The sequence below is a fragment of the Polyodon spathula genome, chromosome 11 (genome assembly GCF_017654505.1).
Source record: "Polyodon spathula isolate WHYD16114869_AA chromosome 11, ASM1765450v1, whole genome shotgun sequence".
NCBI lineage: Eukaryota > Metazoa > Chordata > Actinopteri > Acipenseriformes > Polyodontidae > Polyodon > Polyodon spathula.
In genome coordinates this window covers 46363449-46435537 of record NC_054544.1, presented here as the reverse complement: position 1 = coordinate 46435537, position 72089 = coordinate 46363449, and the positions used below count along the sequence as shown (strand labels likewise).

The following is a 72089-nucleotide window of genomic DNA, read 5'->3' as shown; positions in this document are numbered from 1 at the left end:
ACCAGGAAGTAAACAAAGGCAAAGGTACGAGGAACGAGATGCATTTGCGCTCGGCTTTTAAAAAAATTAAATAATAAACAAAACTTTTTACTACACAAAACAAAAGGGCTTGATGGCCAAAATAAATCAACAAAACAAATACCGTGTGGTACAGTGGTAGCAGTTGCTTCGAGTGTATTCTCTCACTGTATACAGTACTCCCGTCTCTTGCTCAAAGTAAATGCCTCAATCACCCTGGAGTGGCTTCGTTTAAGCTGTGGCTGGAGCCTTAATTATCAATAAAGTGATTACCTTGTTGAGGCTCCAGCCACATTCTCACAGTTTTTTTTATTAAAAACAAACAATAAAAACACAGCTTTTGCACCGTCATGAATACAAATAATAATACAGGGGCCCCATCACAGAGTAAAATACATATTTTTCTCTGCCCCTGTCCAGCACATTGCCAGTAGAGGAATTAAACAAGAGCAGGGAAAAAAGGCCAGTTGGAAAGATCCACCAAAGGGTTTTCTTTTACCCAACACATGTAAGAAATATGTGGAATCTATGACAAATGTGTACAGGATTAGCAACAGTTATTTTGAAAATAAGCCAGGTATGAGGGTGTCCATCATTAAAATCCAATGGCAAAAAAAGACACACATGTCAGTAAATGTTTTGGAGCAAGCCTATGGGTCTGTGATTTAAAAATGGAAAGTATGTTCTTGTGTTGTTTAATCTGTGTTGCCTTTTGGCAACGGGACAATGAGGCAGATGAGGGCATCCACTCTGAAATTGGGCATTTATGAGGTGTGTGACCTAGGTTATATGAAACACTGTGTAATCATGTGGTGTTGTTTCTGAAACCAGCGGCTTGGAAAGTCAATCAGTTGAGATCTGCTTCAATTTGATGCCTGTGGAAGCGGAGTGCCTTTGTCCTTGTCCTCAGTGTGCCTATGCTTATATAACCTCCGCACTCACTGCTAATGTCAATAACAGCCCACAGGTCATTTCGACATGTTTAGCATTTCATTGTCGTCCCACAGAACACACAGTGCTCGTTGCTGGCCTTGTAGCCCACATTCTTTCCTGGCAGTAAACAGATTATTGTAAGGGACAGTATCTTTCTCTCGTTCTTTCAATAAATATACACATACTGTAGTATAGCACATAAGAGTATGGAGGGTGTTGAAAACCCTTGTAGCTGGCAGTGGTGTTGAGGTTTGTGGACATTAGTCTACATTTGCAAAGGTGTACAAACTTTAAGGGTTACAGAACAGCCTGCTGTGTTTTTCAATCAGAGCACAAGCACTCTTGCAGGAAAGAGCATAAGCTGAATACACTGTGGTGCTCATTATACATTGTATATGAGAAATCAACCAATCAGTGTCAAATAGTTTTCAGAATTCCTTCTTTGTACAGATGTTATCCCATGCATAGAACTGCTTATATAATTCTACAGTTATAAACAAGTGCTGTTTTTTTTTGTTTGTTTAAAAGCAGTTCATGAGTACAATCTTCGCTTTGTGATTTACTGGCACAAAATGAAGAGTTAACAATTTACCTTGAGAAAAATTGTTGCACAGTACCGTGTGTTCCACAGAACCCTACATGCTATTGACTCTTGTGAGTGACAGGTGCACAAGAGGTTACAGTGCAAGAGGAAATGATGACACAGTATATGGCTGTTGTTTATTAGCATTTCAACATGAACAGGCAGGAACAGTGCAGGGTGAGCTCACTCTCACCCAAATAAATCATTTTGGAAAATTAAAAAAAGAAAAAACACAAACCAAAACAAATATATAGATATATAATAATAGTAATAGCTGCAACTGCAGCTGGTTATCATATCCTAGTCCCTTTCCATTATAATAGACATAAACCTCTAACCTTCTCTCAGCTTTCTCTTAGCTTTCTCTTACCTTTTTCTCAGCTTTCTCTCAGATATTATTATTATTATTATTATTATTATTATTATTATTATTATTATTATTATTATTATTAATATTATAATAATAATAATAATAATAATAATAATAATAATAATAATAATAATAAATAATAATAATAAATAAATAATAATAATAATAATAAAAAACAACCTTGGTAAAATAAAATTTGTCGTCAAAAACTAACCTTGGTCCAAGTAGAACATAACCGTGTAATGTCATTGGATTGTACAATAAATAAAATAGTCATTTATTTACAAAGTGGTTCATCGTGTAGACTGTCACATTACAGTAAAATTTACTCAATCTTTGGACATTTATGAATCGATACTCAGTATAATGTATAACATAGTATCATAATATATACATCTATATAGGTATATGATATATATATATATTTAATATATATATATATATATATACTATGTATATATATATATTTTATATTATATATATATATATATATATGTATATCTATATATATATATATAATATAGTTATCATCTATTTAAAAATATATATTATCCAGCAGCTCTCCATATTGGGGTAGGTGTTCAGAGGAGGAACAAGATTGATTAGAAATGAAAAAAAAAACAAAAAAACAGTATAGGATCAGTGAAGGCAATTACGCAGCCTGACCTGGGTTTTGTTGAATTGTTTGTATTCGTGATTATGTTTAACTTTTATTTTGCTCTGTGATCAAGTGTTTTTTGTGTTTAAATATTTATTTTATTTTCTGTTTCAATAAACGGTGAGCACTGTGCCTTTTGCCATATGTGAGCGACTGCCCGTGCAGTCATTCTTGAATGATTGTCCATTCTTCCTATCTGTCTTCCTATCTACATGTCCTCCTTGGGACTAGGACTTGCCATATCCCCGCTGTCGAGTGACCCTCCCAGCCGTGCAGGTCCGTCCACCTTGCAGTGAGTTGGTGTTTTGTAAACAAATAAACTAACGGATGAAATGGTCCAAACGAAAAAGTTCGCCAAACCGTGTGATTGTCCCTTAAACCCCCCCCCCCCCACCCCCCCGAACGTTAAGCACTGACAAGGTGTGAGTGTTGACCACTCTTTTAGGGAAGGCAAATTACTAGCCGCCTTCCCCAGTGCTGTGGTACCACGGCGCACTCATAGCCCGTGATATATATTATCTCGGGGCACAGGTGCTTAGTATAAGCAGCACACTGTACCCAGCGCCCCAGTGGTAGTGCACAACAGCGCTGCACGGTACGCGGTACGCGGTGCCCTCAGCTCGGTACACACAGTGCCCATGTGCATACATGCTGATACCTCTACCGCTCTAGTGCGGTAACACATGGTGCAGCACGGTACCTAGTGCACGTTGCGCTCATTGCATAAGCATTGCTCAATCTAGTGTATAGCTCACATTGCTTCACAGTACCCAGTGTAAACTGGTACTGCACTAGTGCTCATAAGGCGCTGCACGGTACTCGGCACAAGGTGTGCAGTGTTATTACCATTGCTGCAACGCTAGTGGGTGTACACACTATGTTAACAACTTACCAGTGTTCAACACAGTGCAAGCAGTGCCTCAGTGCTAATGCACAAAGCCAGGCCCATGTTCAATCCCTGTACAGTGCAAGCAAGCACACCCTCTGTGCGCTTGGGCATGCACAACCATGGCCCAAGGTGTGCAGTGTTATTACCATTGCTGCAACGCTAGTGGGTGTACACACTATGTTAACAACTTACCAGTGTTCAACACAGTGCAAGCAGTGTCGCAGTGGTAATGCACAAGGCCAGGCCCATGTCAGGGTCTCATCCCTGTATGACGGCTGTCAGACCAGAAACAGGAACCAACACAGAACGCAGGTTTTGCAATGGTGAAGGTGCTGATGTGCAGTTTAATAATCAAACAGACAGAAAATAAAAGATTAAACAAAAAATACAGCACATGGCACTTTAGCCAAAACAGAGAGACAAACAAAATGGACTACAGACAAACACAGTCAGCTGAAATCAATTAATTTTACTTTCACCTCTCTCTCCCGTTCTCCACACATCGAACACACAACCCTGAGTGAGTGAAAACATGTTGCTTTTATGCAGCTGTATCGAGACTCGATTGCTAATCAATCATTCAACTGGAGTCTCGGTACAATTGCATGTGAATTAATAAAGTGCAATTCCCCGTGTGCACATATTATTACATTTTACCTACACGTGAAGTGCTGTGCAATCCTTGTGCCTAAATTCAAATATACATTTTAAACACTCGTGCTCATACCCCATATTACATCCCATGTACCAATGACTATACACCAACATTAACACACTACACGCAACACACAACACCGAAATACACCCAGGGGCGGGGCAACATTGCCACAGTGCCCCAGACGACCTGTCCCAGGACACCCTGCTGGACATAACCAATGTACAAGTCACCCACAGTCGCTCCCGATCTCCACAAGTGAGACGGGTGAAGCGTTCTAAGCAGGCGAGAGACATTATGGACGTCAAGGCCCCAATGACCCAGGTCCTGGAGCTCTTTGCTAGACAGGTGCCAGCACAGGTCCCTGTCCAGGCCCCGCTGCAGCCCTAATTGCCATACCCCCCCTCCCCCAAGGGAGTGCAGGGGGGATGGGAAGGATCGCCTCAGCTGGTGCAAAAGGATTTGCTATCCATAACGACGGGGGTCGGAGCTTCTTTCTCCTCTGATATGCTTTCTCCTTGCTGAGGAAGAGTCTGGCTCTGAGAGTGCCTCAGAAGCCAGTGTCACCCCACTGTCCAGCTCGGTCTCGGCACTCATTGGATATGCTGTAGCTTTCCTCCATCTAAAGCGAGCCCACACAGCAGAAGCACTAACAGCTCGCTTGACTAATACAACAAGTGTGCTGACCATGTATTTCGATGGTGTACTGCACGAGGTCATGGAGGGGCGTCTCCTGTCCAGCACGCTGCTGCAGATCTCCAGTCTCCAAGGGCGACCCTAGCTAGCTTGGTTGTGGTTTGTAGACAGCTGTGGCTGACACAAGCCAGAGTCCCTGATGTGGATAAGGCTGCACTGCTTGACACGCCCATATCCCCAAGGCACACTTTTAGGCCAGCTGTGGAGGAGATACTGCAAAGATCCTACCGGCAACACTAGGCGTCTGTCAGGTGGCCGTGTTGCTCCCTCCCCGTGCCTCTGCAAGGGGTAGGTCGAGCTGCTGGTGAGCTCCCTAGACTCACACTGTCACCAGAACAGTCCCAGTCCCCACAGCTCCGCTGGGTGACCTAAGGCATTGCCTACAGGGCACATCAGCAGGTAACCAAGCCCAGCCGGCAGACAGAGGAAACGCAGGTCATGGTCAGTCTAGAATCCAGCATCACAGGAGGCGTTTTCAGGGCCAGCACCCTAAACACTCTCCCCAAACTGCCCAGCCCAAGCCTCAGCAGCCCGAGAAGGGCCTCTGAAACAACAGCTGCAGAACTGGCGCGCTTGCACCTCAGACTCCTGGGTGTTCGCCACCGCGAAGATCGGCTATGCGCTTCAGTTTCGCTGGGGACCTCCTCCCTTTCGAGGTGTGACAGACCCTCTACAAGCCTTGGTACTTCAGAAAGAAGTGGCTGCCTTGCTGTGAAAGCGAGCCATTTGTCTCGTAGACCCCATCTCCCACCGAGAGGGGTACTACTCAAGGTACTTTCTGGTACTCAAGAAGGACGCCGGCTTTCACCCCATCTTGGACCCTGGGCTCCTAAATAGCTTCTTAAAAGAAAGGAGGTTCCGAATGCTGATGCACCGTTACATTCTCCAGTCAGTCCGGCCAACTGGTTCACCACTGTGGACTTACGGGATGCATACTTTCATGTTGCCATTCGTCCAGAGCACAGAAAGTATCTGTGCTTTTCCTTTGAAAGAAGCACATACAAGTTTGTTGTGCTGCCATTCGGCCTCTCCCTAGCTCTGCATATGTTTTCAAATTGTGTGGATGCTATCCTGCCTCCCCTACGGCTGTTTCCAGTGGCAAGAGGGAGCATTGGCCCACACGACAGGTTAGACAGCGTTGTGCGTCCCTCATATGCTGCTGTTCCTTCTCTCTCGCAACGGCTTTGATATATATTATCCCATTCCTAATGTAGTGGTGGTCGTCTTCGAATTGAAAGAGAACGTTAGGTTACTTACCATAACCCTGGTTCCCTGAAAGAGAACACAACCACTACCTGCTTTTGTAGAGGTATCAGCATGTGTACACACGTGCACTGTGCGTATCAAGCACTGCGCACACTGAGTACTGAGGGCACTGTGTACCGTGCAGCGCTGTTGTGCACTACCGCTGAGGCGCTGGGCACCTTGTGCTGCTTATACTAAGCATCTGTGCCCCGAGATAATATATATCATGGGCAATGCAGGTGCCTCGGTACCGCAGCACCGGGGAGGCCGCTACACAATGTGCCAACCCTAACCGCGTGGTCAACACACACCTGGTCTGCGCGTAGCATGAACCGGGGGGGACACAGGGCTGAAGCCGCAGTGGGCGAGTTTAAGCTGACAATAAAACACGGTAGAAAGAAGTAAAGGGAGAGAGAGTATACCGTTTGTTTACAAGGGCCAAATCACTGAGGTGGGTGGGCCTGTGCAGCCAGCAGGGTCTGCTCAACAGCAGGTATGCGGAAAGGCCTAGTCCCGAGCAGGACACGTGTACTCTCAGGAAGAACAGACAATCATTCACGGATGACTGCACGGACAGTCGCTCACTTACGACAGACAGATAAAAGAGAGCAGCCTACCATGCAAGCGGGGAGGCCGCTGAAAGACCGAAAGGCAAAAAAGGACTCTTTCTTTTAAGTTGTTGATTCCAGGAAATCGGCAAGCCAGCTTTCAGCACGAATGCAAGGGAAATACAACCGACTCAAATCGACTCGAGAAGCTCTTTTCTATCAACATGCTCAGCTCAAAAAAGAGGTCTTACCATTCCGTCTTGAGAGGGAAAAAGAGGAATATCTTCCTGTGAGTGATGATTTTTATTCCCTCAGTAGACGGGACTAAGTGCACCATCCCAGGAAGGCGCCTTTCAGCAGCTCTGTTATAGAGAGCTCAGCAATACCTACTCGAAGGGCAGGAATATCCCATACCTAATGTAGTGCTGGTCATCTTCTCTTTTAGCGACCAGGGTTACGGTAAGTAACCTAATGTTCTGGTCACCTCGCTACAAAAAGGATATTGCTGCTCTAGAGTGCAAAGAAGAGCTACCAGAATTATTCCAGGTTTAAAAGACATGTAATATGCAGACAGGACCAGAGATTTTAATCTATTCAGTCTTGAACAAAGAAGACTATGCACCAATCTGATTCAAGCATTCAAAATCCTGAAAGGTATTGACAATGTCAACCCGAGCGCCTTTATCGACCTGAAAAAAGAAACAAGGACCAGGGGTCACAAATGGAGATTAGATAAAGGGGTATTCAGAACAGAAAATTGGAGGCACTTTTTTACACAGAGAATTGTAACCAACTTCCCAGTAATGTTGTTGAAGCTGACACCCTGGGATCCTTCAAAAAGCTGCCTGATGAGATTCTGGGATCAAAAAGCTACTAACAACCAAACGAGCAAGATGAGCCGAATGACCTCCTCTCATTTGTAAACTTTCTTATGTTCTTATGTTCTAATAAAAAAGCCCTGCCTCCCTTGTTGCTTTTGTTGCCCTAGGAATAACCAGCAGCCCTGCATCCTGTGATCTCAGAGTGCAGTTTGGAAGATACAGGGTCAGTAACTCCTGCAAATAACTAGGTGCTAATCCATGCAGGGCCTTGTAAATTAACAGCAAAATCAATTCTATACTGCACAGGGAGCCAGTGTAAAGAGGCCAAAACAGGGGCAATATGTTCCCTTTTCCTGGTTTTAGTCTGAATTCTAGCGGCAGTATTCTGAAGAAGCTACAAGCGGGATACCACACGTTTTAGGACATTAGATAAAAGTGCATTACAAAAAACAATTCTAGATTAAATAAAGGCATGTATTAGTCTCTCTGCATTAGTTACGGAAATAATTGGTCTAAGTTTGGCTATATCTCTCAAATGGTAAAAAGATAATTTAGTAACTTCCCTAATATGAGTCTCAAATATATATATATATATATATATATATATATATATATATATATATATATATATATATATATATATATATATAGAGAACTTTTGCCTGTGGGGGAAAAGTTTTAAAAATTTTCACCTTTTGTTGCCTCTAGCCTGGAATTTAAAATGCATTTATTTACATGTGATCCGGCCAAAAAAAAATTTTTTAAAAATTTGATTTCCTACACATCCTACCCCACAACTTCCAAATGAAAAAATATATTCTAGAAATTTGTAGAAAATTAAAAATCAAAAAAACTGAAATAACTTGGCTGGATAAATGTCCACCCCCCCTTATAATAGCAATCCTAAATTAGCTTAGGTGTAACCAATCAACTTCAAAATCACTCACCAAGTTAAGTGGCCCCCACCTGTGTTAAATTGCAGCGATTCACATGATTTCAGGATAAATTCACCAGTTCCTGTAGGTTCCCTCTGCTGGGTAGTGCATTTCAAAGCAAAGACTCAAACATGAGCACCAATGCATTTCCAAAAGAAATATCCCTTGGATCACAGTCAAGACAATTATTAAGAAGTGGAAGGTGTATAGCACTGCCAAGACCCTGCCTATATCTGGGCGTCCCTACAAACTGGATGACTGAGCAAAAAGGGGACTGATCAGAGAGGCTACCAAGAGGCCAATGGCAACTTTACAAGAGCTACAGGCTTTTATGGCCAAGACTGGTCAAAGTGTGCATGTGACAACAATATCACAAGCACGCCACAAATCTGGCGTGTATGGTAGGGTGGCAAGAAGGAAGCCATTACTCAAGAAAGCTCACCTTGAATCCCGTTTGAAGTATGCCCGGAGATTCTGTAGCCATGTGGCAAAAAGGTTTGTGGTCTGACAAAACTAAAATGCATCTTTTTGGCCTAAATGCAAAGCGTTATGTTTGGCACAAACCCAACACAGTGCATTACCCAAAGAACACCATCCCTACTGTGAAGCATGGTGGTGGCAGCATCATGTTATAGGGATGTTCCTCATCGACAGGGACTGGGGCACTACCCAAAGCACACAGCCAGAGCTACACTGGAGTGGCTAAGGAACAAAAAGGTAAATGTCCTTGAGTGGCCCAGTCAGAGCCCCAACCTAAATCCAATCAAAAATCTGTGGCATGACTTGAAGATTGCAGTCCATCAACGCTCCCCAAGGAACTTGACAGAGCTTGAACAGTTTTGTAAAGAAGAATGGTCAAATGTTGCCAAATCTAGGTGTGCAAAGTTGGTAGAGACCTATCCCAACAGACTCACAGCTGTAATTGCTGCCAAAGGTGCTTCCACCAAGTATTAACTCAGTGGGGTGGAGACTTATCTAATTATGATCTTTGAGTTTTATATTTTTAATATATAATGTTTTTCTCAATAAAAACTTTTTTTCCCCTTAACAGTGTGGATTATGGTGCGTAGATAAATGGGAAACAATCCTCATTTAAATACATAATACTTTGAGGCACTGACACAACAAAATGTGAAAAAAAGTTCAAGGGGGTGTAGACTTTCATACATATATATATACAGCCATTAGCTCTAGGGAGGCAGAATACAAAGAACACAAACAACTAATATGATGGTGCAATTAAAAATATACGATCCACAAACCAGCTTCCATGCCTAAGGAAGCCCATATCTCTCTCCCATTAGCAGCCTCTTTCCCTCCACCACAGGGGTGGCAGGCAGACAATTGGCCTCCTGTACGTGGTTATCAGGCCCTGACACACCGGGGGGGGGGGGTTCTCTGGGGTGACCTTTGCCCTGCCCCGGTGCAGGAAGTGATAAGAGCAGAGGAAGTCCTTGGCTGCTCTACTGAAATTAGTTTTGTTTCCTGAAGACTCTCTTAGAAGAGAAAGGAGTGACTTCCTTATTTCCCGTTCCTCCCTCTCACCTCCAGGACAGGGTGGCTGGTATACAACACATTCCCAAACCGCATACTGAACTTTTATATAAATATAGGGGGTGATGTGTTGTTTTTGAGACAGAGGGCCAAATTCTCAGATCTTTTACTCAAGAATTAGTTCAGGAGTGTTTTTTTGAGTGTCTGTTTTTAACGAATTCAATACTTTGTTATTTAGGTTACACTTCAAAGCGATGACAGAACACTCACATGCAATCCAGGGTATTAATTCATTCCTGCGGCGTTCCTCTGTCATTCATTGTGAGTCTGTAGCCAAAATGCATTACAAAATAACAAAACAAAATCTTTAAATTAAAGGAAAGAAAGAGAAAATCATCAGACCCTTGAAATGTATTTAATGTTGATACATTATTTAAATCTAGGTCTATCATATATCAATTTATAGAGCAATAAAGATTGTTGCTAAAATGTGTTTAATACATTTATAAGGCTTATACTTGCTGTCACCGTTACATTCTGAAGCAGAGCCTGAAAATGATCCGATACTACAGTTCTCTTTGTGCACCTGTATAAAATATATATTAAACCTGCCTCCCTTTAATTCTATTTGTTGTTGAGACCTCCTGCCTGTCATATGTCTGAATGGTTGCATGTATAAATTGGGAACACTAACACTGCAGAAGGAGATTATCTGGGGCAGTTAACATGGCAAAACATGTTTTTGACATACGTTGCCTGCCAATATGTGACTCAGTTCTCCAGGTGCTACAACAGGGCACCAGTGTGTGTGTTTACAGTCAGTGAGTGTGTCTCACAGGTCTTTACTGATTATTTACTATGAACTGAATAGCTCCCTGTCTAGTTTTGATTGCAGGTGAAATTAGTCATGAGGTGTGCTTATACTAGTCTTGTCTAGATAGTCTGTATACAGGGTTTCAATGAATACTGCCGTCCCTCCAGATTTGTGAGGACGCTGTATAACAGGAACAGTGGGCCCTGTACTGGATGGTTTGGCAGGCAATTCCAAGATCAGTTGGAAGCCAACCATTCAGGAAGGGGGCGGAGTCACAATACCAGAAGTCATCGCCTTAATACAGTAGGCGATTTGTCAGTCTTGGATTGGAGGATACGTGATCACACTCTCTACCTAAGGGTGAGTGACTAACGTTATTTCAGGGGATGTGATGAAGCGGTTTGTTCCTTTGTTATGGTTTTACGAAAGCACCAGGAAGGAGTAAAAGCAAACAGTGAGTAATCTGTCTGTCTATTAATTATTACTTGTTTGTTATTGTCAGACGGCTAATCACTACGAGGCCAGCTCTAGACCCACTGTTAACTATTCATTGTACCTCACCACGTACCCTAATAAGCACTCACTCTGGACTTGTGACTGTGTTTGTGTTTTGTGTGTTATTCATGTTGTTTGTTTATTTTTTCAGGACTGTACCCCTTGGTATTACCTGTGCGATACACATTGTTGTGACAGTTATGAGACATAGCCAAATAAAGGCGGTGTTTCACTGAACTTTCACTGCTTTATGTATGTTATTCCTAAGCATGGCACCATCATGAAATTTACCTGTTCACAGGCCCAGTCCCTTCTACATTGCTCACAGAGAACAAACAATTGTCAAATATTCACGTACCATTTAAGAAAGACAACATGGGCTCCTGAGTGGCGCTTCTGGTAAAGGCGCTCTGCGTGGAGTGCAGGATGTGCCCAATAGCTTGGAGGGCAGCGATTCAAGTTCAGGCTATTCCACTGCCAACTGTGGACGGAAGTTTCCAAGGTGCGGCGCACAATTGGCCAAGCACGACCCCATGGGGGAGGGGGGTGTGCTTAGGTCAGCCATGGTGTCCTCGGCTCACCGTGCACCAGCGACCCCTGTAGACTGGCCAGGTGCCTGTGGGCTCACCTGTAAGCTGCCCATAGCTGCGTTGTCCTCTGACGCTATAGCTCTTGGTTGGCTGCATAGCGGTCCTGCAGAGTGAAAAGAAACAGATGGAGGACCGTGTGTGTTCGTCTTTGCCCTGTGTTCATCAGTGTGTGTTCATCTTTGCCATTCCCAAGTCAGCGTGGGGGTGGTAGTGGTGAGCTGAGCCTAAAATACAATTGGCCATTTCAAATTGGGATAAAATCAATTGGCGACTACTAAAACAAAAAAAATTGAAACATGCTTATCCTCTTGGGAAACACAGTTCAAATTAGACTCCTAACTGATTGTATTCAGAGGTATTGCCTACAATGTTAAGTCTTGTGTTTGTAGGAATGCAGTTCCCTCTGGAACTCAAAGTACAACGCAATGCAATCTGGGCTTTATTGTGGCTGAAAGGGCTAATAAGGGGTTGGTTTTTCAGATGCCATTTAAACTGATTGCCCATGTTCTGGCAGCAGGCAGAAGCAATCACAGCCCGACGTGATGATGTGCAGCTCTCAGACATGGCTGGGGCAGCTCTGTGAGGCCTTTACAGTTAAGAACAGACTGTGTCGAATGACTATCATTAAGGCTTTGATTTTGTCACTGAAATCGTGAAAATCTTAAATTTGAATAGTCCTAAAACAGATCTGATTAGGTGGTTCCTTTATTTATATAAAAATTGCAGTATGTCATGCAGTGAAAATACAAATCTGCGAGTGTCTGTAAATTGTTTGGTTTTGTGCACACAGCATTTACATGTAGCTATGTGTCAGCGAATGAGATTTGTAGCTGAGCAAGCATGTAAATGGTGACAGCTAAAATACAAAAAAATAAAAAATAGTTAGTGAGCTGTTTTCTGTAGACAGAAGAACAAATGCTTCAGAGAACAGAAGGGTCTTTCTTTATAACATGCTGTTTCAGAATCGTGGAAATTTCTAAAGCCTGGTTCGTACTTCTGTCACAGATGAATGCAATACTATTTAGCTGTACGAAGGATGCATCGCGTCGAGCCCCTTTGACTACTCAAAATGGTTGCAGCTGTTGTTCATACTTTAAAAACAGAATGCATTGGTGAAATTGGATAAATTGACATTTGAGTAGATGTACTGAGTTTGTACCTCTGTATATGAGGTTTAAAAAAAATAAAAAGTGATGTCGTACATCCGTCCTCTCAACCAACAGGGAACCTAAAAGGGAGAATTTTATTAATTAGAGAGATGCGGGTATGTGACAGTGAGAGGTATTTAAGTTATCTTAGAATGACAGATGAAAGGTTTGTCAATCTGTTAGGCTCGTAGTTCCGACTTTTCGCACAGGATCGGAGACCCTCGGCTCCGACCAGAAATTATGTCGGAGTCTGAAGTATGTACTGTAAGGTTTGTATTCTAAAGTAGCATTTAAACTTGTCAATAGTCAAAAGCAATAATCTTTATATTATGGGTTTTGGTGCACTATTTAAAACCTCTTGTGTGTGTTGATGTAGCTAAACCTACATTAGTTGGTGACCTTTCTGTGAATTCTTGTTTTTTCCCAGCACCCGCCCATCATAAGTACTAAAAATTACTGTGCCAAAATCATTAAGCCTTAACAAAAGCCTTAACTTTATCTTGGTAACACTGGTTAGTGTGTCACCTAATAACTTAATTTAACCAGTCTGGCTGCTTTAACAAGCCCTATGAAGGTTTTGTTTTGACTACATACTCTTTTGCTGACTTCTTGGTTTGTTTGTATTATATAGGTTGCCTACTTTTCACCCTTAAGGCTACTTTATCTCTGGCTGAATACACAACAATAATTCTCTTACAACCCATCTTTGTTAATGTGTTTATTCAACTGAGACTCGTTCTGAGGCTACAGTGCTATACTATAGAGCTGCCTGTGTTGATTATCAGGGGGATCTTATATACACATTACATCTATTAGAACACCCCATTGCTTCTGTTGCTTTGATTTGTTGTACTTAAGAAATCAAACCACTGGAACTGAAAATCTTGGGGAAACTGTCAGAATAAGAAAATTTGGGATTGTCTAATTTAATTACTAGGCCTGTAACAGGGGGAGATCTCTGCTGACTCTTCTGGTGTATTCATAGTGCTGCAGGAAGAGGGCAGCAGCTGTTCAATATCCCCCTGTTGGTCATGAGGTGGGAGAGACACTGTGTGGGCTTGCCCTCTCTCTGAGTGGCTGAGAGACGGGTTTTGGGAGGATTGCTAGCCCTATGAAATAACATTCTGCTGTTCCCTCAGGTCTTCCCTTCTAAGACGTGCTGAGCTTGCAGAAGCACTGGTCCAGGACTGAGAACGGTCAGGAGAAAGAAAAAAACCAGAGAAAGAAATCCAAAAGAAAAGAAAACAATAGCAGGGAAACCTTGGGCAGACCCCTTACGTATTTTTACAGCAGGCTGAGGGAAAGGCGACTGTAGGACGGAGACCCGGGCCGTGTGGGTAGTGACGGTTGGGGTAACGCTGTTGAGTGCAGCACCTTTTATTTGTAGTTTGATTACTGTATTTTATTTTCCTTTTTTTTCGCCTTTTGTGTTTGATTATTCTTTTGAGCACCTGTGAGTGAGCCCTCACTTGAACTTTGTCATCCTGTCTACCATTGTTGGTAGGCAGGCCAAGGTCAACAGCGCCCTCTGTGGGCTAAAATGTGGAGCACCCACATTCACTAAAACTGGGCACCTGTGCGGTGTTTCAATACACCTTTCTATCTCCCTGTGTCAGTGAATTACCCACCACCCTTCCACAAGGCCACACTTAATTTAAAATAGTAAAAGAAAGCAAACACATAGCTGCAAATTTTAATATGCATGAGACTTTTTAGAGGTTAAGATGCCTAATTAAAGCACCAAGTGGTCTAACATTTTCACACAGGAGTGCCTTTTGTTTCTATTTCACTGACGATAACAAATAAATCATTATTGTTATTACCTTACCTAACTATGTTTTTGATTTCTTGTCGTTCTATCCTTAAGTCTGTGAAAGAGAAGATGCCCATCATTTGGCCCGAATACGGGTATCTACTTTATTAAGACAGATCTGAATATAATCGTTTGTAACAGATAACTGTGGGGGGGACAGCACTTTAACATAGTACAGCCACAGGCATTTGTCAAACCAACCAGACACAGTTGTAGTCAAAAGTTTACATACCCCAATGGAAAATTATAATTTCTAGAAATGTCGCGAAAACAAAGAATTTTATTAAAAATCTTTTGTAGTAAAAGTTTTACTTTTGTGAAAGATGAAAAAAGTTACGAGAAAGACTTATTCAAAAGTATTCCAACCCTGACAAGGAAAATTAAATTAATAGCTGGTTGAGGCATCTTTAGCAATAATAACCTCTTTTAAATGATTAGGATATTTGTCAGTGCGCTTATAGCATGATTCTTTAGATTTCTGACCATTCTTCAACATAAAATTGTTCCAGTTCATTCAAATTCCGAGGAATTCTCTTGTGCACAGCCTTTTTCAACTCATACCGAAGATTCTCAGTCAGATTTTAATTTGATACTTTGGCTAGGCCATTCCAGAACCTTGATTTTCTTCTTCTTTAACCATTTTGAAGTAGATTTTTAAATTTTGTGAACAGGCAGGCTGTAGGGGTGATGTCAGGCCAGAAAGAATCACTCAAGCAGGCAGGCAGTACTGGGGTGAAAACTAAGTCGCTGCAGTGCTCAGCGCGTTTGATGAAAAATATAAGGTTAATCAAAAAAACAGGAAACGGCACTTGAGACCAAAATAAATAGACAAACAAAAAGGATCAACACTAAGTGGACGAAAAGACGAACAAACACGGTGAATCCAAACAACTTATATTTTATTTTAAATTAAATTGACTCTTCTCTATCTCACACCCATTCTCCACTCCCCGAACACACAACCCCAAGTGAGTGCTTCGTGCATCTATATATACAATTGTGCTGGGATTCAATTACCAATTAATTATTCACTTGAATCCCAGCATGTGAACTAATCTGTACACTCCCATGCTCACTTATCAATATACTTTTAATTTGCACGTGAAGTGATTTGTGCCACCCTGGTGTCTAAATACAATTATACATTTTAAACACTTGTGCTCATCACCCACATTATATCCTGTGTACCAACTACAATACACCAACATTAACACACCACACACACATAAACACAGGGGCGGGGCACATTGCCACAGTGCTTTAGATCGTTGTTGTCTTAGAATCTCAAGTTGCACTTTAAACCAAGTTTGATCGGCCAATATCTTTTGGTATGCCATGGAATCCATTTTAACCATGTATTGGAACTAAATTTGTTGTGCCATTAGAGAAAAAACAGACCCATAGAAGGATATTACCACCTCCATGCTTGACAGTAGGTATGGTGCTCTTTTCTTTGTACGCCTCACCAGACTTTCTACAAACATAACGACTATCAGTGTGACCAAATAGCTTGATTTTTGTTTCATCACTCCACAAAACCTTTGACCAAAACTCACATCCATCATTCAAATGCTGTTTTGTAAACTTTAAGCAATTGTCCTTGTATTGTTTTCCTAAGAGTGGCTTTTTCCTTGGCAAGTGACCATTGAGACCTTCACCATGCAACACTCGACCTATGATTGAAATAGAAACCCCAGTGCCACTTGCAGCCAGTTCACTTTGATTATACTATGTAACACAATTTTTGTTCCTGGGTAGTAAGTGTTATTTCCTAATTGCTTATGCCTCAAAAGTATAGAAAGTATAGAAAGAAGTATGTAAATAAAGTATAATCGTAAATCTTGAAAAACTACTCACTTCTAAATCTTTTGTAGTCATTTTTGTATTACTTTAGTATAAATACATGTTAATTTGGATTCATATGTTGTTTTTTTCTGACTTCATGTGAACGGAAAGACACATTTGCCCGTTTTCCCATTGGAAATAGTGATATTTTGAAATATCACTGTCCTGGTCACAAAAGCAAAGTTTGTGGGGAATAATAGCCATTTTCTATACTTTTGAGGCATAAGCAATTAGGAAATAACACTTACTACCCAGGAAAAAAAAAAAAAAAAAAAAACTGTTACACGGTGTTATCTTTGGCAGTCAATCTCGGATTGTTATTAACCTTCCTCTCAATTCTTCTACTTGTTCTTGGTGAAAGAACCTTCTTTCTTCCAGACCGAGGGAGAGTTGTGACAGTACCAGAGTCTTGATAGTAGAAACAATAGTTGAAATGTTCTTCAAAATCTACTTCAGAATGGTTAAAGAAGAATAAAATCAAGGTTCTGGAATGAAGTAATCAAAGACCCGATCTAAATCCGATTGAGAATCTTTGGTATGAGTTGAAGAAGGCTGTGCACAAGAGGTCCTTGGAATTTGAATGAACTGGAAAAAATATTGTATTGAAGAATGGTCAAAAATCACTAAAGAATAATGCCAGAAGCTCACTGACAAACATCCTAATCATTTAAAAGATGTCATTATTGCTAAAGGTGCCTCAACTCGCTATTAATTTAATTTTTCTTGTCAGGGTGTGAATACTTTTGAATTACCGTTTTTTAAGTTTTGCAAAAAGAATTGCTGAAATAAATAATTCTAGACATATGTTTCTTGTAACTTGTTTTCCTCACCCACAAAAGCAAAACTTTTGCTAAAAAGATTTTCCTAAAATTCTTTGTGAGAAATTTCTAGAAATTATAAATTTCCATTGGGCTTTGTAAACTTTTGACTACAACTGTACATGATCAGGTGAATTTTTCTGTCCCAAAGCACCTTGCAAGAAAATTGTAGCAGCATTGGTTGAAATGACTGAGCCAGTGGCTCTTATAGCTGCAATCACTAGTGACTGAGATGGACCCCCAACGGGAGTCTCCTTCACAGGAATAGAACAGCTTGTGATTTTAGCATTGCTCCTTTGAAGAATTTTTAAAAAAAGAACCATTCTACTGTATACAAGCTTCTAATGCATTCTCTCGTGAGATTGCAACTGTGCTAAACAGCCTGCCCCTTTTGTGACCATGAGTGCTGATTGGTCTATTGTTAGTCTGTGTTGTCTTAGATTGTCTGAAAAAAGAAACAAGGACCAGGGGTCACAAATGGAAATTAGACAAAGGGGCATTCAGAACAGAAAATAGGAGGCACTTTTTTACACAGAGAATCGTGAGGGTCTGGAATCAACTCCTCAGTAATGTTATTGAAGCTGACACCCTGGGATCCTTCAAGAAGCTGCTTGATGAGATTCTGGGATCAATAAGCTACTAACAACCAAACGAGCAAGATGGGCTGAATGGCCCCCTCTCGTTTGTAAACTTTCTTATGTTTCTTATGTTTCTAGATTCTGTCCCTGCAGCCTTTGCTGTGTATTGTCTTCCTGACTTGTCTTGGATTTTGTCCCTGCAGCCTTTGCTGTTTATTGTCTTCTTGCGTTGTCTTGGATTCTGTCCCTGCAGCCCTTGCTGTGCATTGTCTTCCTGCATTGTCTTGGATTCTGTCCCTGCAGCCCTTGCTGTGCATTTTCTCCCTGTGTTGTCTTGGATTCTGTCCCTGCAGCCTTTGCTGTTTATTGTCTTCTTGCGTTGTCTTGGATTCTGTCCCTGCAGCCCTTGCTGTGCATTGTCTTCCTGCATTGTCTTGGATTCTGTCCCTGCAGCCATTGCTGTGCATTGTCTTCCTTTGTTGTCTTGGATTCTGTCCCTGCAGCCCTTGCTGTGCATTGTCTTCCTGCGTTGTCTTGGATTCTGTCCCTGCAGCCCTTGCTGTGCATTGTCTCCCTGTGTTGTCTTGGATTCTGTCCCTGCAGCCCTTGCTGTGCATTGTCTTCCTGCGTTGTCTTGGATTCTGTCCCTGCAGCCCTTGCTGTGCATTGTCTTCCTGCGTTGTCTTGGATTCTGTCCCTGCAGCCCTTGCTGTGCATTGTCTCCCTGTGTTGTCTTGGATTCTGTCCCTGCAACCCTTGCTGTGCATTGTCTCCCTGTGTTGTCTTGGATTCTGTCCCTGCAGCCCTTGCTGTGCATTGTCTTCCTGCGTTGTCTTGGATTCTGTCCCTGCAGCCCTTGCTGTGCATTGTCTCCTTGTGTTGCCTTGGATTCTGTCCCTGCTGCCATTGCTGTCCATTGTCTCCCTGTGTTGTTTTGGATTCTGTCCCTGCAGCCATTGCTGTGCATTGTCTCCATGTGTTTTCTTGGATTCTGTCCCTGCAGCCATTGCTATGCATTGTCTCCCTGTGTTGTCTTGGTTACTGTCCCTTCAGCCCTTGGTGCAGATTGTCCACCGGCTTCCTGATTGGAACTCTCTTGGAAGTGCAGCTCACTGAACTGCAAAGGAATGCGAGTTTCACTGCACTGGTGCACACCTGCCTCTTCTAATGAAGGGACCCTTATCACAATGCATCCAGCATTCAGCACACTACACTGATTTAGAATAAGAGTTGCTGCATTACTGAACATCAGAATACAATTCACAGAGACTTATCCTTCTCAAATGATGGTTCCACAGTGATTGCCACCTGCCCTGGCTGTTTTCACTGGATGGTCTTGGATTCAAATGTTGTTGGTTCATACTTTCAACTCATTTTTAAAAAGCAAAGGACAAGGGTCGGTTCTGGTTGTTTCACCTTTAATGGAACGACCACAGGGGTATGTTTGCAGCAATTAAGTTGTCTATTTTCATATTCTTGTTTTACCCATGTGTATCAAGGCCTATGTAGGCCATCTTTATATCTATTTTATATCATATGCGCTATCTTTAAACAACACCATCTTTTAATATCTCACATTTCATAATGCTAAACCATACTCTGAACACTGAAGTTGTTTAAAGATGGCAAGAGATAAGCATGTGGTAATAGACCCGTTGTTTTCTGCAAATATCCCCATGTGATATTAAAGGTAAAACAACTTCCAGAGGAAATATTGCATTTTTGGTGATCGTACTTAAAGACCCTTGTCCTTTCAGGAAGAAGAAAAAAAAACCCAGTGGCTTCTGGGACTTTGAGTTCTTAATCTTGTCAAAGAAAAGGAACTTCAGAAATTCAGAATGTTTCAGGGTTTTGTGTTTTTTTAGTTTATGACTCTTCATCATAACTCCAAATGCTCCATGCCTTGTCTCCCCTTCTTAGTAACTGTTCATTGATTTTTCCATGCCATCAGTTAAGACTGTGTTTTATAATTCATATAAAGAGATACATCCCTGTGACTGAAGGGATTACCGGCTGCAGCTGAATATAATTGATACCATCTGAAGCTGATACACTTCCTGCATTCCTTTGATTCTATAGCCAGTATGCAATTGTATATCAATCTTTGCCTCCTCAGGGATTTATGGAATGCTGCCACTGTGCGTGCAGGGGTTACCAGCCTTACCCAGGAGAGCTGCCCTTCAGAGACTGGTAATGGAGTCTGAGGTATGAAATTTACGGAATTTTGCAGAATTCATTGCAGTCTGGTGATGAGCATGTACTCTGGAGAAACTGTCTGTACCTCAGTAAATTGTGGTTTTACCAGGTTTTTCCAATTGTTACTATATATTATGCATTTATCATAGTTTGCCATTTTTTATGCTTTATTGTGCTCTTATTAAATGGAGTGCAGTCCAAATATTTGGCTGAAAGACCCTCACTGGTGGCCAAGTTCTTAAAGAACCAGCCCATCCCTAATGTAACCTAGAATGAGTTTCGCCATCTAATATCAAAGATATTTAAAAAAGGAGAGGTGGAAAGATTAACTAGACTACACTAGGACATGGTTTCAGTATTGTTATACTCATTGTTGTAAAACACAACTCAGTCTCACAGCATTTTGACTGTACCTGCTTCTACCAAAGACTACAGGTTGTCCTTGCAGTCTTTTCAAACTGATGTATCGGGTACATTGTGGAGCTCAGAGAGCCATCTATTGGAAGTCCTGCTGTAGCATGCAGTCTTGTAAAACTGCCTGCTCGTAGTTTGTTCTCTGGACCTAACATACAATGCATTTCTCAAGGGCTCAACTTGCAACTCTTCTTAGAGTTTTTACAACAAACATGGTACATTTGTTATATAATCTTAAAAAAGTGATAATTTGAGGCAGTGTATTGGGTGATTGTCTTTGGTGGCTTCAGATCTGAGAGTGTATCAATCCATGAAAGAACAGTCCAGACCCTTTGAGAGCTCTGTGTGCGGAGAGCACTTCACTGCAGGGCTGGAACCTGACCCTTTGAGAGCTCTGTGTGCGGAGAGCACTTCACTGTGGAACCTGACCCTTTGAGAGCTCTGTGTGCGGAGAGCACTTCACTGCAGGGCTGGAACCTGACCCTTTGAGAGCTCTGTGTGCGGAGATCATTTCACTGTGGAACCTGACCCTTTGAGAGCTCTGTGTGCGGAGGGCACTTCACTGCAGGGCTGGAATTACATGCTGTGTGATTCCATTCTTTGAAGACTGGCCCACATTGTGTCGGGACTCAATTAGGATCAATCTGTGAAAGGAAGTGAAAGCAGAGCAGCTCTCTCACACCTGGAGGCACGCAGACCTTCAAACCGTAGAAGAGGTGCAAATGAGCACTTACAGACAGACAGCACCAAAAAACAATGCGTCTCTAATAAACCATTTACACTGAGCACTGAACTATAGACAAGACTGGAACTACATCCAATGTAGCAGCATTCTGGCCACCATAGCAATAATATGTTTTGGGGTAAAGTGACGATCAGCTTTGGTTATGGATCACCAGGAAAACACTAACCACATTTCTGTGTGAAATTCAAGAGACCTGCTGTTTTTATTCTTCTTCTTTGAAGAAAAATAAAAACAGAACACTAAACATAGAGCTGCTGGTTAAACACATCAAGCTGTCTGGAAATGCCTCTTTTTCTCAACAGAACAGGTTTTCAGAGCTCATGGCTTAAAAGATGACTTGTTTTCATGTTTTTTGCTTTTGTTTTTTTGTTTTTTTTAAATAACATTTCTGAGGAATTTATTTTTTGTTAAATTTAAACAAGTGAAAGATGTGAAAATGTATGCCAATAATTTATTTCCTTTTTTTCTTGGAAATATATCGTTTACTGTGGTCAGACAGGGGAGAAGATTTCTATAAAGCAACACTGCACGCACCTCACTTCCTGGCAGCCTTGTACAAGAAAAAATAGGCAAGGCATGCAACTGCAGAATTGAATCCTCCTCGACTGAACTGAGTGGCATGCAAACTCTTGTGTATAAGACCTCAGTGCATCTTTGAAAACCTTCCCAGTACTACCTTACCCATATCAGAACACGTTACCAGACACAACATTAGTAATAGCTGAACATATTAAACAAGTACCTATTGAAATGCGTTTTGCACAGTCAGCAATGACTGTTTAACAGTGGTAAAGATCAAGATTTCACTTCCTGTGACACATAAAGGAAGTGAATGGGGAGGCCAGACGTGAAAAAATAAAAATCATTTTACAAAAATCAAGAGCAAAAAGGCTTAAGAGAATGTTCATCTAATGTTTTTTGAAAACCTTAGTTACTAACAGCATACAGCACTATTACGAGGAAGACAAGGCAAAGAGGCATTATTGTGTAACCATCTCGACCCCCCCCCCCCCCCCCTTGCTTTGCACACTCAGGCAGAGCCAGCAGGAAGCTGTAATTATCCCTGAGTCTAATGACCTCCCTGTGGAGGGGGGATCTCCTGGCCAGAGGCAGGTTATCCTTTGAGGCAAGAAAAAAAATCATTCATCTCAGGAGGAGAGCTGTCGCACCTCTAAGGTCCTTCACCATGCAGAACACACTGGGGATATTTAAATGTTGAAGGAAAAATATATTTTCTGGTCTATCCAGCTTTAGGTCATTGTACAGAGAATTTGTTGTGAACTGATCAGATTTTTAAAAGCAGGCTCTGTATTTCTTTACTTGTTAAAATACTTTCAAATGATGTGTTAAGAATGTCATTTTATCCAAATGTGCATTGTCTGTGCTGTTGAGATGGACTGTATTGAATTGTATTTGCCAGTAATCTTGAGCAGGAACTGATTGTCAACAAATGTTCTGGCTTCAAGGGCTTTAGGGATATCCTGTTAAAATGTCTTGTGATAAAATGTTAAACCCTGTGCTTCAAGAATGCAAACACGGCAAGTCCAAGTCAACACATTTTCATTGTTTCTCAGCACTGGAATTGGGAGACTTGAACTAATTCCATCCCTTTGGCTCAGTGTTTTGATGCACACCCTGGCTGGGGCGGAAAGGTATTATAAAAACATCATGGACAAGATGGCAGTCTGTGTTCATACACAGTGTCTAGAAAGGCATTAGTGAGGGAGGTGTCAGGGTGGCCACAGCAGAAAGCACCTTGACTAAGATACTAAGAGGTGCAATTTTATTGTTGGTGCTTTTAAAGGCAAACAGAGAAGACACAACTTCTGCTAATTAACACTGTTACTGGGCTCTGTTCTGAGTACACTTCAAATAAAGCTTAGTAGAAATACTGAAAGAAACTAGTACCAATTCTTTAAAAACCTTTACCAATGCATTCTAGTCAAGACATTTGTCGTTTTTTTATTACATATGTTGGTGTTCCTTCTACAGATTAACTGTGCACCTGGGGGATTGTAATTCGTTCAGGCACTGTGGGAAATCTCTGATGGAGAGCTTCACGGCGTGGATCTCTTTTCAGGGTCAATCAAGGCTATGCTGCATTGGTTGAATTTTAGTTAAACTGTGGCTTTTTCTGAACTGTAACATTTAGTAGTAGATAACTACCAGTATATTTAGCCTATGAAATCAATTAGCGATTCACCTTTTTTTTCTAATTTATCTTTGGAAAGAGCCAAAACCTGTATTTTAAAAAGTTGAGATAAACTCATTCTATAACAAGAGCAAAGTGTTAAATGACTAAAAAAAACTAGCAAAATGTAAACTCATCAAAACTGCATCCTTCATCCTTGATATTCCTCTCAATAAACTTGCGTCCCAGTCTCCTTGTTTATGGAGATGACTTTTATAACTAAGGTTCGGGAGTAAGGCCTGCCCCCTATGCACACATTATGGCATCTAATTCAAGCCTAACAGAAAAACATAAATTGTCAGGTAACTTTCTTTGTGTTTGGTTCATTTACATAATCCTACCTAACCCAACCCTCTTGTAACTACCCCTTGGTACTATTTGTCATGGGGGTCTACAGCCTTGTCCAGCAGGCCAGGTTGTGCACCCTCAAACCAATCATCCTCGATAAGATATTTCTTTACTCAAACTGTCTGTGTTATGGGGTTTTTCCTGTACTATTTAATTCTAATAAAGGCCACCGATGAATGATCCTGAGTTGGCATTTGGGTCTGTGACTGGGAGAGAAGGAATCTGAGCTGATGGTACACCTTCACAGGTATGTATGGGCTGACTCGATGGTAGGACGGAACCGGCAGTCAGCCATGTTGGGGAAAGGGCATAGCTGTATGACTGCTGAACGACTCATTGTGACTCATTGTGATCAGCTGTGCTGCATGCTGCAATTGGATATAGTGTGGAGCCACACTGATCACAGGGAGGAATTTAGCAATATAAAAGGATCGCAGCTACATGAGTACGGCCCCTTACGCTGAAATGCTAATTAGCTGGAGCGCCGCTTGTTGTGTGTTTGTTTTTGTGTGTTGCCAGACCTCTATGGAGCCAGGAGCTGAAGCAACCAAGCCAACACAACCCCTGGAGCATCTATACTTCCACACCACCAGAACCTGGACCTTCCCTGGGAGCACCTGCACTTCCCTATCTCCTCCACACGTGTGTACACCTGTGGATTGGAAGTGGGAATATTGATGTTTACTGTTTGTGGAACCTGTCTTTTGTTTGGGACTGTTGACCCCCAATACCATTGTTGGTAGCGGGGGCATTTATTCAAAAACAACGGTTGTTTTTTAACTATTCGTGAACATTGATTCCTTCCTGCAGCACTCATATCAAACACAATGCAATGAAAAGTAGAGCCTGTGGAGTGAATGAACTGCTTTTTCAAACACAAAATAAAACAAACAAAGCATCAATATTTGCTATGCACAGTGAGGGGTCTACATGACTCGCCACAAGAGCATCACAGCAGTGGGAGAAAAATACAACTTTCCACCTGGAACTGGGAGTTGAAATAAGTCTTGTTCGTTTCCATCGGCAGAAGACTGAAGTCAAACCAATTTAACATGAGGCTAGTTTAGACCCAGTTAGGATTGAGATTTGCTGGTCTCTCTACCTCACCTCTCAGACTAAGGAAGTGATGTAATGCATTTCCAATGTTAAGGTAAAAAGAAAAAGTCAGAATGGAGGATTAAGTAATAATATCAGGGATATTATTAAAGGGAGATGAAGGAACAGCATTAAAGGTCTCCCCTCATTTGCAATTGTTCTCATGTTCATATATTCTCAGGAATTTAAAAATGATAATTACACAAAAAATGTCACATTCATATGGGTGATCAAGTTCCATTTGCAGATTATACTGCAGAGAGTAGGCAGGCAGACCCAGTTTGATATTGGGATGAGACCAGACTGGTTTCCTGGGAAGACATTAGCTTTGTTAATTCTGAGCTCCACCTGCCTTCAAGTCCTCATTAAACTGCCCGGGATCGCTAAGATACAATGAAGCAGGCATGCATGCATTTGAATATTTAATGAGGAGTGCTCTGGCGCGACAGGCAATCTGCACACCCCCTGAGGGTTTACTCTGGGAGAACCCTGCTTAATGTGACATCTGCCAGGAGAGCCGGAGGGATATGTAACCTGATCTTGATTGCTAGGCAGATGCTGGGCCATATGCACTTATCTCTCCAGACGCGAGCCTCTGACCCATTCTGTTCAGCCATAATTCAATCAGGAGCCCTTTGTCCCATATCGTGTTGGCAGGCTCGAGCCAGTCCTGCTGCAGAAGGCAATGCAATTGAGATTCATTGAGCTGGATCTCCTAGAATAGTTTTCTCATTTTTTTAAGAGTGGATAACAACTGTTAACACCAAAACAATGCAAAACAGTTTTTTTTTCAATGTCATTTTTGGTGTGTGTGCTGATTAACCCTTTAAGGCCTTATTCTGCCCCCTTTGAAACATATTTGCCAAGCAAGCACCAACTAGCCCTCTTTGTAAGTCTGTCAGTTCTGCTGTGTCAGTATCTAATTTCTTTACCCTTGTTCATAATAATTCATAATGTCCACAAAGCAGCTCAGGGTATCCTCTTAATTACCTACCAGGCCATCTTTGTGAATCAAGGAGTTCAGATGCTGGGCAGCCTCCAGGCTGCTCAAACTTACCAGGCTGTGCCTTTACAAGGTGAGACCCTAGGGGACCCTGGTCTGCTGTCTTGCAGGAAGATGGAACTTTTAAATGTTACCAAGTCTATGTTGGGGATGCAATTTGCAACACAAATGAATCAGTCCTGTGAGGTACAGCCCGTCTGCACACTACATTTTTGTCTAACCCCCTATTTAGGATCTACCAGAATAATCTGCACACTTACACGCCTCATAATCCCTGAATAGAATAAACCCTGGGTGTGTGCTGGCAGTAACGCTAGGTAAACGGTAGCAAGTTACACAGTATTTGCCTCCTTCCTTAAAACCTTTTCCTGGACTAGTTTAGCACAATATGCTGCCATTATCTACACAAACAAACCACTGGTGAGCAATGGTGCTAAGAGAAGGGTATCAATCTGTTAGGGGTCCTTTGTGACAAAAGAAGCAAATCCCATCCGTCTGCAGTTATTCCTGGTGCCGCCTGTGGTGAAACGTTGATAAGAAACACAAAATAGCCTCAGAGCAGGTGATTGCAGTAATAACCAGGTGGAAAGGCTATTTATTAAGGGCTTCACTAAGGCTGTAAAATACACTCTTTAAAGAAATGCGTACCAAGGCTTATAAAACTAGAAACTATAGACGCATGATTTAAAAAGTTCTAACCAAGGCTTTAAAATATATTAACAATAAGTGATAAGGTACCAGAAGACAGTGTTTTTCATTTTTTAATCTATAGTGTTCTTATTACCTCCCTGGCAGTTTGAATATAGTAGAGAAGGCTGCATGTCTGTAGGTAAGTACTGTATGGATGTCACATATACCTTGAGAACCGCATATCCTGGTAAGGACATTCTCAAGCACAATTTACTGACAATAACAGAACCTAGAATTTATAAACATGTGCATGTCATTTCTTACTAATCTAAGGGTATCAGAGTCTGGGGATGCATGAAAGTCACGCTTACATTTTTAAATGAGCACACTGGATATAGGTCATGGTGATATATTTGTACTTGATACTTATAGCTCTAATTTGCAGATGTTGTTTTTTACCAGATGGAAGAACAAGAGAAAAATACCAGGACATTCATCACAACAAAACGTGTCGTGCTCTGAGTGCTGATAAGAGGCATGGAAGTATCTGTAAAGCCTAGGTTAGAATACATCTCAGATTGAATATCTGCAAAGGAAGCCCTCTCAGTCAAACCCACCTGCTGTACACACTCTCACACAAAAACACACTTGCGCACACACTCATCTGCAATTGACCGTGTTCCTCTGCTATATGTCAAGCCTCCAGCATGCCAGATGGTGAGACGGTGGCAGGTGCGTCTCTTAAATAGTCAATATGGAGTGATAGAAGAAGGCATGTTTGTTCCTTTGCTCTAAACTTCTATCGCAGTTCACAAGCCAGTAACAGGGGCTCATCTCAGAGCTGCAATAAAAGGCTCATTGTGTGCCTTATAGAGGGGCTTATTGTAAAGGGAAAGATACTGTTGAAAAACACAAAAATAAATGGGATGGAGCTAGTGGAACAGTGGAAAACTACTGGTCCAACAATCTAAGAAATTAAAAGAATCTTCTTCCCAACAACTACATATTTATAAAGAATAAATGCATTTGTAAATCATCCTCTATTTTGCTTGTGTAAGCAGAAATATGAATCATGTGTTGTACAATATATAAATACTAGAGTTGGTTACAAATACCCAGTAAAATGCTAGAGTGACATTGTGAACTTTCAACTCTGTTGGTCCCACCTGCTCAATAGAGCAGTTTTAAGGTCAGGGTATTACATGCTTTTGTGGACACAGCAGGTGGAACTAGAAGAGCTGAAAGGTCTTCTTGGAATGAGCAGGTGAACACTAAAGACATGAAGAAGGACAGCTTCCATTCAAACATGTATCTGATAACTTTTACATAGTGATGTTTGAAATGTAGCTTTCCATATGAACCAAGTGGTCGTTAAGATCCGACACAACTGTTCAGTGGTCAAGAGGTGTTTGCCACTAAAGAGATTGCAAAGATGAATGTGATCTTATATTATTACGTCTATTTTCTATTAGTGTTTGAAAAAGCAGAATGTCTCAGTGGTCTGAATTGAAGATGGCAGAGAATATCACAGCTGTTGATGTTGTGAATCAACGCTTATCAAATGATAGAGGATCTGACACTGAAATAGCAGGACCATTTTTGCCATAAATTAATCTAGTTTCTATTACTCGGGATCCCTGTTTAATGTATGGCTGTTTAGTGAACCTCACTGCTCGGAATTTCTGTTTAATGTATGGTTTACACTAACCTCATCTGGGTGCTTGGGGGTATCCTAGGGTTTGGAGGCTTGCTTCTAGACTGACTAGCCCCCACTAACTCACTCATCTATGTACTATCACTGTACTGGCATATAAATCTTACTTGCGTTGTTTTTCCAGTCAATAGTCAATGTAGCCACTGAGGGACAGGTGACATGCACCCATGATTGTTGCTGAAGAGTTTCATACAACTCTCACAGAGCTAAGGTCTCCTGGTTCACACAGCATGTGGAATTGCATACATTGCCTAGGGAGTACAGTAGCTATATCTCTCTGTAGAAATATTGTTGAATACAGCTCCAGGTGAGATTATAATAGCAAGTATAGTTCCACGTGAGATTATAATAGCAGGTACAGCTCTGGATGAGATTATAATAGCAGGTACAGCTCCAGGTGAGATTACACCGTGTAACAATTTTTTTTTTGGTTCCTGGGTAGTAAGTGTTTCTAATTGCTTATGCCTCAAAAGTATAGAAAATGGCTATTATTCCCCACAAACTTTGCTTTTGTGACCAGGACAGTGATATTTTGAAATTTACCTATTTTCCAGAACATTCCAGACAGATTCAGTGCTGAGTAAACTTGGAGTAACTTCTAGAACTTTCTAGAACTTTCCAGTAATATAAATAGTAGTATAAATACAGGAGCCTTAAGCCCACCAGTTCAGTTTAGTTCCAGCTGCCTAAGTGGATACATATCTACATTTTTCTGAGATGGCATCAAGAGGCTGCAATGGTGGCATTCCTGATGGGTTACCAAGGCGGTTTTACCAAGTTTCCCTGCTACCTTTGCCTTTGGGACAGCAGAGACACTACCATAGGAGGGACTGGCCACAGCGGACCGAGTTCTCTGTGGGGAGGAACAACGTCAAGTGGGAGCCACTGGTGGACCCCTGGAAGGTGCTGATGCCACCACTGCACATCAAATTGGGCCTTATGAAACAATTTGTCAGAGCTCTAGATAAGGAGTCGGCAGCCTTCAAGTACCTTCAAGACTTCTTCCCTAAGCTGTCTGAGGCAAAGGTCAAAGCCGATGTCTTCGTAGGACCACAGATAAAGAAGATCCTGGAGTGCAGTGAATTCCCCAAGAAGCTCACTAATAAGGAGAAAGCGGCTTGGAACAGCTTTGTCGCAGTGGTTCGAGGCTTCCTGGGCAATCACAAGGCCGAAAACTATGTGGAGCTGGTTGAGACTATGGTGAAGAACTATAGCACAATGGGCTGTAGGATGTCCCTCAAAGTCCATATCCTTGATGCTCATCATGATAAATTCAAGGAGAACATGGGAGCATACTCGGAGGAGCAAGGCGAGCACTTCCACCAGGATATACTGGACTTTGAACGTTGCCACCAAGGACAGTATAACAAAAACATGATGGGAGACTACATTTGGGGGCTGATTCGTGAAAATGATTAGCAATTAGGAAATAATACTTACTACAAAGGAACAAAAATTGTGTTACATAGTGCTATAATAGCAGGTACAGCTCTGGGTGAGATTATAATAGCAGGTACAGCTCTGGATGAGATGATAATAGCAGGTACAGCTCCAGGTGAGATTATAATAGCAGGTACAGCTCCAGGTGAGATTATAATAGCAGGTACAGTCTAGAATTGTTGTCTCGAGTTTCTCGTATGACCACAGTTACCCTGCAGGAATTCACTTCTGATTGAAACACACATTGAAATTCCTTCATTCTGACCTACTGGCACACAATGAGCAGTAACGTCTTTGAAAGAGTGTACCTAGAAGAATTCCTGGAAGCCGCTTCCTTCTTTCTGAACACGGAAATCCGTCATTCACAAAAAGAGCTGTTTCTCTATAAAGTGGGCTTAAGGTACACAGAACTAACGGTATAATTCCAGTAAATAATTCCATTGAACTCAAACTCCCAGAAATCTATTCTGCGTACATTCATGATGGGAGGTGCGGCTTTGACAAAAGTCTTCACTAATATGTATGAAAAAAAAACACTATAAAATAAAATACATGTTTAACATGATGTGTGCATTATTCATATAGGAAATACTGGGGTTAGGGAAGATTTACTAGAATGGTTTGTTTGTCCCCTGTCATTTTTCTTTAGTTTTGAAAATATTTATTTGAATCAGTGCACTCAGGTTAACCACTACCACCACACTGCAGATTCATATCCTGTGCAACAGTAATTAAGACCCTCCCTTTCGGGAACATAGGACATCAGGTGATATCAAGCTACATTTTAATATAAAGCTGACTTATATATAAAAGTTAGCTGTCTGGGTATAGCAAACAGAGCGAGAGAGCACTGGTTTCTATTCCTGGAGGCTGAGGTTCAGTCCTGTCTCTGTTGTGTTAAGGAAGTCTATGTATCTTCACAGCAGTTGTGTCTTTTGGTATCCAGATATATCAGGGCCAAACAAATTCTAACTATATCCTGTGACAGGTGCACTGGTGTGGTGAATAAACCGAAGGTCCAAACAGTGGTTTCTCCCAAAAAAGTCAGTGTTTATTCAAGGAACACAAAAGAACCACCCCTCTACCAGCAATGGTACGGTACAGTATCGGGGGGAACATGGCTGGCTTGCAGACCAAAAACTAAATAATAATGGTACACAATAATCCCCCACTCCAACAGCCCCATGCACAAAAGTCTTCAATCTGCAGGGGGGGTGCTGGAGTCGTGAGGTGAGGGTAGTGCTCTGGTGATGTGGGCTGGCTCCGGGGCTGCAGCCCTTTGCTCCTTACTCCTCCTCTAAAACACAAAACAAAACAGCACGTAACAAAAGTAAGCACAACACTCCGGCCGGTGACCTAGCTGCTTCCCCTTTGTACCCACAAACTCCTCCTTGCAATCAATCATGGTTTCTCCAATAAAGGGCCATCCCACAGCAGCTTGCAACGGAGTCGCTCCGGGTACATGCAACTACATGCTCCCCCTAATATAGTCACCTTCCGATTTTCACCTACCGTCAAGGTGGTCCATCTAGGAGTCAGCATGCCACCATCCTTACACAGCGCCCTTTCTGGTTGGGAGGGAGATTTACAGCATGGACTCTTTTTCTCTTTATCACAGTCCTCTCCAGTCTTCATTTGGTTTTCTGTATGCAGGGAAAACACATGTATTGACTTTGAGAGGTTAATTTCCTGTACAGGTGGTCTAACTAACCCAGATTTGTAAGGCAGATGGGTTGGGTGAGCGGAGGGAAGAGGATAGTAATTGTGAGCCTGAGGCAGGGATCATAGATCTGTTAGGTGACACAGCCCTGGGGCCAAACCGCCAGTTCTCCAGAGAGCCATGCAAATTAGTGTGGTCTATAGAGACAGCCTGACTGCTCCTTCACAGAGAATATAAACATTGAGCATATGTGGTGAGCAAATAAAAGTTAATGAAGGCTGTACAGTGTCTCTTACTGTAAAAGAGATGGCTACTCAAACTGTGTGAAATTATATCTTGATGTATTAACTTGTTGCATAAATCACAAATAAATAAATATTGTTGAGGAGGAAAATAAAGATGTGTTTATGTACTGATTTATTTTAGTGTGTGTGGTGATGCAGTGCAGTGTGTGTTAACAACTAATATGCAGTGCTGGTTGTTTCAGTGCATACTGCCACATGATCACTGCTGTCTTCCTTCCTCCTTTGTCTTGAAATGTAAATTGAAATATAGTACACAAACAGAAATTTGCCTAGCTGCCAGCGACTTCTGTTTTTCTCTTGATTCTTCAAACCCCTGTTTGCTTAGCTTTGTTTGATGTGTAGACTTTAGACTGTGTTGAACTGATACATGTTGTAAGATGGTGATTAGGGAACAGCAATATAAATGCTTATGTAACACACACTGGCAGTCTGGTGAGGTCTACCTAATGCACTTCACTGGAAACAAACATATTGTCGTTGAAGTGGCCCCAAACACACGTCTCCCTTTAAAATCCCACTGTAATGCCAGTGTATTACCCTGAAGAGACCGAGCAGAACCATTAGTACACCTCAGCATTACCAGGGATTGGGAACAACCATTGCTTGTTAGTACAGAAGCATTGTCCGTTAGTACAGAAGCATTGTCCGTTAGTACAGAACCATTGCACATTAGTACAGAAGCATTGCACGTTAGTACAGAACCATTGCACGTTAGTACAGAAGCATTGCACGTTAGTACAGAAGCGTTGCACGTTAGTACAGAAGCATTGCACATTATTACAGAAGCATTGCACGTTAGTACAGAGCCATTGCACATTAGTAAAGAACCATTATAGTTGCTACTGTCTGTCTGTCATTAATTTGGGAAAAGTCATTTATTTTTTCAATACCAACAAGCTTTATGTACCAGTTTTAATATGTGTTTACAGTGTCTGCAGGTGGCTTGCCTCTACCACATACAAACAGGCCATCAACACATTCCACAAAGGCTAATGGTCTTTTTATTGTCTCTTGTTAATGATATGTTGTTAGGCTGATTGGAAGGGGACATGATAAGACTTTACAGACTTACTGTATTAATATATTTATATTATCAGAATTATTTATTTCAATAATTATTTCTAATTGCTTTTGTTTGTTAGGTTTGGTGCTAAAGGTGAGGAACAATGGCTGTGGTTCCAGTCAGGCATGATTAGAGCCTTCTTTGACAGATCTGCAAAGGAGACAGAAGAGAGGCAGAGAGACTTGCAGGTCCTTTATTGAACCATTTGGCAGAATCCCCTAAAACTTATCACATGCATAAAAAACCTCTAAAATCCTGAACCTACTGTACAAAATACTACTAATACATTAAAAAATAATATCAGGGCTTATTCAGAAAAGATACAAATCAAAAGAGAATATTAAGTTGTCTCCTGACTCACAGCACACAAGGCATCTCCCACAAACCACCTCTCCCCGAAACCTGCCCACGAGGCGTCTCCCACAAACCACCTCTCCCCGAAACCTGCCAACGAGGCGTCTCAAACAAACCACCTCTCCCCGAAACCTGCCCACGAGGCATCTCTCACAAACCACCTCTCCCAGAAATCTGCCCACGAGGCGTCTCCCACAAACCACCTCTCCCCGAAAACTGCCCACGAGGCGTCTCTCACAAACCACCTCTCCCCGAAACCTGCCAACGAGGCGTCTCTCACAAACCACCTCTCCCCGACAAACCACCTCTCCCCGAAACCTGCCCACGAGGCGTCTCCCACAAACCACCTCTCCCCGAAACCTGCCCACGAGGCGTCTCCCACAAACCACCTCTCCCCGAAACCTGCCCACGAGGCGTCTCCCACAAACCACCTCTCCCCGAAACCTGCCCACGAGGCGTCTCCCACAAACCACCTCTCCCCGAAACCTGCCCACGAGGCGTCTCCCACAAACCACCTCTCCCAGAAACCTGCCCACGAGGCGTCTCCCACAAACCACCTTTCCCAGAAACCTGCCCACGAGGCGTCTCCCACAAACCACCTCTCCCCGAAACCTGCCCACGAGGCATCTCCCACAAACCACCTCTCCCCGAAACCTGCCAATGAGGCGTCTCTCACAAACCACCTCTCCCAGAAACCTGCCCACGAGGCGTCTCTCACAAACCACCTCTCCCAGAAACCTGCCCACGAGGCGTCTCCCACAAACCACCTTTCCCAGAAACCTGTCCACGAGGCGTCTCCCACAAACCACCTCTCCCGGAAACCTTCCAGGTTACTGACCATTCTAACATATTCAGCACAGCTCCACAGATATTGCTCTTACGAGACTTTAAAATGTCCAGTTTCGCCTGACCCATTAAAAAATTAATTAAAACATGTTGGTTTTTCATTTAAAAACTGTAGGGGACCCCAAAAAAAAAAGAATTATTTGCTAAAACCAAAACCTAGGGCTGAATGAAGAAGTCTCTTAGCATGGTGATTTACCCACCCTTCAAAGTCATACAAGTTTTAGACGCACACATCCTATAGCACGTGGAATGTGCGTGGTATGTGCGTGCTGCGACTTTCTAAGCTGTGTGGAAATCTGATGATTGTCACGGCTACCAGAAATCGACTGCTCCTAGAGACTCTTCACAGGCCATAGTACAAGCATGTGTGGAGTTCATGCGGTAGTTGCCAATGCAAAATACTTTTTGGAAGAACATGAAATGGAGAAAGGGTAATGAGAGTCCACAGTAAAAACACATTTGGGAATACAGATTGATTTTCTTTCCTGTTGTATAATGTCTTTTACATACTGACTTTAAAGTCGTGTAGCGCTTTTTAAAAAGTTAATGCTTAAGGTCTTAGATGCGTACGTGTACGTGTGCAAGTGTGTTGTAACAGTGATATGGGTGTGTATGTGTGCTAGTGTGTTTGTAACAGTGATGCAAGTGTGTACATGTGCAAGTGTGTTTGTAAGTGATGTGAGTGTGTATGTGTGCAAGTGTGTTTGTAACAGTGCTGAGAGTGTGTACGTGTGCGAGTGTGTTTGTAACAGGGATGTCAGTGTGTACGTGTGCGAGTGTGTTTGTGACAGGGATGTCAGTGTGTACGTGTCCGAGTGCCTTTGTAACAGGGATGTCAATGTGCACGTGTGTGTGTTTGTAAGTGATGTGAGTGTGTACGTGTGTGAGTGTTTGAAACAGTGCTGAGAGTGTGTACGTGTGCGAGTGTGTTTGTAAGAGGGATGTCAGTGTGTACGTGTGTGAGTGTGTTTGTAACAGGGATGTCAGTGTGTACGTGTGCGAGTGTGTTTGTGGAATTGAGTGGGACACTTTTGTTCTCATGCAATGCTCCCATTAAAGAGCTCAGTCTCTGTGACTGCTAGCTGCCTCCTAATTGTAGATGGGATGGAGATTCAATCAGCTCACATTGACATGGTAATGTCAGGAATGCAGCAATTTCCTCTCTCCAAAGAAACAAAGGAAGCCCAGCGCCAGGCCTGGTCTCACCTCTGATCACAGGCTCTCCACCCCCCCCCCTCCCCCTTCTTCTCCCTCTCCCTCTCCATTTCTCTCAGTTCATTACTGGAGAAAACCTCAGAGCCACCTCTACCTGAATTAACAGTAATAAGGGTTCACTGGGTGGTATCCCATAGTAAAAGAAATGCATATCAGGCTAGAAGCTTTTCAGTCCAAATCATTACTGTAAGAGAACAAAATGCATCCAATAAACAGCTCAGACTTTACATTGGGATGTTAAGAATTATACTGAAACAAAAAACATCCCACCCCCATTTACTTTACATTCCTTAAAAAACTGATCATATTTTGGGTTCCACTGCACATGTGATATGGTTTGTTAAATATTTTATACAAACTGTATTTCTGAAGATGGCATGATTATCTAATTAAGGCTACCAAGATATTTAGTAGATATTTTGTAAGACAGCAAGAGGTCTGACTGAGGTAAAACAAGCAAGTGTTTTTCTGTCTCGATGCCTAATGAAGGCTAGCGTATTGAATTGTGATACAGTTGGCGCCTCTTTATCGGGATGCCTCAGGAGAAGGAAAAGTGGCTGTCCCAATTAAACAAGAGGCAGTTGAGATGACTTTAGTCAAGCTTTTTTGATTTTTAATGAAAAGAAAAAAAATGAAATCATATCACATTATAATTAAATGTTAAATATATAATTTAAAATACGAGTCAATGTTTTTTTTTCCTAAACAAAATTAATCGCACCTGTGATGCTGACGCACCAACTTTCTTTGTAAAAGTAGCCTGATAAACCACAGGAGACTCCTCCTTCTTCATGAGTTCAACCTGGTTTACGCAATATACACAAGTCACAGCGTAATCACGTACCCACCGCGCTGTGCGACACAAACCCCTCTTGCTCTGAAAATTGGTCTCCGTTAATCATTTTAAAATACTGTATTAAACAAATTAACATCCCAATTAAACAACATGAATAGCGTTGTGAAGAACAGTCTCCCAGAGTTTCCGAATTCCATTTAAGTAGAAATCCCGATTATCAGTATCCCGATAATCAGTATCCCGATTAGGCGGCGTTGACTGAACTGCGGTCGTTAAAGAATGCTGCAGTGAGCAATGCTGTTGTGTCCAGTCCTTGTACATAAGGTGCTACTATCCCAAAGACTGATGGTCCTGGTGTTGATGGGTCATTAACCCTTTCTAGAATGGACATGTTTCAACACATGGCAACTGAACCGACCAGCCATCCTGTAGGACTTCCTGTTGATACAATTCTGTGGGGTTTGCAGAAGACTTCCATCAAACAGGAAGGAATTAAGAGCTGCAGAGACTGGATGTCACACTGCGAGCAGTGTAAAACAAGCGGTGTTCAGAATTATTGATTTTCGAAATACGACTCCTGTTCCGGCCACTAAAACTACTCACCTACATTATTTATTGCAGCAGTATACCCTTTATATCATGGTCTGGTGTCACTTGTAACCCCTTATAAAAGTGCTTTTAATCTGCCGTCATAGCAATATGTTACATGTATTGACAGACCATGTTCACTGGGACAGTTAGAGCCATTTCAGTTCACCCTGAACTGTTTCAGCCTGTCCAAGTTAACAAGGAGCCACCTGGTCACCTACCCTATTATTGAAACGCAGTTATATTTGTTTAGAGGCACTTTTACATTATTGTAATAGATAACATGTTCCTAGTTAGGGTTACTTACAAAAGGCAAATGAACATACTTCCAGTTCAGTCTCTCATATTTAGACTAAGACAGCAAACAGATCACAGGGGCAGTGTCATCAAAACAGGTAAAACAAACCCTACACCTGACTGCCTGTCGTTCGGGACAACATTACCAACTGGTCGTATCTCACATAAAAAGAATTAGCGTGTTTTGCATGTGCCTGCTGCGCTCCTGAGGCAGGGTTATCTCTGTAGTGTGTGTGAGTGTGGGACAGGGACTGAGGCAGGGTTATTTCTGCAGTGTGTGTGAGTGTGGGACAGGGACTGAGGCAGGGTTATCTCTGCAGTGTGTGTGAGTGTGGGACAGGGACTGAGGCAGGGTTATTTCTGCAGTGTGTGTGAGTGTGGGACAGGGACTGAGGCAGGGTTATCTCTGCAGTGTGTGTGAGTGTGGGACAGGGACTGAGGCAGGGTTATCTCTGCAGTGTGTGTGAGTGTGGGACAGGGACTGAGGCAGGGTTATCTCTGCAGTGTGTGTGAGTGTGGGACAGGGACTGAGGCAGGGTTATTTCTGCAGTGTGTGTGAGTGTGGGACAGGGACTGAGGCAGGGTTATTTCTGCAGTGTGTGTGAGTGTGGGACAGGGACTGAGGCAGGGTTATTTCTGCAGTGTGTGTGAGTGTGGGACAGGGAGCAGATGGTATGGCTTGCTTTGTTACGGTTGGTTTGGGTTGAAGACAATGGTGCTCTCACAGTCCTGATTAAGTAGAGGGGATTTGATTCCAGAGACAGCTGGCAGGCAGACTCCGCAACCCTGCTTCTCAAACAACCCCCCACCCTTCTCAACAACAGAAGCTAGGCTAATATTTAAAAGACATGGAAGCGCACACACCTCCTAAAATAACAGGAAAATCACCCAACAGCCACACATCTTAAATATATGTATGATAAATAAATATAAGCTGCTACTGGATTACAGAATGCATATTTGTGATATATATATATATATATATATATATATATATATATATATATATATATATATATATATATATATATATATATATATATATATATATATATATATATATAATATTCTGTAATCCAGTAGCATCAAAGTGCACAAAGAGTAGCATCAAAGTGCACAAAGATGCATATTTGTTAGCTATAGGGCCCTGTTCACTTAAGGGCTGTTTTAAGCAATGTTTTGTTAAGCACTGTTTTTCAAGCCCATTTTTTTGACTCATTAAAACAAGTTTGCAGTTCGTGAAACCTTTTCTGACTGTTTTGGAGAATATATTTGAAGTTTATCCACAGTTTTAATGATCGTTTTACCTAAGATAATGTTTCTAAACACTTGATATACCTAATTGTATGGGGGTGTCAAGATTTGTGTAATGTCACAAATGTTTTCAAAAGTATTGTTACCTTAAAACTCCATCTTGAAATATCAGCTCTATTTGTTCCTTTGAAAATATTAATAAATTGGTCCCCCCATGTGTTACTTATAGCTAGGAGTTTATTTTACATATATTAAATAAGGATAAAATCAGTAAAAAATAAAATAATAAAAAAATAATAATTATTGAAGTGGGTGGGGGGAGGGGAATCTCAGTATACACACTTTACATGTGGAATACGACATGTAGCAGTTCTGGTTTCTGATTAAGTTTAATGTTCCTGGCATGTGTGATGAAGCAGAATCTATGCAAGTCAAAGCCACATTTTCCCCAAGTTAGCTGGTACGTTGTGAACATTTAGGCTATCGCTGTGCTGACAAATAGTATCTAAAGAAGGTATAAACATCATGACATCAGCACAAAACAAGCCAGGGTTATTCACCTTGAAATCATAATAAGAAAATTGACAGAATTGGATGGTGCAAGCCACCAGGAGACATGTCAAAAATAACACTGGACATTTCCATCAACGCGTTCCATAAGTTTACCAACTAAAGCGTCACCATTTTCTGTCAAATATTGATGATTAAGATTGTCGGTGTTAGGCAGTGTTTTAGCTGATGGACAGTACTGTCGAATGAAATCACCAATATACCTCTCTGCAATAAACAGTGGCTGTCCAGCAAAGCACAGCGCTCTGATAAACTCATTAACACACTCATTCTGCGCTCTCTTTTATTAAAGCGCGTGTAAAAGCAGCATAAATTGATTGTTTGTCCCTTAGTTCACTTGTTTTAGTTTAATGTGTTGTTTATTTTTAGGTATGTTCTTTTATTGTCGCTGTGAACATGTATCTCAGTGCAGCAGTATTTGCAGCGCTATGCATCCTCTGCCTCACCTGACCCTCTTCTGCTATTTTTGTTTTTTGCATACTTCCAAACATTTGTTTTCTTTTGAATATTCATAAACTGATTTATGTTTTCTCCCCATTCTTCATCCACTAAAAAATATAATATTTTTGTGTAAGTATTTTAATTTAGTTTTTGATCAAGTTAGTAGTAACTACACCCAACAATTTCCACAGCAATCAAACTTTGGCCAACATAATTAGGTGATAATGTGTTTGTGATGTAACAGACTAAATCTGTTGTATCCTAGGATCATACACACATATAGAACTAGACCCACAAATGGCGGACTTCTCAGTGCAGTCGAACAAGATTTCGGTCTGCCATCTTGGATGCTTATCGGTCTGCCACCACTCTAACCAATGTAACAGGCAGATCTGCAGAGCATTTTTCAGGGTTTAATTTATTTTGCTTCAGTAAAACAATTTTTAAACTTGGATTTTAAACTATTATTCACCAAAAATCAAGATATACACATAGCCTACAAGACAAAACCCCCCCCTCCAATTATAGGCTTTTATTATGAATGCTTTCCAGTATTCATTTACAGCGTATGCATTACAATTTACAATAGTACATAATAAATTACTGGTATATAATTACATTACAAAAATGCATATCATACATAATATATACAACTAACACATATAATACAAATAATGTAATACATCATATGTTATATATATATTATATATATATATATATATATATATATATATATTATATATATATATATATATATATATTTTATATTATATGTAATGTTAAAATAATACATCATATAATACATTTGGGTCATTTTAGGGTTACCAGATTTCCTGAGTGATAAAAAATTATTTATAAACAAATAACCAGAACAGCTCTGAAACAGTATTAAAAAACATGTTGTTAATTGCAGGAGATTTATTACAGCACTGAGGACACTAGATAGAAACAGAAAGACATCGAAGAGTAAGTTAACAACCTTAGCTACATATATAGCCTTGTAGGCCATGCATACATCGTGATTTTTGCCTTTGCAACTAAATAGATCAATTAACTAGATATTGCGAGAGTTGGAGAATAATTTAATAGTTTAAAATCCATGTTTAAAAATACAAATTTATTGCAATAAATAATTGAACCCCGAAAAACTCTGCGTGTATCTGCCTGTTTAACTTGGTTACAGCGCTGTCAGCGGCAGACCTATAAGCATTCAAGATGGCGGACGGAAATCTCACTCAGTCAGGCGTTGGTGGATCTAGCTCTATATATGTCTATGCTTAGGATACAGTGTAATGCTGCTTATTAAAATTTCGGAATCAAAATAAAACATTTTAATCAAAATAATGTGTATTTCCTAGAAATAGTACCGCGAAAATACTGAATAATAGACAAAAATAAATCAGTAAAAACCGACGTCCAGTTAAAAAAAATAAAAATAAAAAATCCTGTAATTTTCGGCAACATTTGGAATAAACAGGAAACGCAGAACATTACTCCAGGCTTCGACTTCTAGTTGCTGTGGCATCAATGGTAAACGACGTGGAATGCGGAGCAGATCTGAAGAGGAGGACGTGTGTGTGTGTGTCCCTGCCTGTAATGTGCACACACTGGACTGACAAGAAGGGTTCTTTATAGAGTACAAAAACAGTCAAGAGGTAGCTGTAATAAACTACAAGGAAATTATACTTTAGTTTTAAACTGGACACGCTTGAAGCTTTAACTTCCCTGAAACAAAAGAAACTCTGGATCCCCCTGTTTTTATTGTAAACAACAACAAAACAAACCCCCATTTAAAAAGCACAAGAGACAGATGTTTAAAACAGTAATAATCTATTGAACTATACTAATAGGAAGAATTGTTACTGTACTTTCTCAAAGTATGTATTTATCATGAAGCACATAGTTCTAAATGCAATGAACCTTCAATTATTCACTTTACCCTCATCTTGTTTTGTAGAAGAAAAAAAAAATACAATGAAACATATTTTTCAATGAACCTGAGACTAGCATTCCAAACTGTAGTGGATAAGAGACTACAGTTTGGAATGCTAGTCTCAGGTTCATTGAAAAATATGTTTCATTGTATTTTTTTTTTCTTTTTTCGCTCAATTTAAAAAGGGCGCCTGCACATGAAAGCTATATTGTTAGGGCTTCATGACTTACTGACAGGTTGCTAGGCACATTACACAAGCTAGAACATGGGCGTGACCCCAGACACGTGAATTCACTTAAGGAGCCGTTATCATAATATTAATATTAAAGCCACTCATCACTTAATTGAATTAGGTGTACAGCTGTAGCATGTTCCTTAATAATTAATACAGCCAGGCCATGCTGCTCTTTCTACTGATGCAACACAGCCAGGGCATGCAGCTGATGCAACACAGCCACGCCATGCAGCTGATACAACACAGCCAGGCCATGCAGCTGATACAACACAGCCACGCCATGCAGCTGATACAACACAGCCAGGGCATGAAGCTGATGCAACACAGCCAGGGCATGCAGCTGATACAACACAGCCATGCCATGCAGCTGATGCAACACAGCTACGCCATGCAGCTGATACAACACAGCCACTCATGCAGCTGATACAACACAGCCAGGGCATGCAGCTGATGCAACACAGCCAGGGCATGCAGCTGATACAACACAGCCATGCCATGCAGCTGATGCAACACAGCCACGCCATGCAGCTGATACAACACAGCCAGGGCATGCAGCTGATACAACACAGCCATGCCATGCAGCTGATGCAACACAGCCACGCCATGCAGCTGATACAACACAGCCAGGGCATGCAGCTGATACAACACAGCCAGGCCATGCAGCTGATGCAACACAGCCACGCCATGCAGCTGAAACAACACAGCCAGGCCATGCAGCTGATACAACATCACAGCCACACCATGCAGCTGATGCAACACAGCCACGCCATGCAGCCACGCCATGCAGCTGATACAACACAGCCAGGGCATGCAGCTGATACAACACAGCCAGGCCATGCAGCTGATGCAACACAGCCACGCCATGCAGCTGATACAACACAGCCTGGGCACGCAGCTGATACAACACAGCCAGGGCATGCAGCTGTTTCTATTGGTATAAAGGCTTGATGGGTCAAGATGGGACATGGAAGTGTTTAGAACTGTCAGTACAGTTACTGGGATATGTTGTTAAAAAACACTAATATAATAACAAATAATGTACCTTATTGGCCAATTAAATACTTTATTTTGTGATTTGAGAGTTACAACAAAATGAACTTGCCATGATTACAAAACACATTAAAAATAAAGGTAGAATTATGAATTATTATGTGAATTATGTTATTATGTGTACAAATTCGTATACGGTATCATGTTTGTCAGATGCTGTAGCTGTGACTGATGTGTATTAACAGGGTATCATGCATTTCTACCATGTTCTCTGAAGAAGGCGGAAGCAGAATTGTTGTAGCGACAGTAACTATTCAGATAGAGAGGCTTCAGTTTGTCAATCGCTTTTCTTCTTTATGAGTATTTCTAGTGATTATTACTAGTACTATTGCTGTAAGGTAGAGTATTCTGCACACTTTGCATCTGGTTATGTTTAGAGAAATTAGTTACTGGAGTACGTTTTTTAAACGTACTTGCAATTCTAGGTGTTGGAGCGGCTTTGTACTGTATAATTGCTCCGTGCGTCAGCCAGACGGATTTAGCAGGTACTGCAGCCTGTGTTGATTGCCCGCCCTCTCTCTCTCTCTCTCTCTCTCTCTCTCCCTCCCTCCCTCTCTCCTCTCTCTCTCTCTCTCTCTCTCTCTCCCTCTCCCCTCCCTCTCTCTCTCCCTCTCTCTCTCTCTCTCTCTCTCTCTCTCTCTGATCCCAGGGGAACCGGGAGCTCTCACATTCCTAGCATTCCATTCTCTCTGAACAATCAGCCTCGGTTATTTATTAGTGCAGCGAGCAGTGGGGCTAGCTCAGTCTACAGCGAGGAAGCGCACAGCACATATTCACACGCATTATTACTGAAGCACTAAAGTATTGTCAGTATACGCGTCTTTACTTCCCATGGAACAGTTCGCGGATTTATTATCTAATAATCAACGTAGACTAGTTTTCAATTTTTAATTTTCATATGAAGTTGTGATTGGGTAAGTTTTCTTTTTTCTTTTGTTCCAATGGCATGCAAAATAAGGAGTATTTGATTGCATTTTGTATTTGATAATTTTGTATTTTTGTGTCGATTTACTGTAACACTTTTAGTTTATAATTATTTACTCAAGAAGTGCGATGGTTAGGGTCATGAGTGATTTTTGACCAAACAAGCGAAACATTAAATTAAATACAAATTAAATGCGAGGCCTAATTCCTGAATGTATGGTACAATCCCTAATGAATATTATTAGCGCTTTCGCTTGTGGAACTGTGTGAGTTATGTTCAGATTTGTCAGATTACTTACCATTATTATTAAGTCTTGCTAATCTTTCTTTTGGCCCCGGGGGTGAAGTCATCGCGAAACAATGTGCACACAAAGGATCGGCTATTTACCAAATAGTTTAATACATATGCAAGTATTTCTTTGGCGTTACCAACATTATTGCAAGGCGGTGCTTTGTGTTTGTTAGCGTTCCCAGACCCACCGCCAACCTTAATACATTGTTCTGCTGTCACAAACTGTAAACTGATTAAGCTAGCTAAGAATGCAGTTCATCAAAAAGCAAGAAAACGTGTTATGCCAGCCATTGAATAACACGCAAAACCATGTACTGTAGTTGATTTTCCTATTGCCGTGTACTGTGCGCAGTTTGAGGCATACCGTACCAGGAATGCACAGCGGCTGGTTCCGATTGTACGCAAGCGGCTTGCAGATTTGTTTTCGCCAGCATTGTAATTGTGCAATGCGTGGTTGTACTGGAGGTCACGTCGGAATGCGCCCAGGGAATCTGCGCAAGGTGAATGAGTTATTGTTTCCAACCACTGCGGAATGTTTGTTTCTCAGTCTAGGTCTCCTTTTTCAGGTGCCTCTTTCCCAGTGAAAACTGAGATTGCCCAAAGGGTGCCTATTAATTATTAACCCAAGTTAGGTTCAAAGCAACAACAAAAAAAGTTGAACTGCTTTTGCTTCATAGAGGCTGGATACTATTTCATCTCTTTTGTATTTATTTTTCATTTTTTATCACTGTACACAACAACAAAAACCTATTAAATAGCAGTACAACTTTTTCTTTTGAAGAGGCTAGGTTTAATTTATTCTTGTAATATACTTTTGTATATAAATGCTGATGTGACTCCAATTGTAAAGTAACGAGTCCTGTATCCTACAGTAATTGTAACATGGAGTGGTATAGTATTGCCATTTCATATCACGATTATAACAGGATTCATAAAGAGAGTTTTCTAATACACCAAAATACAGAATCCAAAATGGTCTAAATCTTAGATAGTTCTCTGAGCAACATGTATTCATTTTGCCTAAATTAGCCAAAAATGTTCAGCTTGGCAGGTACACTTGTGTGAGCGAGTCTGGGGGAGGCAGGTTTCATATATAGTTTATAAATCCTTTGTGTGACAGCAAGGTTAGTGGACACAGAGGCCCCATTTAACTTGGCAAGCAATGACCTGGAAAAAGCAGTAGAAATACTTGTGTGTGTGTGTGTGTGTGTGTGTGTGTGTGTGCATTTGTTGTCTCCCTAGAGCCCATATCAGCCAACTAGCCACATGAGTTTTGTGAGATGCAAGCACACCAACACCACTGAGCTGTATCGTCCTGAGTCACAATCAGTACACTGCGCCTGGAAGTGTGCAACATTCCTCAAGTTCAAGAAGAGACATTATTCAGGGCACAGGAAAGGAAAAATGAAAGTCCTGCACACTACGTTGTTTCATTTAGGTCTGAACGTGTCATTTCCATGGAGATGGCTGCTGAACAGGCACCCTTGTTGATCACAAGCGTGGAATTCGACAAGGGTTTTTTTTTTTTTTTTTTTTTTTGAAAGAGATTTCAGTGTTTCACCCAGCATTCGCAAGTCTCTGCTTAGCTGGCTTTTGGGGGTGAGCTCTGTTCATTTCTCCCATGTGTTCATTTCCCAAATATCAAACTTTCGGTAGATACTGTGCAGAGCAAGGCTTAGGGTTAGCAGCAACAGCTGCAGTAAGCACAGTGCCAGTACATTACATTCCTGGTCACTCGTACTAAAGCTGAACGGTTATTGACGAACAGACTCAAGCGTTGTTTCTTAGGGATTGCTGTTGCAAAACCTTTCTACTGGTCCTGTGTACAAATTATCTAGTTATTATTTTTTACCACACTTTCCCACAGACTGGGTTTCCTTATAAAAGTTGCCTGTTTAGACCTTAACAATAACAATTCTTCAGCTTCCAAGAGATACAATCAGGTTCACAATTTTAAACACCTAATTATAGAATGAAGCTTTGTGGTTTACTGCTGGCTACCAAACCCTGGTTTTCAAACTCAACCACTGACCCCATCTTAACGAGTTCTCATCCTGGATTAACAAAAAATAATTAACCTGATGCCATTTCGCTAAATGGATTATTTTCTCTGTTTTCCCTCTAGAGTCTGTGAAAGCCACCAGCCATCAACTCCCCCTTGACGTTACCACTTCTTTTTCTGTAAACCTGACCTCCTCATCATGAGAACCGCTGAGGAATCGTCTGGCACGGTCCTCCATCGGCTGATCCAGGAGCAGCTCCGCTACGGCAACCTGACAGACACTCGCACCCTACTGGCTATCCAGCAGCAGGCCCTGCGAGGGGGAGGCAGTGGAGGGGGTGCGGGCAGCCCTCGCTCCTCCCTGGAGAGCCTGACCCAAGATGAGTGTCAGCTGGTCCACCTCTCCACCAGACAGGAGCCCCAAGGACAGGAGCATCAGGGCGACCACCCGCACTCCGAGAGCTCCTTGCAGTGCCTCTACCAACTCCACGGAGAGGAGCTGCCCACCTACGAGGAAGCCAAGGCCCACTCCCAGTACCTGGCCTCCCAGAGGCTGCAGATGGGATACCCCTTAACCATGGAGGACACTATGAGTATCCACCATGATGATGGCCTGAAGGACCTGAAGCACGGCCACGTGCGCTCTCTCAGTGAGCGCCTCATGCAGCTCTCTTTAGAGAGGAATGGAGCGAAACCCCACTCAGCCATGAGCTCCTCACACAGCTACCCTCAGCTCTCCAAAAGCTACGCCCACCAGGGCTCCCAGCCACAGCAGCAGCAGCCAGCAGACCATCGAGGCCCCCCACCAGAGTCCCCTTTCCTGGTCAAGTCTCCCGGGCCCATGCTGAGCCACTCCCAGGAGCAGGGACACTACTACAACAAGCCTCCTCCCTCCTTCCACCATCACACCCACAGGTACAAATCACTCCCTCTGTGTTAGTTTTACCGTGTATCTATGCTTCCTTATTCCAGGGTACTCTTCTGTGACAGTGACCTCTGAACTGTGCCTATTCTAAAAAGTTAAAGCACGTGGAGCCTGCTAAAAGGTTACAGCGTTGTACAATTGGCTGGAATCGGGGAGTACAAGCACATGGTCAAACAAAGACCTTCCAGACAATCTCAATTCAGTTATAGACAGCTGTAGAGTAGACATCTGCTGTAGCATCTGAACTAGCTATGTGCTCTTTAATTCGTTAAATAAGCCTCTCTGATGTTTTCCATGTGTGGCCATTTTGGCGTGGGCTCAGGGTTTTGTAATTGGGGCAGATGTGTCCTAGCCTTCACTGGCAGGAAGAGATAACCTCAAACAGGAAGCCCCGTCTTTCCAAGGAAACTGGAAGGAGCAGGCGGTGCTCAATCGGCCAACATTGTGTGGATCTCCCTGTGCTCGGTCATGGGGAAGGAATTCCAGCAGCCACCCGCATTGTTAAAGTGTCTCGGAGTGCTGTGTGGAGGGTTCGATTCCCCAATGGGAAGTACCACATGCAGCCTAGTACTGTCCCACCCTGTCTGAATGTACAGCATTTAAATTAATAACAGTAATCCTTACCTATTTACTGACGTTAAAAGGGGCTTGGTGACCAGCAATGAGTTGCACTACAGGTAAAATATGAATGCATATATATTCCAGAGTGTCACTGTAGTCCTCATCTGTATCCTCCTAGCTATGATTCAATTTGGCCTTTACTGACCCTGAAATCTCTGGGTTGGAATGCCGTTACTGACCCTGAAAACTCTGGGATGGAATGTTGCAAAATGTGTAATTGCTATCAAACATGCCATTGTGACGAAACACTTTTTATCATACACTGATCAAAGCTACAACTTTGAACAACACAGTACTGGCTTCAGTACTGGACTGTTAAGCTTGCGCTACTGCTACATACAGTAATATTTGTAGAATCACTGAAAATTGCACTTCCTTTACTCCACCCCCCCATACAAAAAGTACTGCTTTATTGTGCAGTTCAGTAGACAGTGATTTTAATGTGGTGCATTTTTCAATGCCTCTTTAAAAACTCCCTGTCTTTAGAACCCTTTCACAGGTACATTACGCAGCCCAGTTTGGTGTTCCTAACCGGGAATTATAATTCAGAACATCTTTCTCTTTACCTCCCTAGGTATTTGCAAGCCCAGCCCCAGCCACACCACCAGGCTGCCAGGCACAGCCCTCTTTCCACACTGACCCCTGCTGGAGTGGAGGCCTTCATAGCAGCCCAGGCAGCCTCAGCCAGCAGCCAGGTGGCCCAGATAGAGAGGCTAAGGAGGGAGAACGAGAGGCTGAGGAGGGAGGCGGAGGGTTACAGCGAGAAGGCAGCCCGCATCCACAAGGTACAGAGCCTTGTCTACTCAGTTATTAAGGGATTTGAATATAAATCGTACTGTAGTATTGTGTTAAACAGTGAAAAACACAGTATCTATTTCAATGGATAACCAAGCAGAATACTGAAGTGTCTAATTGTTGTCTGCAAGCCACAAGGTATTTTGAGCAGATTTCTTAACTTTCTGATGCAGGGTAATCTATTCACTCTCAGGGGCTACCTTCAGCACTTCTGGGTATATTACTCTCAGGGTTGATACATATTTGTCAAGGGGCGTGAGAAAATGGTGGACCTTATCTTGCAGTGCTACTTCCACTTCACTCTTTTGTTTTAAATATTATAAACAAACTGAGCTCTTTCTGTGGAGTCTTATCTCCTGAAATGGACTGCTCAACATCAGCAAGCATCCCAGCTATTTACTTTCAAGTCTCAACTCCGGTTGCTAACGCACAAACCACTGGTTCAGTTAAGCTCACTGCAGTGTCTTCAGTCTGGCATTAGTCAGTTTGTGCCCCTTTGAGCACGGTGCTGTGCTGGTGATTTCATTCCGGAGTGATGTGCTGACAGGCTGTGTTGTGTCTGGTTTGTTCAGGGGGGTTTTGGAGGCAGGGTGGGGGGATTATCCAGCTGCATACCAGCAGGATTAGCTCAGAAGCCACTCTGGAATGTGTGCAATTGAGAAATCGCAAGGCATCTTTTCTTCCTTTGCTTTTTAATATTCTTTATTACAGCTTTTTGTGTTTGTTACTAAGTTATTTGTAATGAGTTGTTTGTCCTCTCTTGAACAGAAATGTAAGTTCTCTGTGCTGATGGTATAAGAACAGAAGTACAAAGCTTTGAGAGGCTTCTATTTAGCCAGCTGGACATGCTTATTTATTAACTTATTTTTACTTGAATTTAGATGTTTTAAGACTTTGTTTTGTGGATTACAATAATGTCACCTAGGTGCTAAGCTGAGACCTCCAAACCTATTTCATTTGCTCTCCAAGCAACCAAATTTGATTCCAGGCCTCCAGAGGAGATAGGCCGCAGTAGCTGAATTAATCCACTCTACCAGCTAGCCCACATTATTTTCCAATATATTTTTAAAAAACAAGGTAGGCCTGTGACCTTCTGTTGGTAGTCATGAACTGTTGATTATTTTCTGAAAAGCTGGATGTGCTCCCTATTCTGGGGCACTGAATTCCATAACTCCAGAGCTATGCAAGCAGAAAAGATGTTCTCACAAGCCTGGTCCTTGTTCTGTTGGAGGGACAGCACACAGCTGCTGCTCAGCATTTAGTTTTTAACTACAGAAAGGGAAAGGCAGCCGGGACTGTACAGCAGGCTGTTGTCTAAGAGCCCCAGTAAATCCGTGTTTTCTGCATCTGTCTTGCAGAGGAATGCCTGCAGATGTCCACTTCTAATCCGAATGTTGGCAGACTGCAGTCAGGGTCTGTGACCTGGCCACAGCTGACAGGGTTTAGGAGTCAGGCGAGCGGCAGGCTGGGGCGGAACAGTTGCTATTTGGGTTTAAAAGGCCCTTTCTCTTTTACCTCTACCAGTTGTGTACATGTTTTTTCTTGTCTGCATTCTTCCTTTTCATAATTTGACTTGGTTGAAGAGGTCCCTTTGTGAGACAACAAGGCTGCTGTAAGCCCAGGCCTGTTTTTGATTTTATTTTTGTTCAAGCCAGCTAGGCCCCATCTGAAAATAATCTGCAGGCACAAGTGGGGATTCCTGGAGATCTGGGCCCTTCTTTGGAGTTGTTTAAACGGGGCTGCTAGTCACAAGGACATAGCTGGAGTCTTGTTTACAGCCGTAGAGGAATGTCTGTGAAGCTGCTGTGTAATTAGCCTCATTTTACATCCCCCCAATCTAGAGTGCTCATGCTGTCTTCTCTGTGTTAGCGACAGTGGTGACCCCTGTCTTTGAAGCTACTGCAGAAAAGATTTAAAAGTGCCTTGAGATGTGAACGTCACACAAACCAACATCACAGGCAATGGGTTTGACACCTTTGCTCGCACTTAAAGGATGGATGGGGCTTGAATTACAGTATCTCAAAGGAGGGACGGGGCCTTTAACCATGCAAGTTTATAAGGCTGTCCTTTAGTTCTCTTTCAGTTGCCTTTGTTTCAGACAGCACTGCATTGAAATGACACATTATCCACTCTTGCTGTCTCATTTCCAAAGAATGATAATGACACACTTCATGGATTACACACTTCTTTATACAGACCGGGAGAGGGAATCTGCCTGAGCAGATAGATCTGGAGAAGGATATTGCTGTGGCTGTTCCAGCTTAGTTGGCAACTTTTAGAATCCATTGTCTTTGCTCACTGCATTGGCATGTGCTCTTTAAGACTAGTGTTGCTAAACGTGTGTCCATGCTACAGTATTGAGCTGTTTCCATACAGATCACTGGCTAGCGCTGAGCCTCAGAGTGTAACTGCAGGCTGCTTTCTATTTACAGTTGGAAATTGAGATCCAGCACATATCTGAGGCCTACGAGACTCTGATGAAGGGCTCTGCAAAGCGGGAGGGTCTGGAGAAAGCCATGAGGAACAAGATGGAGGCAGAGATCCGGAGGCTGCATGATTTTAACCGGGATTTGAGAGGTGAGGAGGGGTGGGCTGACCATGTGTCACAAGGTTAAAATTGATTACTGAAGAGAGCAAATTTGTTCCAGTGATGCTATGAAACTCATCATGGATGTGCCGAAGACATGCAGGGTTGTAATGTCTATTTCCTTTCCATCTCTCAGATCGTCTGGAAACTGCCAATAAACAGCTGACAGCGAAGGAGATGGAAGTTTCAGATCAAAACCAGAACAGCGTGTCCAAGCTCCTAGCACAAAGTGAGCACAATAACTAACGTTTTCTTCAATGCCTACTTAATTTTCCTCTGCTTTCATGTTTAAGTTTATTTGAGAGGGTAAAAGCTACATCCCTTTTAGGCTGTGTTTGTGTGCAGGGGAGAGTTCAATACAGAGCAGAGTTATACAGTGGGGATTGGTTTTGGCAGCAGCTGTTTCTCAGGGAATTGGGTGGTTTGGACTCTGTTCAAGACTATGTTGACACTCACTTGTGTGTAAAACTCAGAGGAACGAGGAAATAGCAGAATAATTCCAAACAGTCAATGAAAACAAGACAAACATGCAGATTTCACAGAAAAGCAACATTCTTAGTCAATTACCTCCTGTTAACAAACATACCCATATTTTAGGATTTCTCCGAAGCAGAGAACACCAACATCAGATTTATAAACATTCCAGAAACTGGAGTTGATATATTAATTTATTTTTAAGCACTAAATTGCTTTCATGTGCTTTTAAATAATAATAATAATATTGTTGCATACAAGCCAACGATAGTTAAGTTTGCTGTAGCAGAGGCTGGCCAGAGAGCTGCCATTCCAGGAAAGGAATGCTATTTTAAAAAGAGCTCTTGGAGTCTAGCAGCACCAGTCTGTGCTAAAGAAAGCACTTTATTTGGTGTTCAATGATGATTGTTTTCTCTTTTTTAAAGTTTAACAGGAAACAAATTCATTCTAAAAAAAGGACGGGGATGTGCTTTTATTTGGGGAGTTTGGTAGTGTAAAAGGTAATCAGTAAAGAAAAGGGGGAGGGGAGATAATGGAAAGCCCCCTCCACCCCCTCTCCTGCCACTTGAACGGAAGCCATTATTCACAGCAGTCATAAACCAGCCTGAATTCCTACCATTCCTCAGGTAATTCTGGCTGTTCCCTGGTTTGAGGCTGTACTCCCTCTGCTGCTCACTGCATGGCACTCTCCTTAACCCCCTACAGGGCGCACAGGCCTCCCATTCAGCCCCAGCTGCCCCCCTCTGTCCAGAGTGTCTGTCCCCCTCCAGGACAGGTCAGGTGGTGTTGTAGTTGTGCTTCTCTCGGGCCTGGGGAGCAAGTAGAGAGAGGGAGGGGTGGAGTGTGCTTAGAGAGGCCTGCCTGCCAGCTGCCCCTGGTACCTCCCCTTTTCACACACTGTGCTTGAAGAGTGACTAGCTGCTTCATTAGGACTCTGCTAATCGGCATGGAGTGTCCTGCCAGTTCCGCTTATATAATGAATTTGGTGTTAATTACGGCTTTTTGCTGTAAACCTCTTGTAGGAAATATTTTTGGATTTATTTAAAGACTTTTGTAGGGAAAGTGTTTGAGTTGAATTCTTGTTTTCAGATGGTTTTCAGGGAATAAGTTGTCAAGGTTTGATAGAAGGCCTCTACGTTGAAAATATGCGCACAGGAAAACCTGGAGAAGGTGGCGGTCACCAAAATCTCTGCTATAGCTGATTTGAAACAGGTGGCCAGTTCATTCTCATGTCTAGAAATTAATAGAAAATACATTGTGAGCCTCTACCTGATGTGCGTTTATCTCCAGATATATAGATATAAAGCTATTGAACAAGTTTAAATGACACACACACACACACACACAGTGTTTGGTACCACAGTGCTTGGTGGCACAGAGCTGGAATTTTCCCCAGTAACTTTCCATAAGAGAATACATTCCTCAGGAGGTTATTCTTGGCTGGGCTGCAGCTGTAGCCCTTCCCTAATTCTCTTAAGGCAGCTTGTTGAGTAAGTCCCCAAGATAAATAGGCAAGAGTTAGCCTGAGTTCTCTCCGACCACTGGAATGTGGGATATGTAATGAACGCCCTCTCCACACACAGATCCGCATGCATGCACGTGCACGCGCACGCGCGCGCACACACACACACACACACAGAGGCATAAAGAGAAGTACAGATTATTCTTATTCCTATATTACTAGCTTTGTGCTTGGCTGGTCCTCCGCTACAGTTCAATACTGCCCTAACAGACCAGATCAAGAATGATAATGATCAATTACTTTTTTGGTTTACGGTTAAGCTTCTTGTGATTTTCATTTGTATCTAGTTAAAATATAAATAAATTTTTACTTGTAGGGTTAAAATCAATAAATAAAAAGTACAAAATCCTGTATATAATATATATATATATATATATAATATATATTTTTTGGTAAAGTAATGTCAGTTAACCCGTTTCAGTGTAAAATTTTTAGTGTGATGTGTACAGTCTCGTGGTCCGTGTTTCCTTCTCCTGACTGTCCTGCTCTCTGGTGTTCCAGGCCGCGCACTGCAGTGTGAGAAGGAAAGGTCTGAGCGGGAGGAGTCGGCCCTGCGCAGCTTAAACGAGGAGCAGCGCTGCAGGCTGCAGGTGCTGGAGCAGGCGCTGGGCTGCGCTCAGAGCAAGGCGGCCCGGCTGGAGGAGGAGCTGTGCAGGAAGAGAGCCTACGTGGAAAAGGTGGAGCGGCTGCAGCATGCTCTGTCCCAGCTGCAGACGGTCTGTGAGAAGAGGGAACAGCTGGAGCAGAGACTGCGCACCCGGCTGGAGCAAGAGCTGAAGGCACTGCGCTCACAGCAGGTAGGAGGAGCCCTATTCAGTTTGTAACAATATTTTATAAAGCGCTTTCCGTGACATCTCAAAACGCAATTCGAAAGTCAAGTACTTCCCTGTGGCAGTGCATGCAGCATGTTGTTTAGTGAGTGTATTGATGGCCCCCTCATCTCTCCTCAGCGTCAGGACACTAGCCAGGGCCAGCCCCCTACATCGGAGCAGAGCATCCCCCAGCTGATGGAGTGTCTGCGTGAGAAGGAGGAGCGCATCTTGGCTCTGGAGGCCGACATGACCAAGTGGGAGCAGAAATACTTGGAGGAGAGCACCATGAGGCAGTTTGCAATGGACGCGGCTGCCACCGCTGCAGCACAGAGGTGAGCACACTATTACTATTAGCAGTATAACTGGCTCATGGTTTACACCACATTCATACATTACTGACTGATTAACGCATCTGTAAAATAGATGTCCCCACGTTGGTACTCAGGGTGTTTAATGATCAGTGGTATGAGTAGAATTTGTTTGACCCTGTCTTGTTTCTCTTTCATGTAGAGACACCACCATCATCAACCACTCCCCCCGACACTCTCCCAACAGCAGCTTCAATGAGGACCTGGTTTTGGCCAGCCACCGGCACCAAGAGATGGAGAACAGGTGAGAGACACGGCCTGCTCTATAGCGCGTCTTTACAAAGCTATGCAAATCTATAACAATCCTGACAACCTCTGGTGTGAGAAGATCAAAGAGTGCATTAAAAGCAGTACCACATTATGTTGTGAAGGCACTGAATCAGCATGAACACGTTTCTGATAAGAATGCTAATTATAATTAATGACACGTCAGTCGGCCTCTTTTTGCCACCTCTAGTGTGTTGCATGCCCATTCTGTCAATGTGTCCCTGGCAGTCACTCACGACTGGGTCTCCTTGTCTTCCTCTCAGAATTCGTGACCTGCACACTCAGATCCTGGAGAAGGACGCAGTGATCAAGGTACTGCAGCAGCGCTCCCGTCGAGACCATGTTAAGGGGGAGCAGCCTGCCCTGCGGCCGGCCAAATCTGTCCCATCCATCGCCTGCACCACTGTAGCCACACCAAGCTGGCACAGCTCCAGCTGCCCCACTGTGCACCGAGGAGCCATGGGTAAGCAACAAGAACCCACTGTAACAATAACTTTGACATTCAAATGAAGCTGTAACGCCAGTACAAAGACCTAATTCTTTGTAACTGGTTAATTAACAGTAATATCAATTTATTAAATAGCTTAATCGCATAAGGTAGTCTATCTTTGAATCAATTTAAAAATGGTGCATCTTCTCAGTGCCTGGCGTGAATCTTTAGAGCGCGTGACTGATTTCTCTCCTCTCCTCACAGTTAAGAGTCTGTCGGACGACCAGACAGCAAGCTCCTCCTCCACCTCTGTGCCCCTGACCACTCACTCCAAACACGGCAGTCAGGACGGGAGCACCCAAACTGAGACAACCTCGCCAGAGCCCTCCCCCAGCAATGAGCCCACTGCCACTGCCAGCGAGGAGCCCCAAGCAGCACCCGCCACTTTCGGTATGAACCACAGTCCCTCTATTTGGAGAGTGGAGACGTGTCTGAATCAAACACCTTCACTGTGCGGTTGGAAACGTCAATAAAGTGATAAAGCCTGTTGGGTCATGCTTCAATCGTGCAACCGATTTCTTGTCTCTCCAGCCCTGCAACTGTCTGGAAACTCTAGCGGGTTGATTAACCTCCCCGGGATTAATCTCCCAGTAATTGCAAGACTGAAGTATTAAGCAGCCTTTCCACACCTGTATGTGAATCCCAGTGAAGGAGGGGGTGTAGAGTAGGGATGGAGCCCTGCAAAGTCCCTTTCTGTTACCCAGCTGTGGGTCCTGGCAGGCTTGCTGCTGGGCAGAAGGTCTGATCTGCAGGAATACCAGCTATGCAGAGTAGATGTGACTCAGGTGGAAAGGGGATGAGAGGAGATTACTCTCCTAATCCTGCCCAGAGACGGAACAGGGAGCAGGGAGCTACCTTAAAACTGTACTGCCATTTAAGCAATGCCAAGCACATCTCAATATAGTCTTCAGGGCATTGTATACGGACAAGCACCAACAAAGCTTTGTCAAGCATGAAAATTGCAAGTAATATTTTGAATATTTGTGCCTGTTACTGCATTAAATGTTATGTAAAGAAATGCAAGAAAAATATTTCAGGAGCTTATAGTTTGGCATTCATTTGTACAGATATACATGTGTTTTTTTTTTTTTTTTTTTTAATAAAGTATGTAGTTAAAGTTGACTCCCTGACTAACTTTTTATCTCTCTCTCCCTGTCTCTGCAGATAACTCAGAGCAACTGGCGCCCTTCAGTACCTATAGGGGCCTGGACTTGCTGGAGGGAGACATGGTTGAATTTCTTATCTGAGGAATTCTGAGATTTCAGAAAAGAGCAGTCTGGGCCAAGCTTCACTGCTGAGGACACCCCCCTCCCCCCACCTCGTACCTTTATGTTTAACAAGATGACAGTGAGAGGCGGGTGTGGGGTGATACAAACTGATCTCCTAACCAGCAATCTGCTGCAAGAAAAAAGCAAGGAGACTTAACGTAACAAAAACTGGACAATGAAGTAAGTGCTGTGAACTGCAGGTATACACAGGAAAACGGATGAGCTTGCCCTGTGTGCTGGTCTACAGTACAATGATATTGCATGGAAAAGACAGAGGCTTAAGGATGCTGCTACTCATGGTAGTTTTCCTCTGCCTGGTGCAAGGGTTACTGTGCAAACCCCTGTTTTGCGTGGGACAGTATTTTACATGGACACTGCAAACAGCTCAATGGTGTGGATAACGGACGTTGCATATTTTATATATTGCTGCTGCTTGTGAGAAATATGAGCGAGAGAGGGAGTGTGAGCAGAACTTTTGCAGTACATCATTCGGGGCTTTTGAAAAATATTACTTATTATTATTATTATTATTATATATTATTATTATTATTATTATTATTCTTTATCAGTGTCTTATTACCCTATCTCCTATTTAAATTTTTTGCCGTTGTTTTTGTGTGTCTCAAGTTCTGTGAAACAACAATATTTAGTGTTCAGGAAGCTCATGTCTCTTACATGAAATCTATCCTCAGATTCCCAACTGTGACTGTAACACTCCAGTCGCCTTGCTTACCAGATATGAGCTGCCTACATGTGTGTGGGCTACAGTAGGCCCTGTCTATTTGAAATGGTGCGCTCGATTGTTCAGAACTTCACAAGCTCTACTACAAAGGCCTATGGTGGCCTTTTTGGACCAGAGTGTTCAACATTCTCAACCTCTTCCAAAAAAAAAAAAAAAAAAAAAAAAAAAAAAAAAGCTGTTCTGTATTGCTATTTTTGCTTTTGCTATTTTTAATCAAAGCTAGCAAGTCTTTGATCTTGGGAAAGGGACCCTGTAACAAACGATTTCCAGTTTAACAAAATGGACCCCCTTTAAAACTGAAAGCCCACGTTACATCAATTGGTTTGATTAATAACCTGGGTGGCAAAAACTGCTGTGCATTATCACATGTTACTAGCATGACAGCAAAGTCAAAATTTAAAGCAAGATCCTTCTTGGCAAACAGCATTTCTGTCCCTACCGTGAAGACTGTAGACTTGCATGCTGCTAGCCATTCCTCCATTCCAGGCAAACGGTAACAGCCAATCCCAAATTCCTCCTGACAGATGGAATGTGACTCAAAGGCAATCATTAGTCCTGACTAAGATGCCCTTCTTCACTGATCTCAAGCATCTCATTGTTGCTTATTTGGTTGTGTTTCTTGTCCCGGGTGCATTTCCTCTGGCAGCTGGTTCTGTGTAGTGCTAGTTTCTAAATCAGAGAGGCAGTGAAGCATGGTAACTCTGGAGTTATCCCACCCTGCCACCATTAGGATCCTTATACACACTGGGAACTGGAAAAGATTGGCAGTTGGTTGTATTTTTTATAGAAAAGAATGCCTTTTTGTTTTGTATTTTTCAAGTGCAATGCATTTGCTGGCCAGTGCTTTGTATTGAAACTGCAGTGTGCCTCCTTAACTTTTTGTGTTCTTGTTGCTGTTTGTGCTTTGTTTACAAAAATAATATTGTGAAGCGAGAAAACTTAACTTAATATATTTTGTATAAATATTTGTATTCAATGAGTATTTAGTCATATGAATATTATGCCAAAGACAATTCTGATGCATTCTTATTAAGTTATAACAGTAAGTATTTAAATGTAAACTTGAGCATAGCAGTCCACCACATGGTCTGCCCATACTTGGAGGTTGCTGTGAGCTTCTCTTCTGTGGGGTTTTTCTATTGAAATGTCAGTCCCATTTCATTAATAAAATAAATGTAATATATATTTCTACATGTTTTGTGTGCTTCTTTTTCATTTACTCCTAGCTGTGGATGAATGTGTCCATGGGGTCTGTGGAGCCCTGCAGATTAGCGCTGCTCTTTACTGTAGTTTAGATATACTGCTGTGCAAAAGTTGCATTTGGTGCCTCTTAAGCATTGTTACCTCATTGCATTTAGCATCACCAAGCCATGTACATAACATTCATTTTGTGGTCCATGGATTTCTTCTTTGTTGATTTAGCAGATGCCTTTATCCAAGGTGACTTGTAGAGACCAGGAGTTGTGAACTATGCAGCAGCTGCAGAGTCACTTACAACAATGTCTTACCTGGAAGACTGAGCACAAGGAGGTTAAGGGATTTGAACTGGGGACCTCTTGGTTACAAACCCTTTTCTTTAACCACTGGGCCACACCACCTCTTATGGGCCACTTTCTATTGTAGTTGGTAGAACTTAATGGTTCATTAAAAGCTTTTGGGCCATATTAAAAAATCCCACCTTATGATTTTTTTAAATTAGTTTTATTTTATTGAAGATTGTTTAGGTGTATTTAACCAAGCTTGCAGTTGATGAACCCTACAGTCAGTTTAAATACAAAATGAAATTTAGAAAATCTTCAGAAAACATAATTGATGTAAATATAGATATTGGACAACAAACATTCTGAATAGTTTTTGGCGGTGCTGTATTGATGTCTAAAATTCCATGAATGCTGTTCTGTACCAAGCTAGACACGTTTCCATTGTATGAAGTAGCTCCCTCCCGGAAGCCATTTGAGGAGTGGGAGTGATGGAGCCTCCCAAGGGGGAAGGGATCCAAAAAAGGAAGCAAGTAACTGGGAAGCGCCCTCCACAAACATCCAGCAGTCAATAGCAATTAAGGGTGTTTTTCTTTCCTGCTCTCCTTCTGTCTGGGCTGAGAATGGAAACCTGGTAAGTCTGTTGCAAGATGAGATGAGTTATAGCAGAGGAGGGGGGAGGGGGCACTCTGTAGGTTTATATTGGGAATAACAAGAATTGTTATTGAGAGCATTGTCAGTTCAAACCCCCACTGGGAGATGCCTCTGTGACTAGGTGTGCCCGGTCAGTGTGTCCCCATGACTCTGGGTGTGTCGGGTCAGTGTGCCCCTGTGACTCTGGGTGTGTCGGGTCAGTGTTTCCCTGTGACTCTGGGTGTGTCGGGTCAGTGTGTCCCTGTGACTCTGGGTGTGTCGGGTCAGTGTTTCCCTGTGACTCTGGGTGTGTCGGGTCAGTGTTTCCCTGTGACTGGGTGTGTCGGGTCAGTGTGCCCCTGTGACTCTGGGTGTGTCGGGTCAGTGTTTCCCTGTGACTCTGGGTGTGTCGGGTCATTGTGCCCCTGTGACTCTGGGTGTGTCGGGTCAGTGTGTCCCTGTGACTCTGGGTGTGTCGGGTCAGTGTTTCCCTGTGACTCTGGGTGGAAACTGAGTGCTGTAAAACACAAAGTTAACTAAGGATCCTGTTATTCTGGGTTCTCCAGTTACAGAAAGCAGTATTTATCTCCCATTTCTTGTGTGCATTAAGAGAAAAGCCTCCTAACCTCTTCCCTTTTCTGTGCTGTGTAATTCCTAGTAATTTAGTCATTCCTGTGTGCAGGCTGAGAGGAATTCCAGACAATGTGTGAGTGATAGAATGGCTTCTGGTTGTTTAATATGACCCTGCCCTTTGGCTATGAAGCGAGACTGATGATGGAGTGGTTTGGGAGGAACAATGGCACAATGCAGTACAATGGGGTTTCCCCTCTACAGTTTAACATCAATGCATGACAGGGTACTACAATGGAACAAATGCCTGTATTATAACTCATCGTCCAACCATCAACAGTCGAAAGCACATTTGACTATTGTTCTATAGTCCAATTTTTGTGTTTTTGTGCATATTTTAACATTTTTGTCTTGTTCTCAGTATTGCTCGTCCTTGTTGGACAGCTTTTTGGGTCTTCTAGTCCTGGGTTTGTCAATTACAGATGATGTTTCTCTGTACTTGTTGATTATGCTTCGGATACCACACCTTGAAAATCGAGTGATGCGAGCTATTTCACTCAATGTTTTTCCTTCTTATGCAAGTCAAGGTTGTTATAATAGTAGAAAACACTAGTGGAGGCTTTAAGTAAATTGTTGATGCTCATAATGCGTCAGAGTAGAAAAGTGCAACATAAGAAGGTTTACAAACGAGAGGAGACATTCGGTCCATTTTGCTCGTTTGGTTGTTAGTAGCTTATTGATCCCAGAATCTCAGCAAGCAGCTTCTTGAAGGAACCCAGGGTGTCAGCTTCAACAACATTACTGAGAAGTTGGTTCCAGACTCCCACAATTCTCTTTCTAAGAATTTTGCACAGCATATATATATATATATATATATATACACAGTGGTTTGCAAAATTATTCACTGAATTACAAATGGTACATTGAAATTTCGTTCTGTTTGATATTTTATTTTTAAACACTGAAACTCAGAATCAATTATTGTAAGGTGACATTGGTTTTATTTTGGGAAATATTTTTAAGAAAAATAAAAAACTGAAATATCTTGCTTGCATAAGTATTCAACCCATGTGCTGTGGAAGCTCCCTGATTTGCACTGATGAAAGAAATTGCCCTAACAAGGAACCAGTTACCTTACCATTGGCCTCCACCTGTGAACCATTAAAGTTGCTGTCAAATTTTCTGGATCAAAACCCCACTGTTGAAGGATCATTGGTAAGGCTGTGAATCTGAAGGTAAATGAAGACCAAAGAGCATTCTACAGAAGTTAGAGATAAAGTAATACAAATGCATAGATTAGGGAAAGGGTACAAAATAATGTCCAAAAAGCATGAGAGTGACCCAGCTGCGATGTGGGAAAAGGTTTTGTGGTCATATGAGACCAAGATAGAGCTTTTTGGCCAAAACTCAAAGTTCTATGTGTGGCGCAAACCTAACACTGCCAATATCTCAAGACACACCATCCCTACAGTGAAGTATGGTGGTGGCAGCATCATGCTGTGGGGATGCTTCTCATCAGCAGGGACTGGGCATCTTGTTACAGTTGAAGGAAGAATGGATGGAGAAAAATACAGGAAAATACTGCAAGAGAATCTACTGCAGTCCACTAAAAAACTGAAGCTTGGGAGGAAATTCACCTTTCACCAGGACAATGATCCCAACCACAAGGCCAAAGCAACATCGGAGTGTCTCAAGAACAAAAAGGTGAATGTCCTATAGTAGTCCAGTCAAAGTCCTGATCTCAATCCCATTGAGAATCTGTGGCACTATTTGAAAATTGCGGTCTACAAGCGTCGTCCAACCAACCTGAACAACCTGGAGCAAATCTGCCAAGAAGAATGGACCAAAATCACTCCGACACTGTGTGCAAAGCTGGTAAATACTTACCCCAAAAGACTAAAGCTGTTATTGCAGTGAAAGGTGGCTCTACCAAATATTAATGTGTGGGGGTTGAATACTTATGCAAGCAAGATATTTCAGTTTTTTTTTTTTTTTTTTAAATATTTCCCAACATAAAACCAATGCCACCTTACAATAATTGATTTTGAGTTTCAGTGTTTTAAAATAAAATATCGAACAGAATGAAATTTCAATGTACCATTTGTAATTCAGTAATATGAGAGAATTGGTCAGGGGTCTGAATAATTTTGATAGGTACTGTATATATACAGTGCCTATAGAAATCCTACACCCCCTTGAACTTTTTTCACATTTTGTTGGGTCAGTGCCTCAGAGTTTTATACATTTAAATGAGGATTTTTGTCCACTTATCAACACACCATACTCCACACTGTTAAGGGGAAAAAAAAGTTTTTATTGAGAAAAACATTATATATTAAAAATACAAAACTGAAAGATCATAATTGGATAAGTCTCCACCCCCCTGAGTTTATATTTGGTGGAAGCACCTTTGGCAGCAATTACATCTGTGAGTCTGTTGGGATAGGTCTCTACCAACTTTGTACACCTAGATTTGACAACATTTGACCATTCTTCTTTACAAAACTGTTCAAGCTCTGTCAAGTTCCTTGGGGAGCACTGATGGACTGCAATCTTCAAGTCATGCCACAGATTTTTGATTGGATTTAAGTTGATGCTCTGACTGGGCCACTCAAGGACATTTACCTTTTTGTTCCTTAGCCACTCCAGCGTAGCTTTGGCTGTATGCTTTGGGTCCTGTCTGATCAGTCTCCTTCTTGCTCGGTCATCCAGTTTGGAGGGACGGCCTGATCTCGGCAGGGTCTTGGTGGTGCCATACACCTTCCACTTCTTAATAATCGTCTTGACTGTGCTCCAAGGAATATTCAAGGCCTTTAATATTTTTTTATACCCATCCCCTGATCTGTGCCTTTCAACAACTTTGTCCCGGAGTTCTTTTGAAAGCGCCTTGGTGCTCATGGTTCAGTCTTTGCTTTGAAATGCACTACCCAGCAGAGGGAACCTACAGGAACTGATGAATTTATCACAGGTGGAGGCCACTTAACTTGGTGTGTGATTTTGAAGGCGATTGGTTACACTTGAGCTAATTTAGGATTGCTATTACAAGGGGGGGTGGATACTTATCCAACCAAGCTATTTCAGTTTTTATTTTTAATTAATTTTCTACAAATTTCTAGAATATTTTTTTTCACTTGGAAGTTGTAGGGTAGTATGTGTACACAGAATAGTATAGGATGAGAAATGCCAATATACAATACATTGTAATATATTAAAAATGCACTGTAACATTTGGGTTCATTACAAAAGTTGTAAAATATATGACTGAATTATTTTCAATTATCTGAATTTGGTCCAGTGTGCTTTACTAAAGGTTTGCTGAGGATTAAACAGCTGAAGTGCCATTTGAGCTTCTTGCATTTGAATGCATGAGCCTGCGTCTCCTCTATGCTGCTTGATAACCCAATCCCTGCAGATGATATTCCCAAATCTGAAAGGAAAAGGTTCTCCATTTGTCCATCATCGAAGGACCAAAAGACATTTCTACAGCACTTCTTGCAAAAATCCCATCTGTCTTCAATGTGCCTTCACATGTGTCCAAATTGTTTCTGAGCAACTGAAACTGCTCTGAAATATTTGAATAGTGTTGTTATCTTTTGCTAAATTGTCAAATTAGTTAACTTTTATTTGTCTTAGACCAAATAAACGATGGGTCCCCTGGACCTGTGGACAGTACTTTTGTTTGGTGGACAGTGGTTTTGTGTTAAATAAAGTATTTATATAGACAGTAGATAAAGTGGTGTGTAGCATCTCAAGGGTTGTTAAGATTTTTTTTTTTTCTCCATTAGGGACATTGAAGTTCTCCACCAACTGCTAACCTTGGCAGACCTTGCTTATCTTGCTGAGCTGTGTATTTCTGTCTTTAGCACATTTGGTTGTCATGCAGCAGGTACTGTGTGGCTGAGGTTAGTGTGGCCCCTTCGTACAGGAATGACTGGCAGCCTGTTTGCCTGAGGAATGTGGAAAGTGGGACGTCCCGTCAATGCCTCAGTGACTGTCCTACAGATGTGGAAGGAATGAAGGCTTTCTGATTGATACTTGGAAATGAAATCCCTTTCAGCTCGGGCTTTGTTGAGCAAAAGACAAATTGTTTCATGATGTATGGACTGTGTGTGTGTCTGTGGGCCTACCTTAAAGCTCAGCCCTTCAATCACATTTTGTTCTAAATCAGGTTGAACTAGGGATGGTTTGAGTCTACAAGTGTCATTTCCTGGGACTTCATGGCAAGTAGTAACATAGTATATATATATATATATATATATATATATATATATATATATATATATATAGTGGCTTGCGAAAGTATTGACCCCCCTTGGCATTTTTCCTATTTTGTTGCCTTACAACCTGGAATTAAAATGGATTTTTATTTGAATTTCATGTAATGGACATACACAAAATAGTCCAAATTGGTGAAGTGAAATGAAAAAAATAACTTGTTTCAAAAAATTCTAAAAAATAAATAACGGAAAAGTGGTGCGTGCATATGTATTCACCCCCTTTGCTATTAAGCCTCTAAATAAGATCTGGTGCAACCAGTTACCTTCAGAAGTCACATAATTAGTTAAATAAAGTCCACCTGTGTGCAATCTAAGTGTCACATGATCTGTCACATGATCTCAGTATATATACACCTGTTCTGAAAGGCCCCAGAGTCTGCAACACCACTAAGCAAGGGGCACCACCAAGCAAGCGGCACCATGAAGACCAAGGAGCTCTCCAAACAGGTCAGGGACAAAGTTGTGGAGAAGTACAGATCAGGGTTGGGTTATAAAAAAATATCCGAAACTTTGAACATCCCACGGAGCACCATTAAAGCCATTATTAAAAAATGGAAAGAATATGGCACCACAACAAACCTGGCAAGAGAGGGCCGCCCACCAAAACTCACGGACCAGGCAAGGAGGGCATTAATCAGAGAGGCAACAAAGAGATCAAAGATAACCCTGAAGGAGCTGCAAAGCTCCACAGCAGAGATTGGAGTATCTGTCCATAGGACCACTTTAAGCCGTACACTCCACAGAGCTGGGCTTTACGGAAGAGTGGCCAGAAAAAAGCCATTGCTTAAAGAAAAAAATAAGCAAACACGTTTGGAGTTCATCAAAAGGCATGTGGGAGACTCCCCAAATATATGGAAGAAGGTACTCTGGTCAGATGAGACTAAAATTGAGCTTTTTGGCCATCAAGGAACACGCTATGTCTGGCGCAAACCCAACACCTCTCATCACCCCGAGAACACCATCCCTACAGTGAAGCATGGTGGTGGCAGCATCATGCTGTGGGGATGTTTTTCATCGGCAGGGACTGGGAAACTGGTCAGAATTGAAGGAATGATGGATGGCGCTAAATACAGGGAAATTCTTGAGGGAAACCTGTTTCATTCTTCCAGAGATTTGAGACTGGGACGGAGGTTCACCTTCCAGCAGGACAATGACCCTAAGCATACTGCTGAAGCAACACTCGAGTGGTTTAAGGGGAAACATTCAAATGTCTTGGAATGGCCTAGTCAAAGCCCAGACCTCAATCCAATTGAGAATCTGTGGTATGACTTAAACATTGCTGTACACCAGCGGAACCCATCCAATTTGAAGGAGCTGGAGCAGTTTTGCTTTGAAGAATGGGCACAAATCCCAGTGGCTAGATGTGCCAAGCTTATAGATACATACCCCAAGAGACTTGCAGCTATAATTGCTGCAAAAGGTGGCTCTACAAAGTATTGCCTTTGGTGGGGTGAATAGTTATGCAAGCTCAAGTTTTCAGTTTTTTTGTCTTATTTCTTGTTTGTTTCACAATAAAAAATATTTTGCATCTTCAAAGTGGTAGGCATGTTGTGTAAATCAAGTGATACAAACCCCCAAAAAATCCATTTTAATTCCAGGTTGTAAGGCAACATAATAGGAAAAATGTCAAGGGGGGTGAATACTTTCTCAAGCCACTGTATATATATATATATATATATATATATATATATATATATATATATATATATATTATATATATATATATATATAAAAAAACTAATAAATCATAATACAGACATACAAATAAAGCAAACATACAGATGCCAAGTAATTTAGTGATAAGAAGATGCAGTATTATGTAATGGTCAAATAAGCACACCTTGAATGGTCTAAGATTAGAGATCAGGCATTCCACTTGAAGGACTAACAGGAGCAAATCACCCAGCTTCAGTCTTCACTCTGCACAAAGAAACAAGAACTTGTCTTTATATGCGTTGCAGGACTGCCTCTTGAAGTTTAAAGAGTGCTTATTATTCATGGGGCTGGAAATAAAAGCAGAGTTTTACAAACATGTTAAAAAGCAGGAAAATAAAACTGGTAGTAATTCATTTGAAAGCTTTTCATTCTGGTTTAATCTATTTCGGAGAGTGGAGCTGTTCGTCACTGAAGTCGCTAATTTTTTTTTAATTAAGCTATTTACATGTTGCCTTAGCTTGTTTGTTCCCACTACAGAACGACACTGTATAAGATGTGCATAAGATGCTATTTTGAGTATTTCTGAATGTAGTTGCTACCCATTGGATTTAATGTAGAAATGCCTTTCAAATCTCAGAGTTACCACTTCTCAAGGCCACGCTTGGTGACGTATCCAATGGAGTGCTCTCCATTTTCATTTAGGAGTTGGGTTAGGCTAGAAATTAGAGGCCAGTTCTGTTCTCCAGAGGGACCCTTAGTAATGTGAGACCCATGTTCCATTGAGAAGTCTTGGCCAACCGAGTTCCTGCTAACCCTCGATCTGTCAGAACTGACCCTGACTGTAACGGACAGGAAACAGGGAGATGCAGCTTTTATATATTACACAAAGTGTGCTACATGTCTGTGTTTATAAACCATGATTGAGTGTACAGAGTTACTGCTACTTCCACTTTCCATCACGTAGCTGAGCTGCTAGATGACAGTTGAGTTTCATCATCGGTATGAAATACTTCAAACATTAATTCCTCAAACAATGACGTTACAGACACATGCATAAATAAGGCCCACTGTAGGACATGTTAAGTAAACAGAATGACTGTGGGTATCTCCATGCTAACACTGGAGCTGTCAGGTCTGTGGGTATCTCCATGCTAACACTGGAGCTGTCAGGACGGTGGGTATCTCCATGCTAACACTGGAGCTGTCAGGACTGTGGGTATCTCCATGCTAACACTGGAGCTGTCAGGACTGCGGGTATCTCCATGCTAACACTGGAGCTGAGAGGACTATGGGTATCTCCATGCTAACACTGGAGCTGTCAGGACTGTGGGTATCTCCATGCTAACACTGGATCTATCAGGACTGTGGGTATCTCCATGCTAACACTGGAGATGTCAGGACTGTTGGCCTCTCCATGCTAACACTGGAGCTGTCAGGTCTGTGGGTATCTCCATGCTAACACTGGAGCTGTCAGGACTGTGGGTATCTCCATGCTAACACTGGAGCTGTCAGGACTGTGGGTATCTCCATGCTAACACTGGAGCTGTCAGGACTGCGGGTATCTCCATGCTAACACTGGAGCTGAGAGGACTGTGGGTATCTCCATGCTAACACTGGAGCTGTCAGGACTGTGGGTATCTCCATGCTAACACTGGAGATGTCAGGACTGTTGGCCTCTCCATGCTAACACTGGAGATGTCAGGGCTGTGGGTATCTCCATGCTAACACTAGAGCTGTCAGGACTGTTGGCATCTCCATGCTAACATTGGAGCTGAGAGGACTGTGGGTAGCTCCATGCTAACACCAATTGTAATTGTGTCATTTGAAAATGAATTGGCACACCTGTGAAATTGTATTTGTAATTAATCAATTACAGTTGAATTACACACCTTTCAACACACAGTTCCAACACACAGTTCCATGTTGTACTTTGCATTGCGCAAACATTCTTCTTGTATTTTCAACCACTTTAAGTGACCCCATTTGAAAAAAAAATGTTCTGTATTGTAGTGTGTTTCTGCATTTGTACCTGGGATTACTGCTTGGTAGAATAAGCAGAGTAAACATGCTAATGTGTGGAGCTATTTATGTAACTTTTCAGTGTAATTGTAATTACTGCAGCATAATTCTAACTAATTGTAATTGAACACAACAGCAATTCTGCTGTAATTGTAATAGTAATTGACCCCAGGTTTGCATACTACATTACTACATATTTTCAAAGGCAGTTTCCTTACGCCTGTCATTTGTTGTTTTGCAAAGGAGTAAATTATCAAAGAGCAAGGTTTGGTTTTGTTAATAAGTGGAAAAAACAGCCTGCTGCTCAATGCAGCTTCCCTGGGCCTATAGAAAACATGCCATTGGTACGACTAGCTCCTTACTCCTTGATTGAATGAACCCCATGATCTATCTGTAAAAAGGGCCTAAAAAACGCAGAACATAGAGACGGTCTCTGAAAGGATTCATTAATATTTAATATTACACATTCTAAAAAGAGGTAGGTAAAATCTAATCAAACAAAGCTATCTGTATGGCACCCTGAGCTGGAGTGATATTTATTACTGTATATTACTAAATCTAGTAAAGTAACATGCCAGATGTAGTTTTTAGTGTGCTTTAAATACCCTTTTTAAAAGATTGTAGAGGTGTAAGGTTTTGTTTATATTATATACAGGCCTAGGTCAGAACAAAATCCTGTTGAAATATCCTGTATGACTCAAGTGAAACTGACCTTTAGAAATGTTTGAAATGTTTCTATGATTGTGTCATGGTGATTAAAGCAGCAATGCAAGACCACATATTTTTCCACGATCACCTGATCCCCAAGTGATTTTTTTGATGCACAGCTTACTGTTTCATGTTCTATCATCAACATACCAGGCCCCTTTTGTAGTGCTGAAGATATTATAGTTCTTCATGTTCTTACAAACTAATCCTGGATTATATGTAGATAATGGTGCAGATTACAGTTTTTTACGATTGCTTTGACTCATTTTTCAGTACAGTGACCCAATGTGCACAACAATACGCATAACTGTAAATTGCCTCTTCCAATCCTAAAGTTGCCCTGTCAAGCATTAGGACTTATGTCAACTGCTAACACTTATCTGGTAGAGTTCTTAACTATTTGATCACCTCGTAAAAAATGGGGATCATAATTGCAAATCGCTTTCTCTATGTGAGAATACAAGACAGCTTAATTGATAATTAGTTCATCACTACATAAAGCTCTGAGGAAATGGCAGTAGTACTTAAAATGGAGCTATAGGAAGTTGCTGATCATGCTCGTGGTCATGCTTATGGTCAAGGTTCAAGGTCGTGGTCAACAAGAAAGGTGCATTACAGTGTCCAGTGAAGTCAGAGCTACAGTGGTGATCTTGTTATAAACAGGAGTTCAACTATGGCAGAGGCTGGTTGCACAGTCCAACCAAACCTCAAACAGTCAACAGTTGCATCAATTATATGGACATTTTGCGCTGAAAATAGGTATGTGTGTAGCATTCAAATTTTATTCTTTACAGTAATTACTCAGTGTTACTCACTGTATATATTTGGTGCTGATGTCAAAGTTTTGTCTTGCAAAGAAAACCTTCCTCTGGTGGGCGAGGGCGCATTCTTACTGCTCAGCAATTTCTGACAGTGGTGTTGTGACCAGAGACCCAGTCCCTGGGCCATATAATTCTGCTCATCTTCTCCATTTTCTGTATGTGCTTCACAATCATCTCGTACAACCAAATGCGGCAACTACATTTGTCATAGTTTGGGACAATGTGAATTTCCATCACGCAGTGGTTGTGAGAGACTGGTTTGCAGCACATCCAGAATTCCAAACCATGTTCTTGCCACCATACTCCCAATTTCACTGAGGAGTTATTTTCTGCCTGGAGGTGGAAGGTCTATGAGCGTAACCCTTACCAGCAGGCTGCACTCCCCCAGGCCATGGATGAGACATGTGAGGATATAACAGCACAACAGTGTCAGGCTTGGTTAAGCCATTCCAAAAGATACTTTCCTCGGTGCCTTGCTAATGAAAACATAAACTGTGATGTTGATGAAAGCTTTGGCCAAATGCAGAACAGAGAATAGATCATTGATGTCAATATCACTGAATGCATGTTACAGTATATCTAATCTATAACAAAGACATTGTCAATGTAAAAAAAACAAGTTAGAAAAACGCAACAGCCATATACCATGATATCAAACACAAAAGTCCAAGTTAGCAATTGGGGCAACCTTGTCAAACATCAAACAAATTGGTAAGGTGCTGGGGCCCAACATGCACATTAGTAGTTTGGGTTTTGGTCATCTTTGGACTGCTACATAATATTTGATACAGTTGTGTAGAATATCACTGAATGCTTACTGTACGTTATTTAGAATAGGTTTTATTCTGTAGGTTGCTATCATTTTGCTCATTGTATTGTTGATCATTTGAATATGAGCAAATGACACTTTTAGACTTTGTTTTGATTTGAATTATTTTGTGTTTGACAGCCTTATTTGCTAATTGGTGTTTTATTTAGCAATGCTTCAATGATTAAACTTCAGTGATCAAAGCATCTGATGTTTTGGCGCTGTGGTTTGCTTTTGCATGATGTATTTATCTCATTTGACACAGTAGTATTTATTTTGCACTCTGCATGGGATTTTGACCTCACAACGTGTAGTTCAGCATCTTCTGTTAAGAGGTGTGCAATTTGGAACGCTGGATTGAAAAATGAGTCAAAGCAATTGTAAAAAAAACTAACAAGTGTCTGCTGCTTTCCGAGCAGTAGATCAGTTTCATTAATGTCTTACTTCCTTTTTGAAGAAAAAAAATACTTTAAAAGTAATTTGAAAACCTGCATGTGAGCACCTCTTTTATTAACAGTAAAATGCAGAGCTGCGTTAGTCCCAACTTCTTTCACTTTATTGAGCTAACACTTGCTTGTAACCCATTCATTTTGGTTGCTATCACTCGGATTCCGGCGTGGATGTTTTGAAACATGTGAAATGTTTTTGGTCAGATCTGATTTCATGGGAGACCTGCTCTGTGGTAATGCTGAGCCTATATTTACATTACCTTCCTGTCGGAATGCAGAGCATGCCACGACTGCAAGGCCCCCCCGAAGACGATCACATTACTAATGAGCTTCAGCAAAAGAAGCATAGAGGCAGGGGGTTATGCTGTGTTCCTGGTGTCGTGGGGTGGGGGGGTGGTTGCGCACAGAGGCAAGAGGTTATGCTGTGTTCCTGGTGTCGGGGGTGGGGGGATGGTTGCGCACAGAGGCAGGAGGTTAGGCTGTGTTCTGGATGTTGGGGGGGGAATTAGCACAAAGTCTGTTTCTTAAATGTCCACTTCCAAAGTCTCTTCAGGAGCATGTGGACATTTAAAGAAGCAAGGGTTATCGTTTACTTACATTTATGTCAGGATTTCTTCTTTACATTATGCTGCTAATTCCAGATTAGTATACATTTTTAGAATTATATTTATAACCCTTTGCTCACAGGTTGTTTTAAATTTCAAACTGACCACCCGGACCTTCCCAATGAGTGTACAGAAACTACACAACCAGGTAAGTAAAATTATTATTTTCTTTTTACAGAATAATTCAGACAATCAAATACAGCTTATAAAATAGTTTGTTAAAGGGGGGGGGGGAAGTTCCCAACCCACCTTCAACAAAGTGTTCGACGTGTAATAGAGATATGTTTGGATTTTGACACGTGGTTCATGTTAGTGACGATTTTGGAAGGTATTTTATAACAACCACCCGATGACCACTGAAGTCCCCCCAGATAGTACCAGGTGCAATTCAATATTCAGTTCACAACACAGTCACAAATATAAGCAGCAGTTTGGGGAAACAATAGTTCCAGTATATTCACCTTGGCCTCAAAAGGACTAGAAAACTCAATTTGTAGGGCCTGTACTTAATTCAAGTAGCCAAACACTGTCCTGATAGAAACGTCAACAAGGTAATCCATTAGTTTGTCCCGGTGTGAGGCTTGTATTTAGCTCCTTTCAGGCTTGGTCCCTCCTGTCCAGCAGGACTTCTATTACCTGTGCTGTATTACAAATAATAACATATCCTTAACAATAATAACTTGCACACAGCAATACAAAATAGCAACAGAGCTGTCTCTTTTGTTAGCAAACAAAAATAAAGTGAGAAACATAACAAGTGCAAATGAAACCAAATTAATACAATAAATACAAATGCAAAACATAATGTGCACAACCCCAACTAATTACAGTCACTTGTGACATTGACGTGACACTGACACACTTCAGTCTGACAACTCTAAGCATGTAAACAATAAATCCTGGTTATCTTCTTACCCATGAGAAATACTTAATTTGCTGTTCAACAAAAGCAAAACTAGCTAAAAAAGAAATATCTGCCATCCAGAACTCAAGTTTATTTGCCAGATACTAACAACGCAAATTTTACCATTTAAAAAATAAAGCCTTTCATAGACCAAAAAGGTCTGAAGCTCGTTGTCACAAAGACAGCCGGAGTGGGGGACGTCAGACCAGAAACAGGAACCAGGAAATAAACAAAAAGGGAGGTGGAGTTTGGTGGAGCTGAGCGAATGGTCTCGCTCAGCATTTAATAATTTATACAAGCAGAAAATAATAGGTTGCAAAGACAAACAAGACACAGGACACGGCACTGGTAGCAAAATTAAAAGACAAACAAAACGGACTAACACTAAACAAAACACGGTGAGCTTCTATTTTACTTAATACGATTACAATTACCTCCGTCTCCAATCCCGTTCTCCACTCACCGAACACACAACAACCCAGAGTGAGTGAAAACATGCTGCTTTTATGCAGCTGTACCGAGACTCGATTGCTAATCAATCATTCAATTGGAGTCACGGTACAACTGCACGTGAATTAATAAAATGCAATTCCCCGTGCTCACATATTATTACTTTTTACTTGCACGTGAAGTGCTGTGCAATCCTCGTGCCTAAATGCAAATATACATTTTCAACACTCATGTTACACAGACCCATTTATATCCTGTGTACCAATGACTATACACCAACATTAATACACAAC

General features: G+C 41.8%; 1 protein-coding gene across 1 annotated transcript; it reads left to right on the top strand.

Moving 5' to 3' along the window:
• Positions 1–42989: 42989 nt before the first annotated feature.
• On the top strand, positions 42990–57603 carry amotl2a (angiomotin like 2a). Its single transcript, XM_041263851.1, has 11 exons — positions 42990–43243; positions 45671–46462; positions 47668–47878; positions 50321–50465; positions 50612–50704; positions 52973–53268; positions 53422–53615; positions 53794–53895; positions 54182–54381; positions 54613–54798; positions 55573–57603. The coding sequence occupies exons 2-11, from the start codon at positions 45747–45749 to the stop codon at positions 55653–55655; spliced, it is 2226 nt and encodes a 741-aa protein (XP_041119785.1). The 5' UTR covers positions 42990–43243; positions 45671–45746; the 3' UTR covers positions 55656–57603.
• The last annotated feature ends 14486 nt before the right edge of the window (positions 57604–72089 follow it).

What these genes read in the sequence shown, in the direction of transcription:
- amotl2a (XM_041263851.1), top strand. Translation starts at nt 45,747, where the DNA reads ATGAGAACCGCTGAGGAATCGTCTGGCACGGTCCTCCATCGGCTGATC. An exon ending in TTCCACCATCACACCCACAG is followed by an intron (nt 46,463 to 47,667) that starts GTACAAATCACT and finishes TTACCTCCCTAG; the next exon opens with GTATTTGCAAGCCCAGCCCC. An exon ending in AGCAGCACCCGCCACTTTCG is followed by an intron (nt 54,799 to 55,572) that starts GTATGAACCACA and finishes CTGTCTCTGCAG; the next exon opens with ATAACTCAGAGCAACTGGCG.